Genomic DNA, 72,089 nt, shown 5'->3' with positions numbered 1-72,089 from the left:
GGAGTCCGACTCCCGTAGGAGTCCGGACGAAGTCTACTTGCAGTTGGGGTCCTGGGCGGAGTCCGGCTTCTCGTGGGAGTCCAGACGAAGTCTGTCTGCAGCCGTTGGAGTCGAGGGCGAAGCCCGACTCCCGTAGGAGTCCGGGCGGAGTCTTCCTGCAATTAAAGTCAAAGGTGAAGTCCGGCTCCCGTAGGAGTCCGGACAGGGCTTACCAGCAGTTGATGTTGAGGACGGGGCCCGGCTCCCGTAGGAGTCCGGGCGGAGTCTACTTGCGGTTGAAGTTGTCGGTGGAGTCCGGCTTCCGTAGGAGTCCGGACGAAGTCTGTCTGCAGCCGTTGGAGTTGAGGGCGAAGCTCGACTCCCGTAGGAGTCCGGTCGGAGTCTTCTTGCAATTAAAGTCAGGTGCGGAGTCCGACTCCCGTAGGAGTCCAGACAGGGCATACCAGCAATTGATGTTGAGGATGGAGCCCGGCTCCCGTAGGAGTCTGGGCGGAGTCTACTTGCAGTTGAAGTTATCGATGAAGCCCGGCTCCCGTAGGAGTTCGGGCGGAGTCCCCCTTGAGGTTGGAGTCATGGGCGGAGCCCGGCTCCCGTAGGAGTCCGGGTGGAGCCCTCCTGGAGTTGATGTTGCGATCGGAGCCCGGTTCCCGTAGGAGTCCGGGTGGAGTCCTCCTGCAATTAAGGTCAGGTGCGGAGTCTGGCTCCCGTAGGAGCCCGAACGGATCTTACCGGCGGTTGACGTTGGCGACGAAGCCCGGCTCCCGTTGGAGCCCGGGCGGAGTCCCCCTTGAGGTTGGAGTCGTGGGCGGAGCCCGGCTCCCGTAGGAGTCCGGTCGGAGCCCTCTTGGAGTTGATGTTGCTGAGGACTTCGGCTGTGGGTATTTTATACCCAACACCAGTCCCCCTACTTCCGAGTTTGAATTTCGAACGAAGGAAGTACAAAGAGATGGGCACAGCCGAAACTGTCCCCTCGAATCCTGTGCACTGCCGCCCTTGGATATGTTGGCATTTAATGTGCGCACGTCAGAGCCCTTTTTCCGGTTAAGGCGACCTGAAGAGTCTTTTCGGAACTCCCGCCGAAACGTGATCCCAAGCGTCGTGCTACGGAAATTTACGAATAGTCAATCCTCGATAGCGGCGAGTGGGACACGCGGGACACGTGGCATGCCCCAGTTGGCCTAGGGACATCCACCGCCATAACTGCGCTAAGATCCGTCGGCTATTTAAACCCCCTACTCTTCCTTCGGGGCTTCATCCTGCCGAGAGGACAGCACCTTTCTTTCGTCTGAGAGCCTAGCTACTCAGCCACTTCCTCCGCACCGGTCCTTGTCGTCTTCAGCCCCTCGATTCTTCTCTAAGGTGTTCCCACATCATGTCCTCCACCCCGGAGACCATCCTCGTAGGGATGTCTAGGGCTTGGAGGAAGGCGAGGAGGAGAACAGCAGCCGGTGAGTTCTCTGGTCATCAAGTGGCCGCTGAGGATCCCCGTCGTTTCAAAGGGGACTCAAGGAAGAATTCTTTCAACAACAGGGGTTTAATAACGGGGGCCACCGGTAAAGGCATTCTACCCGAGAATTTTGGAGTAGCAAGGTGGGGAGATACCGGTCAAGAGGGCAGAGCTGTCGTCACAAGCTGTGGCGGGATCCTTGATGCCGTCGGGGCCGAGGGACCAGAAGCGGTCGACATCGATGGTGGGGCAGTAAAACTTATTGCGGGGGCGGTGGAAGTAGCGCATGCCGACCTTACCGGAGCATTTGGACGGTGGCTACCATGGAGTATTCGGTGATGACGCATATCTCTGGCGCCACCGTTGCCCCCAGGGTGACTCCGGTTCTTCTTGAAACAGGTCTTCGTCGTCGCTGCCGTTGCCCTTACCGCCTTCGAAAATCTATCCCATCCTTTTCCCCCTGAGGTTGGGACTTCGGAGGTGGGGCGAAGCAAGGCGGGGCGAAAGCCGATAGGCCCGCCACACGCATTGGACACGAAATGGGAAGAGAAGTTTGCAGCTTGAAGCGGCTTCCGGTGTATCCCTTCCAAACCGTGTTCTCGATGTCGTTGATGATGTATTTATATATATATATATTTTTTTTTTTTTTTTTTGGCCCACCGGGTCTTGTAACGTACACCTTGTTGGTTAAAAAATGAAAAGGAGATTTTGTTACCTCGTCTGTATCTTGCATCGAATAGTCGTCTGTCGAACTTCTTTATTCTTCTTTCTTCTCTCTTCCTCCTTTTCTTCTTTTCTTTTTCACGTCATCCTAAGGTCATCGACGACCTCTTTTATTCATGTTGGATTGTTATTTGCCGAGCTCCTTTTCAATTTTTACGCCGTTCGAAGATACTCGATTGTCATTTTTCCGTCAATGGCTGTAGGCTCGCTTGGGGCCATTCGGGCCTGGGGCCCCTCCTAAGGCTTGAATTCGGGGATCCGAGCTTCTGTCACCCTAAGTAAGTTGTCCTATTTTGTGTCGAAAACTTCCTCAAAAGCTGGGACTCCCGATGGGAGCCCCAGTCCTTGCGATGATAGAGTTTTCTGTACCTCGACCGCTGTCCGTTTTCCAATCGTAGCTGTCATGGTCCGTTGCCTTTTTTTTTCCTTTTCGCTCAGAATTTTTCTCCGCTGAAGTCAAGGCGAAGTTCGGCTCCCGTGGGAGTCCGGACAGAACCCTCCTGTGATTGGAGTCATGGGCGGAGCCCGGCTCCCGTAGGAGTCCGGGTGGAGTCTTCCTTGGCGTCGTGGACGGAGCCCGGCTCCCGTAGGAGTCCGGGTGGAGTCTTCCTTGGCATCATGGATGGAGTCCGGCTCCCGTAGGAGTCCGGGTGGAGTCTTTCTTGGCATCGTGGATGGAGCCCGGCTCCCATAGGAGTCCGGATGGAGTCTTCCTTGGCGTCGTGGACGGAGCCCGGCTCCCGTAGGAGTCTGGGCCTTCCACTTTGCTCGAGCCAAGGCGAGGTTCTCCTCCCATTTTTGGCCCGACTGTGGGGGCGCGTTAGGGCGCTGTAAGGCCTCTCCCCCCATCCGGTCTAAAAGAACCGGGCCTTTGACTTTGCTCATGTCAGGACGAGGTTCTCCTCCTGTTCCTGACACGGCTGTGGGGGCACATTAGGGCGCTGTAAGGCCTCTCCCCCCATCCGGTCTAAAAGAACCGGGCCTTTGACTTTGCTCATGTCAGGACGAGGTTCTCCTCCTGTTCCTGACATGGCTGTGGGGGCACGTTAGGGCGCTGTAAGGCCTCTCCCCCCATCCGGTCTGAACAGAATCGGGCCTTCGACCTTGCTCAAGTTAGGGCGAGGTTCTCCTCCTGTCCCTAACAGGGCTGTGGGGACGCATATGGGCGTTGTAGGGCCTCTCCCCCCATCCGGTCTAAATAGAACCGGGCCTTCGACCTTGCTCATGTCAGGACGAGGTTCTCCTCCTGTTCCTGACATGGCTGTGGGGGCACATTAGGGCACTGTAAGGCCTCTCCCCCGATCCGGTCTAAATGGAACCGGGCCTTCGACCTTGTCGGGATGAGGTTTCCTTTTTGTTTTTCATACAGTTTGTTTGCATTGTCCAAGGTCATATAGGTATGTGATTTTCAATTAAAATGAAGTTACTGGTAGTACATCCACAAGTTTTCCGAGCTCCACGGTCGTGGGAGGTCGGCTCCTCCGAGTTCCTTAAGATAATAAGTTTCGGGCCGGACTACTTCTTTGACTTCATACGGTCCCTCCCAGTTTGGGGCGAGTTTCCCTCAATCCTGAGGTTGCGAGACAGTGGCTCGTCGAAGCACTAGATCTCCTGCTCCAAAGGCTTTGTTCTTAACCCTGGCATTGTAATATCGAGCAACCTTCTGTCTGTAGGCTGCAATCCAAACCTGAGCCATCTCCCGTCTTTCTTCCAGTAGGTCGAGGTTGGCTCTAAGACCTTGCGAACTTTGATGTTCGTCGAACGCCACGACTCATGCTGACGGGAGTTTAAGCTCGATGGGGATGATGGCTTCCGTACCGAAGGCTAAAGCGAAAGGGGTCTCCCCCGTAGGTAGCCTCTGAGTAGTTCGATACGCCCACAACACATGATAAAGTTCGTCCGCCCAAGTTCCCTTCGCTTTTTCAAGCCTTGTCTTAATCCCGTGCAAAAGGGTTCTATTGGTCACCTCGGCTTCGCCGTTCGCCTGGGGATGGGCTACTGATGTGAAGTTGTGGGAGATGTTTAGATCTTCACAGAATTCGGCAAATTTTGCTCCCATAAATTGTCGTTCATTATCAGTGATTAGGGTTCTAGGCAGACCGAACCTACACACGATCGATTTCCAGACGAAATCTTATACTTTTGCTTCCGTGATTTTTGCTAGTGGTTCGGCTTCAACCCATTTGGTGAAGTAGTCGATCCTACGAGGAGGAACTTCCTTTGCCCAGATGCCATGGGAAAAGGGCCAAGGATATCCATCTCCCATTGCGCAAAAGGCCATGGGGCACTCAAGGGTGCGAGCTCGGTGGTGGGCTGTCTCTGGATGTTGGCGTATCTCTGGCATCGATCATACTTTTTGACATATTCAGTCGAATCACGATGCATCGTTGGCCAGTAATATCCCTGGCGGAGCAGCTTGTGGGATAAAGATCTAGCCCCCAAATGGTTTCTGCAAATCCCCTCATGTACTTCCCACAAGGCGTAGTCAGCTTCCGAGGGCCGGAGACATTTCAAGAGGGGTAAGGAGTATGATCTTTTGTACAATTTGCCCTCATAAAGGATGTACCGGGAGGTTTGGTTTCGGAGCTTTCGAGCCTCCTTCGCATCCTGGGGGAGAACTCTATCTCTAAGATAGGTTATCAGCGGGTCGACCCAGCTGGGCTCGTGGTCGATCTCCATTACGGACCACGATTCTTCTGTACTCGGGTGTTTTAGAACTTCAAAGAGGATGCCTTTGGGCAATTCGGCCAGAGCCGATGTCGCCAGCTTGGAGAGAAGATCGGCTCTGGTATTCTCCAACCTTGGAATCTGTCTAATGTTGAAGCTGCTGAAGGCGGGGGTGAGCTCCTTTACCTTCTCAAGGTATCTGGCCATACTGTCCTCCCGCGCTTCGTAACTCCCGCTGACTTGCCCCACCACCAGTTGAGAGTCACTGTGCACCCGGAGCTGACTTATTTCCAGCTCTCTGGCAATCCTTAGTCCTGTGATCAGAGCTTCATATTCCGCTCCATTATTTGTTGCGGGGAACTCGAAACGCAGAGCGTACTCCACGATGACTCCCTCCAGACTGACCAAGATCAGGCCTGCACCTGCGCCCGACATGTTGGAAGATCCATCCACATAGAGGGTCCAAAAGCGATCGAAGGGATTGGCCTCTTCGTTGGGGGAGTTCGGTTGAAACTTCAGGTCATCAGCTTTGCTTTGCTCAAGTTCGGCCTCCTCTGGGATGGTGCACTCTACTATGAAATCTGCCAGTATTTGGGCCCTTACTACTGGTCTAGGTCTGTAGTTGATGTCGAATTCCATGAGCTCGATCGCCCATTTTGCCATTCTTCCAGAGGTGTCAGCCCGATGCAAAATCGTCTTGATCGGTTGATCAGTGAGTAGCGTCATGGTGTGCCCTTAAAAGTAGGGTCGGAGCCTCCGAGCTGCAACCAACAAGGCGTAGGTCAGTTTTTCTAATTTGGTGTACCTGGTCTCGACGTCCCTCAGCACGTGGCTAATGTAGTAAACTGGTCGCTGGACTTTCATTTCTTCTTTGACAAGGACGGCCGCGAGGGCCATGGGAGAGACCGCTAGGTATAAAAATAGTTCCTCCCCAGGTTCAGGCTTTGCCAACAGCGGGGGCGAGCTAAGGTAGCTTCTTAACTCTTCGAACGCCTGTTGGCACTCAGGGGTCCAACAGAAGTTCTTCGGCTGCTTGAGGGTTTGAAAGAAGGGCAAGCACCGTTCGGCCGACCTCGCGATGAAGCGATTAAGAGCCGCTATCCTCCCCGTGAGGTGCTGAACCTCTTTGATCGACTTTGGGGCGGTCATCTCCTGGATGGCATGAATTTTCTCTGGATTGGCCTCAATCCCACCCCCTGATACCATGAAGCCCAGAAACTTTCCTGAGGTTACTCCGAAAGTGCATTTAGTTGGGTTTAGCTTCATTCTATACTTTCAGAGAGCGTCAAAGGTCTCCTCGAGGTCGGCGACATGATTTCTGGAAGACTTGCTTTTTACGAGCATATCGTCCATGTAGACCTCCATGTTTCGGCCGATCTGCTCTTTGAAGATTTTGTTCACCAACCGTTGGTAGGTTGCGCCCGCATTCTTGAGGCCGAAAGGAATGACCCTGTAACAGTAAAGGCCATGATTAGTGATGAAAGCTGTCTTATCTTCATCTTCCGGCGCCATTCTAATTTGATTATAGCCGGAGAACGCAGCCATGAAGGTGAGGAGCTCATGGCCAGAGGTCGCGTCCACCAGTTGATCGATTCTGGGAAGGGGATAGCTGTCCTTCGGACAGGCCTTATTCAACTTTTTGAAGTCTATGCACATCCTCCACTTGCCGTTTGCCTTTTTGACCAAGACAACGTTGGAAATCCAATCAGGATAATTGACTTCCTTAATGAATCCGGCCTTGAGGAGCTTATCCACTTCCTCGGCTATCGCCTTCTGCCTCTTCGAAGCATGACTTTGGATTTTCTCTTTCGTCGGTCGATGTTTTGGATCGACGGCCAGATGATGCTCCATGACTTCCGTGTCAATCCCCGGCATGTCTGCTGGAACCCAAGCGAAAATGTCTGCATTCTTTTGTAGAAAATCAATGAGACGCGTCCGCACCTCCTCCCCCAGGTTGGAGCCAATTAGCGCCACATGCTCCGCGTTCCCATCATTCAAAGGGATTGGTACCAGATCTTTGATTGGGCCGCCCCTTTCTTCGATGAGGTCATCGCGAGCATCTAGTCCATCGATGGGACAGGGGTCAGCCTGATCGCTTCTTTGCAAGGCGATGTTGTAGCAGTGTCTGGCCATGGCTTGATCTCCCTGGACCTCTCCGATCCTCTGGTTGGTGGGGAACTTCAACTTCAAATGGTAGGTCGAAACGACAGCTCGAAGAGTATTGAGGCCGGGTCGGCCAAGGATTGCATTGTAGGCGGATGGCGCCTTCACCACCAAGAAATTCACCAGAGCCCTGGATTGCTTTGGATATTGACCCGCGGCCACAGTCAAAGCTATCATTCCTTCTGTCAGAACGGCGTCACCGGTAAACCCTACCAGGGGGGAGCAAATCGGCCTCAGATGACCGCCAAGAGCGAACATTCTTGAAAAGGTGTCGTAGAACAAGATGTCGGCTGAACTTCTGTTGTCGACAAGAATGCGACGGACGTCGTAATTTGCTATATTCAAGGAAACTACGACTGCGTCGTTATGAGGGAATTGGACTCCCCGGGTGTCTTCTTCGGTAAAGGTTATGGGTTCTTCAACCTTTTGCCGCTTGGGAGATACAGCCGGTATGTTGGTTGCCTCCCGCCGAGATCCCCCCGAAATGATGTTGACGGAATCCGATAGAGGCCGATCATCCGGCCACTCCTTGTCGGCGACCATAGCTGGAGGTAGTTGTGCGAATGCCTCGCGAGAAGGCATCAGATGAGGAAAGGAGGAGTGGGTGCCGGATAAGATGACCGGAGGTGGATCCGTTGAGCGCTCCTTTAAGAACAAGGGTATTGCGAAGGCAAGGCCCTTCCTCTAGCGCCAATCTTGTTGGTGCAAAAATCTGCTTGCGTCGGAGAAGCTGGAGTCAAGGAAGTCGCGGTCGTCGTCGGGACCTACAAAGGAAGTCTAAATCGGAGGTGGGGTTGCTCCGGCAAGACCCTCCGACGCTCAAGTCAGTTCTCTGCCTCAACAAGAATGAAGTGCTCGAACGGAGAATTTAGCAGAGTTTTTAGATGAAAGATGAGAGCTTATTGAATAACGTATCTGGGGCCCCCTTTCATAGGCGGAGGGGGCAACAAATTGATGGCGACGCCTGTAATCGTCTGGTAATGGGCCGCCCAGAGTCAGGAGGAATTTATTGCGGAGGGTAGTAGAGTGGGATCATGGCTATTGTCGTGGCTCGCCACGTGGAATCAGTTACGGAGAGTGGAGCGGCGTCCGCTGTCATGACTCGTCAGGGAATGGTGGAATCGCACAGGATCCGCCATAGGGAGTGGAGCAGAATCGTGGCCGTTAATATGGCCTGTCAGGGAGTAATGGAGCTGCGTAGGGTTCACTGCAGGGAGTGGAGCAGTGTTGTCCGTTACTGTGGCCTGCCAGGGGGTCCAGACTGGTCGGCCAAAGTTCGGTTAGAGTCGGTAGCGAGGTCCGATACCCGTAGGAGTTTGGGCGAGGTCTTCCCGCAGTCGGAATGGAAGACGAAGTCTGGCTTCCGTAGGAGTCCGGACGAAGTCTACTTGCAGTTGGGGTCGTGGATGGAGTCCGACTCCCGTAGGAGTCCGGACGAAGTCTACTTCCAATTGGGGTCGTGGGCGGAGTCCGGCTCCCGTGGGAGTCCAGATGAAGTCTGTCTGCAGCCGTTGGAGTCGAGGGCGAAGCCCGGCTCCCGTAGGAGTCCGGGCGGAGTCTTCCTGCAATTAAAGTCAAAGGTGAAGTCCGGCTCCCGTAGGAGTCTGGACAGGGCTTACCAGCAGTTGATGTTGAGGATGGGGCCCGGCTCCCGTAGGAGTCCGGACGGAGTCTACTTACGGTTGAAGTTGTCGGCAGAGTCCGGCTCCCGTAGGAGTCCGGACGAAGTCTGTCTGCAGCCGTTGGAGTCGAGGGCGAAGCCCAGCTCCCGTAGGAGTCCGGACGGAGTCTTCCTGCAATTAAGGTCAGGTGCGGAGTCCGACTCCCGTAGGAGTCCGGACAGGGCTTACCAGTAATTGATGTTGAGGATGGAGCCCGGCTCCCGTAGGAGTCTGGGCAGAGTCTACTTACGATTGAAGTTGTCGACGAAGCCCGGCTCCCGTAGGAGTCCGGATGGAGTCCCCCTTGAGGTTGGAGTCGTGGGCGGAGCCCGACTCCCTTAGGAGTCCGGGCGGAGCCCTCCTGGAGTTGATGTTGCGATCGGAGCCCGGTTCCCGTATGAGTCCGGGCGGAGTCCTCCTGCAATTAAGGTCAGGTGCGGAGTCCGGCTCCCGTAGGAGCCCGGACGGATCTTACCGGCGGTTGACGTTGGCAACGAAGCCCGACTCCCGTAGGAGTCTGGACGAAGTCTACTTGCAGTTGGGGTCGTGGACGGAGTCCGACTCCCGTAGGAGTCCGGACGAAGTCTACTTGCAGTTGGGGTCGTGGGTGGAGTTCGGCTCCCATGGGAGTCCAGACGAAGTCTGTCTGCAGCCGTTGGAGTCGAGGGCGAAGCCTGGCTCCCGTAGGAGTCCGGGCGGAGTCTTCCTGCAATTAAAGTCAAAGACAAAGTCCGGCTCCCGTAGGAGTCCGGACAGGGCTTACCAGCAGTTGATGTTGAGGATGGGGCCTGGTTCCCGTAGGAGTCCAGGCGGAGTCTACTTGCGGTTGAAGTTGTCGGCGGAGTCCGACTCCCGTAGGAGTCTGGACGAAGTCTGTCTGCAGCTGTTGGAGTCGAGGGCGAAGCCCGGCTCCCATAGGAGTCCGGACGGAGTCTTCCTGCAATTAAGGTCAGGTGCGGAGTCCGGCTCCCGTAGGAGTCCGGACAGGGCTTACCAGCAATTGATGTTGAGGACGGAGCTTGGCTCCCATAGGAGTCTGGGCGGAGTCTACTTGCGGTTGAAGTTGTCGATGAAGCCCGACTCTCGTAGGAGTCCGGGCGGAGTCCCCCTTGAGGTTGGAGTCGTGGGCGGAGCCCGGCTCCCGTAGGAGTCCGGGCGGAGCCCTCCTGGAGTTGATGTTGCGATCGGAGCCCGATTCCCGTAGGAGTCCGGGCGGAGTCCTCCTGCAATTAAGGTCAGGTACGGAGTCCGACTCCCGTAGGAGCCCGAATGGATCTTACCGGCGGTTGACGTTGGCGACGAAGCCTGGCTCCCGTAGGAGTCCGGGCGGAGTCTCCTTTGAGGTTGGAGTCGTGGGCGGAGCCCGGCTCCCGTAGGAGTCCGATCGGAGCCCTCCTGGAGTTGATGTTGCTGAGGACTTCGGCTGTGGATATTTTATACCCAACAAGAAACATCCTACATTCTTGGTATAAAAGTCTATAGAGATAGATCTAAGAGAATGATAGGACTTTCACAGCGAATGTACATAGAGGAGGTACTGAAGAGGTCAGCATAGAAAACTCTAAGAGGGGTCTTTTGCCCCTTAAACATGGCATTCATCTCTTCAAGAAGATGTGCCTTGACACACCTGAGGAGATTCAGCGCATGAGCAAGATCCCTTATGCTTTGACAATAGGGAGCCTCATGTATGTCATGTTATACACGACCTGATATAGCTTTTATCATGAGTGTCACGAGAAGATATCAGGCGAATCTAGGTGAAGAACACTGGATTGCTGTTAAAAACATCCTTAAGTACTTAAGAAGGACTAAGGATTTGATGTTGATCTTTGGCGGAGGATTGGAGCTGAAAGTTGAGGGATACACTAATTCAAACTTCATGACTGATGTCGATGATAGAAAGTCTACATCGGGATATATCTTTTTAGATAATGGTGGTGCGGTTGGCTGAAAAAATTTTAAGTAATCGAGCATTACAGATTCGACCATGAAAGTCGAGTACATCACCACCTCTGAAGCTGCTAAGGAAGCCTTTTAGTTCAAGAAGTTCATTACGGAGCTCGGTGTGATGCCATCAGATGCCATTGCAGTACACTACGACAACAATGGTGTCATAGCCCTCACTAAAGAGCCCAGGTCTCACCATAAGTCCAAACATATAAAGTGACAGTTTCACATCATATGCGAATACCTCGAGAAGAAGTTCGTCGAGATGCAGAGAGTCGACTCTGCGCTAAACATAGTGGACCCACTAACCATATCTCTCAGCCAATAGAAGATCGAAGCTCATCTTGAGAAGATGGGTTTTAAGTATGTGGCCAATTGGCTTTAGGTCAAGTGGGAGTTTGTTAGATTTATGCCCTAAAAGCCAATTATTAGCTAACACATCATGTAATTTTAGGGCTTAAACTTGTACTTATAAATTTTTTATTATCAATAAAAGATTTTTTCAATCCAATCATGTTTATGTGCCCATGATTTATCCTAAAAATTAAGAAAGATGATTTTTGTTTATTCTTAAAGTGTTAAGAATCTAAGACATATATAATTAGTGATTAATTTCTAAATACCCCCGATCAAAGGATCATCATGGAGGACAGTGATCAATTTATTCAAGATCGATGCACAGTTCATCTTCCTTATGGGTAGATGAGTCCCGGACTATAGTATAGGGATACTGGGGTGAGGGTGTGGGTGGTTGTTAGAGAATAACTTGCACTGAGCGTGACCAACATGAGAACCACATGGATGTCTACTCACTCATCAGTGATCTTCTTGATACTGCAGTGGTGTGAGTGGTCCTTTGACCTGCAGTATCATTGGCTATTCGCAGCGAGGCTACTGGGTTTGACTGCACGTTCCTTTGGTCCCTAGCCATTTGGATCCTTGCTGTATATGTTGGCTTTAGTAAGTTCAAGTTCACTGTTTGGAGTAGGATGCACCTAGATGGAATCTATCGATTTTGGTAGAGAAAGAGAAGTTTTATATGATTTGCGAGACTGAGTTCACAAAGTCTTTAGCCAAAACAAGTGTGAATACTGAAAAAGAGTTTTTACAGAATTCACAAATGAACTCGAGTCGAGCTAATCTAGTATATGACTGACAATGGGGTCTGACAAATTCTTTATGGCCTTCGTCAAGTCGGAACTCATGATAGAAGGACTGAATTATACGATAACTGCACTTAGGAATTCATATTTTTATTCTACTGGGTTGCCACTACATACTACTAGGTGTCACTGATGGATTGTGAGACTCATTGGGCGTCATCTTGATGATCGACGATCCTTGAAGGGTAGAGTTAGAATTATTCTGACCCATCGAAAAGAGTTTTGATGATATTACAAAGGAGATCACAGTATATCTCACTACCAAATAGAATGAAACCTATGGAGTCACATATTAAAGATTTAATCTTGAATTTGCCAATTGGGCTTATGAAGTTCTAATTGGATTAGGATTTATTGAAATCTTATTAGGTATAAGAGAATCATGCTAGCACATGGTTAAACTTAATTCTTCTCGGGACTTCGATTGGATCAAGTCTATAGCCTTGAACCTAACCTAAATCTATTTAGATTTAATTGGATACCTAATTGTGAGCCTAAGAGGATTAGATTAAGTCAATTAATTGGCTAAATTATCTTCTCATTATCTCTTCATTATCTCCTCATTATCTCCTAATGTGTGTGTGGAATAAATGGAAAGAATGGTGGTGCCCCATGTGCTTGACAAAAGGGGCTGATAACCTACCAATTAAGTCTGGTTTTAATGAAAAAAATCAGATTAAAAAGGAAAAAATCCTTATGAGATAAGGATATGCCTTTTTAAGTTAATGGGTTTCTCTTTTGGGACAAGGTAGAATCTATTTAAAGAGAAGGTCTGTTAGGATTTAGAGAGTTGTAAAATTTTATGAAACAAGAATTTCTCTCTCCCTTCTCCATGCCACACCTTCTCTCTCTTCTCTTTTCCATGCCCAAAGGTTGGGAATCCCACCTTTCTACATATCAAGAGTTGAGAAGTTGTTCATCTACAGCGAGGAACAAAGAGAAAAGGCTGCAGATCTAAGAGTTATTCTGCAATCTTGATCAAAGAGTTGATCAAGATTTTAAAAGGTTGAGATCCTACTTGAAGAAGAAGGATCTACTATGAGAAGATCGATTTGAGGTTGATCTCGATGGATACCTATAGAGACCGAACACATATGCGGGTCGAGGACCTTCGAACCTGAGATCATCAATTGCGATGAATTCCTATCCATGCAAAGATATTGAGATTTGATTTCATTCTTAATTTTATTTTTTAAATTATATGCATGTTTTTACTTCAAGACTTAGGTAGGATTAGGTATGATCTAATGCATGTGGGGTTAAAGGGTTTAACCCAATTATTTTTTCATTGCATTTGTAAAGATTTTTAAAATCTATATATGCACCCTACCCGACTTTCTAACAATGGTATCAGAGCCATTAATTTTTTAAAGATATATATAATCTAATTTTTACCTTAGATCGAAAAGTTTTGGTGATTTAAAATTGATCTTGTGCTGATATAAGGTTGTCTTGATATAGGGTTTATCCCCTATATTGTAAAGGTTGTCTTAGCATAAGATTGATCGATTTTGAAAACTATTTTTGAAGTAATTAAATCAATCTTTTAGATCTAAAAATTTGTATATATGATATATCTTATTTTGAGTTTAGATCTGAAATTAGAATGATTAAAAGTTCATATCAAACTAGTATAAGTTTGTTCTAGTATAGGGTTTATCCTCTATATTGAAAAAATTATCCTAGTTTGATGTGAATCGATTTCTTAAAAAATATTTTTAAAATATTTTAATTATTATTTTAGATCTGATTATACATGTATATGATATATATATTTTTAGTTTTAGATCTGAAATTTAATGTATATGTAATGCATGTTTTAATTTAGATCTGAAACTACATATATATGATATATGACATTAGGTTTAGATCTGAAATAGTTTCAAGATCATAGGCCACTAATGCATGCAATGAAACATAATCTAAAAGTTATTTTTGGATCTAAAATTATATTGTTGCATGTGGGTATGGGTTGAACAAATTAGGTCTAATAATCAAACTATAATTAGGGTCAAATTGATTAGATCAGACTAGAACTCATTTTTGATTTTGTGCAGTTGATTAAACCTAATCGATGGCTGATTAGGATTAGGTCAAAGGAGCTCAAAGTTGAGTTTAGTTGTAGTTGGTCGCATCGATTCATATTTTGATGTGAGTTGATTGACTCAAGATCAAATTTGGCTCAGTGGTTCGGATCCGTTTCAATATGTTAACCTGATTGATTCTAATCGATCAATTTGGTGTCTCAGACAAGTATTTAGATAGTGATTATTTAATTGATTCTATTATCTGACCTAGTCAATTTTGATTGATGTCTAAGAAAAGCAACGGGGGGACCCCCATTCATCTTAACTTACTTGACCATCTTGGGAGATTCAGTTTTGTGCTAGATTATTTGTTGACTCGAGTTCACCGATTAAGTTTGGTTTTAATGAAAAAAAATCAGATTAAAAAGGCAAAAATCCTTATGAGATAAGGATATGCCTTTTTAAGTTAATGGGTTTCTCTTTTGGGACAAGGTAGAATCTATTTAAACAGAAGGTCTGTTAGGATTTAGAGAGTTGTAAAATTTTATGAAACAAGAATTTCTCTCTCCCTTCTCCACGCCACACCTTGTCTCTCTTCTCTTTTTCATGCCCAAAGGTTGGGCATCCCACCTTTCTACATATCAAGAGTTGAGAAGTTGTTCATCTACAGCGAGGAACAAAGAGAAAAGGCTGCAGATCTAAGAGTTATTCTGCAATCTTGATCAAAGAGTTGATCAAGATTTTAAAAGGTTGAGATCCTACTTGAAGAAGAAGGATCTACTATGAGAAGATCGATTTGAGGTTGATCTCGGTGGATACCTATAGAGACCGAACACGTATGCGGATCGAGGACCTTCGAACCTAAGATCATCGGTTGTGGTGAATTCCTATCCATGCAAAGATATTGAGATTTGATTTCATTCTTAATTTTATTTTTTAAATTATATGCATGTTTTTACTTCAGGACTTGGGTAGGATTAGGTATGATCTAATGCATGTGGGGTTAAAGGGTTTAACCCAATTATTTTTTCATTGCATTTGTAAAGATTTTTGAAATCTATATATGCACCCTACCCGACTTTCTAACAATGGTATCAGAGCCATTGATTTTTTAAAGATATATATAATCTAATTTTTACCTTAGATCTGAAAGTTTTGGTGATTTAAAATTGATCTTGTGCTGATATAAGGTTGTCTTGATATAGGGTTTATCCCCTATATTGTAAAGGTTGTCTTAGCATAAGATTGATCGATTTTGAAAACTATTTTTGAAGTAATTAAATTAATCTTTTAGATCTAAAAATTTGTATATATGATGTATCTTATTTTGAGTTTAGATCTGAAATTAGAATGATTAAAAGTTCATATCAAACTGGTATAAGTTTGTTCTAGTATAGGATTTATCCTCTATATTAAAAAAATTATCCTAGTTTGATGTGAATCAATTTTTTAAAAAATATTTTTAAAATATTTTAATCATTATTTTAGATCTGATTATACATGTGTATGATATATATATTTTTAGTTTTAGATCTGAAATTTAATGTATATGTAATGCATGTTTTAATTTAGATCTGAAACTACATATATATGATATATGACATTAGGTTTAGATCTGAAATAGTTTCAAGATCATAAGCCACTAATGCATGCAATGAAACATAATCTAAAAATTATTTTTGGATCTATAATTATGTTGTTGCATGTGGGTATGGGTTGAACAAATTAGGTCTAATAATCAAACTATAATTAGGGTCAAATTGATTAGATCTGACTAGAACTCATTTTTGATTTTGAGCAGTTGATTAAACCTAATCGATGGCTGATTAGGATTAGGTCAAAGGAGCTCAAAGTTGAATTTAGTTGTAGTTGGTCGCATCGATTCATATTTTGATGTGAGTTGATTGACTCAAGATCAAATTTGGCTCAGTGGTTCGGATCTGTTTCAATAGGTTAACCTGGTTGATTCTAATCGATCAATTTGGTGTCTAAGGCAAGTATTTAGATAGTGGTTATTTAATTGATTCTATTATCTGACCTAGTCAATTTTGATTGATGTCTAAGAAAAGCAACGGGAGGACCCCATTCATCTTAACTTACTTGACCATCTTGGGAGATTCAATTTCATGCTAGATTACTTGTTGACTCGAGTTCACCGATGCCGACTAGGCTGGTTAGACATGTTGATGTGATGACCTAAATTTGATCAGTCGGATGTCAAATCTACTAATTTAGAAGAGACCTAAATCTAAATATTCTCACTAAATATTAAGTCTAAAGATCTTCTATCATTGTAAAGATGCGGGTGCCTTCCTAGTATTGATCATTCTCGACTGGTTACAGTAGTTCGATTGCATCAAAAAGGTACAATCAGTCTATTGACATTTGATATCCTAGGGTAGAGATGGGGTTGGGCCCAATAACTATTAGGTGAGGGTCCTAATGATAGCTTTATGTCTGCTGGTGAATGATGGATCTGACTTAACTAAGAAATATGCCAATAACTATTAGGTGAGGTCACATGACTTAGAGAGTAAGCCCACTGCATCTTGCTTAGTGAAGTAATGGATACAGTATTATGCACTCATTAATCTGTACTCACCAATAACTGTCAGGTGAGGTGTATATAGACTAATGAGACTACAGTATCTACTTGAAATCGATTGCGTATAGATTTTTGTTTCTCCATCCGAGGAGTGTGGAAGATTCAAAAAAATAGTTAGAGCCTTTGTTTGTTTTTTTAAAGTCTTTAGAACAAATAATTTTACAAGTACAAATATCTAACTAGAAACTATTCTCTCTATAGATAATCATGTCAAGTTCCAACCCTTTAGCCCACATCCTTGATATCAATAGGTTGATTGGTACCAACTATAAAGACTGGATCCAAAATCTGAGAATCATTCTCAGCATTGAAAAGCTTATCCATATCCTTGACCAGGATGCACCTGTGTTACCTACTCATCCATTTCCTAATCAATGAGCTACATTTGAGAAGTGGATGGATGAAGATAACAAAGCAAAATGTTACATTTTAGCATCCATGTCCAATGATCTTTAGCGACAGCATGAAGACATGAGAACTATTAGAGAGATGCTGACTCACTTGCAAGAGTTGTATGATGAGCAGAGTCATACACCTCGCCTCGAAGTCTCCCAGAGACTTTTCAGAGCAAAAATATGTGATGGACAGTCCGTCAATGATCATTGTTTGACAATGATCAAGGATATCGAGGAGCTTCAGAAGCTCGGTACGAATATGGATAAGGAATTGTAGGTGGATCTGATCCTCCAATCTCTTTTTGATTCTTATGGGTAGTTCATCATGAACTACCATATGAATAAAATAGATAGTACTTTGCTTGAGTTACTGAATATGCTGGTAATAGCAAAGGGCACCTTGAAGAGTTCAAAGGATACAGTTCTGGCTATGGAGCGGACTTCCTCTAAAAGAAAGTCTTCTTTTAAAGAAAAAAAGAAGCCTGTGAAGAAGCAAAAGAACAAGGCCAATCTCAAGAAGCAAGTTTTGAAGAAGGCCGATGATAAAAAAAAAGTATTTTCATTGCAACGTCGAAGGCCATTGGAGGAGGAACTATTCGGCCTACCTGACGACTATCAAGAGTAGGAAGAAAGATACGCCATCTGAAGGTACATCTGATATGCATGTTATTGAAACTAATCTAACGATTTTCTCTTTTTCTACTTGGGTTCTTGATTCTGGTTCATGTGCTCATTTGTGCACTTCTATGTAGAGTCTTGAAGAAGTGAGAGGACTGAGGGAAGGTGAGATCACTCTCCGGGTCGGCAATGGAGCAAGGATTGCTGTTATGACCGTCGGGACCTACCCTCTGTGATTACCGTTAGGACTTAGTTTAATTCTTATAGACTGCTATTATGTACCTATAGCTAGTAGAAATTTGATTTTTATATCTATGCTGGCATAGGTTAATTATAATTTTTATTTCAATAAAGATATGTGTTTAATTTATTTCAAAAATAAAGTTGTTGCACTGCTTTCTTGATTGATAATTTTTATTATTTGCATATGGATACAAGTGTAAATATTAACGAGCAAATAGTGAATGCTATAGGATCTAAGAGACTTAGAGATAGGATTAGCTAAAAGTATCTATGACACCTTAGGCTAGACCATATTGGAGAGGATAGACTCAACAAACTGGAGAAAGATGATCTTCTTGGACCAATGACTTCTGACTCTTATCCAGTTTGTGAGTCGTGTCTTCAAACAAAAATAGCCAAGCTACCTTTTATGAGACAAGGGGAAAGGGCCACTGAGATATTAGCCCTGGTACACACTGACGTGTGTGGTCCATTCAATGTATAAGCTAGGGGTGGCTATATCTACTTCATAACTTTTATCGATGATTATTCATGATATAGGTTTATATATCTGATGCATCGAAAGTCTGAAGCCTTTGAAAAGTTTATAGAGTTCAGACATGAAGTAAAAAAATAGACTAAAAAACCTGTTGGGTATAGAATACCCACAGTCGAAACCAGCGAAATCGATGACGGAACAGAACGGCTCCGCCCGGACTCCTACGGGAGCCGGGCTCCGTCTCCAACATCGGCTGCAGAACGGCTCCGCCCGGACTCCTACAGGAGCCGAGCTCCACCACCGGCAACGACAACGGCTCAGCTCCGCCCGGACTCCTACGGGAGCCGAGCTCCGCCGCCGACTTCAGCTCGGCTCCGCCCGGGCTCCTACGGGAGCCGGGCTCCGCCTTCGACATCAGCAGCAGCTCGGCTCCGCCCGGGCTCCTACGGGAGCCGCGCTCCGCCGCCGACTTCAGCACAGCTCCGCCCGGGCTCCTACGGGAACCGGGCTCCGCCTTCGACATCAGCAGCAGCTCAGCTCCGCCCGGGCTCCTACGGGAGCCGGGCTCCGCCTTCGACATCAGCAGCAGCTCGGCTCCACCCGGGCTCCTACGGGAGCCGGGCTCCGCCTTCGACATCAGCAGCAGCTCAGCTCCGCCCGGGCTCCTACGGGAGCTGGGCTCCGCCTTCGACATCAGCAGCAGCTCGACTCCGCCCGGGCTCCTACGGGAGTCGGGCTCCGCCTTCGACATCAGCAGCAGCTCGGCTCCGCCCGGGCTCCTACGGGAGCTGGGCTCCGCCGCCGACATCAGCACGGTTCCGCCCGGGCTCCTACGGGAGCCGGGCTCCACCTTCGACTTCGACAGCAGCTCAGCTCCGCTCAGACTCCTACGGGAGCCGGGCTCCGCCTTCAGTATCAGCTGCTGGTAAGCTCCGTCCGGACTCCTATGGGAGCCGGACTTCATCTTTAACTGTGATTGCAGAGGGTTTCGCCCGAACTCCTACGGGAGCCGGGTTCCGCTTTCAGTATCCACTGCAGGTAAGCTCCGTCCGGACTCCTACGGGAGCCAGACCCCACCCACGACCCCAACCGAAAGGAGGACCCCTCCCGGACTTCTACAGAGGCCGGACTCCGACCACTGCCGAGCCTCGACCAACAGATCCGCGCCCCCTGGCAGATCACAATAACAACCATGATCCTGTTCCACTTCCTGTAGTGGATCCCGCGCGGCTCCATCACCCCCTGCAACGGGCCCATTACTCCCTGACAGGCTGTGTCAACGGCCACGATTCTGCTCCGCTCCCTGCGGCAGGTGCTGCACGATTCCACTACTCGCTGACAACTAGCAGCAACGGACGCCGCTCCACTACCTGCAACAGGCCATACGTGGCAGGCTATGACAATAGCCACGAGTCTACTCCACTACCCTTCGCAATAAATTTCCCTGACCATGGGCGGCCCACGACCAGACGGTTACAAACATCGCCATCAATCCATTGCCTCCTCCGCCTATAAAAGGGGAACCCAGATACGTTATTCTATAAGCTCATTTCTTATCTCAAAACTCTGCTAAATTCTCCATTCGAGCACTCCATTCTTGTTGAGACAGAGAACTGACTTGAGCGTCGGAGGGTCTTGCCGGAGCAACCCCACCTCCGGTTTAGACTTCCCTTGCAGGTCCCGACGGCGACCGCGGCTTCCCCGACTCCAGCTTCTCCGGCGCAAGCAGATTTTTGCACCAACAGGATTGGCGCTAGAGGAAGGGGCTGTGCCTTTGCGGCACCCTTGTTCTTGAAGGAGCGCTCAACGGACCCACTTCCGACCGTCCTTTTCGGTGCCCAATCTTCCTTCCCCCATCTGATGCCCTCTCGCGAGGCCTCTGCACAACTACCTCCGGCTATGGTCGCCGATAAAGAGTGGCCGGATGACCGGTCTCCGTCGGATTCCATCAACGTCATCTCGGGGGAATCCCGACGGGAGGCAGTCATCACACCAGCCGCATCCCTCAAGCGGCAAAAAGTTGAAGAGCCCATAGCCTTCACTGAAGAAGACGCCCAGGGAGTCCAATTCCCTCATAACGACGCGGTCGTGGTTTCCTTGAACATAGCAAATTACGACGTCCGTCGCATTCTCGTCGACAACGGGAGTTCGGCCGACATCTTGTTCTACAACACCTTTTTAAGAATGGCCACTCTTGGCGGTCATCTAAGGCCGATTTGCTTTCCCTTAATAGGGTTTACCGGTGACGCCGTTCTGACGGAAGGAATGATAGCTCTAACTGTGACCGCGGGTCAGCATCCAAAGCAGTCCAGAGCTCTAGTAAATTTCCTGGTGGTAAAGGCGCCATCTGCCTACAATGCAATTCTTGGCCGACCCGGCCTCAATGCCCTCAGAGCTGTTGTTTCAATATACCATTTGAAATTGAAGTTCCCCACCAGCCAGGGGATCAGAGAAGTCCGGGGAGACCAAGCACTGGCCAGGCATTGCTACAACATTGCCTTGCAAAGAAGCGATCAAGCGAACCCCTGTCCGGTCGATGGATTGGATACCCGCGATGACCTCGCTGAAGAGAGGGGCGGTCCAATTGAAGACCTAATACCAATCCCTCTGAATGATGGGAACCCGGAGCATGTGGTGTCAATTGGCTCCAACCTGGGGGAGGAGGTGCGGACGCGTCTTGTGGATTTCCTCCGAAGAAATGCGGACGTTTTCGCATGGGTCCCGGCGGATATGCCGGGGATCGACACAGAAGTCATGGAACATCATCTGGCGGTCGACCTTAAACATCTGCCGACAAAAGAAAAAATCCGGAGTCATGCCCCGGAGAGGCAGAAAGCAATAGCCGAGGAAGTGGATAAGCTTCTCAAAGCCAGATTTATCAAAGAAGTCAATTATCCTGAGTGGATCTCCAATGTTGTTCTGGTCAAGAAAGCAAACGGCAAGTGGAGGATGTGTATCGACTTCAAAAAGCTGAATAAGGCTTGCCCAAAAGACAGCTACCCCCTTCCCAGGATCGACCAACTGGTGGACGCCACTTCGGGCCATGAGCTCCTCACTTTTATGGATGCGTTCTCCGGCTATAACCAGATTAGAATGGCATCGGAAGATGAAGAAAAGACAGCTTTCATCACTAATCGCGGCCTTTACTGCTACAGGGTCATGCCGTTCGGCCTCAAGAACGCGGGCGCCACCTATCAACGAATGGTGAACAAAATCTTCAAAGAGCAGATCGGCCGAAACATGGAGGTTTACGTAGACGACATGCTTGTAAAAAGCAGGTCTTCTGGAGATCATGTCGCCGACCTCGAGGAAACTTTTGGCGCTCTTCGAAAGTACAGAATGAAGCTGAACCCGACCAAATGCACCTTTGGGGTAACCTCAGGAAAGTTCCTGGGGTTCATGGTATCGGGGTGCGGGATTGAGGCCAATCCAGAGAAAATTTGCGCCATCCAAGAGATGACCGCCCCAAGGTCGATCAAGGAGGTTCAGTGCCTCACGGGAAGGATCGCAGCTCTTAATCGCTTCGTCGCGAGGTCGACCGAACGATGTTTGCCCTTCTTCCAAATCCTCAAGCAGCCGAAGAACTTCTGTTGGACCCTTGAATGCCAACAAACATTCGAAGAATTAAAAGGCTACCTTAGCTCACCTCCACTGCTGGCAAAGCCCGAACCTGGGGAGGAATTATTTTTGTACCTGGCAGTCTCTCCCACAGCCCTCGCAGCGGTCCTTGTCAAAGAAGAAATGAAAGTCCAGCGGCCGGTCTACTACATTAGCCGTGCGCTGAGGGACGCTGAGATCAGGTATACTAAATTAGAAAAACTGACCTACGCCTTGTTGATTGCAGCTCGGAGACTCCGACCTTACTTTCAAGGGCACACGGTGACACTACTCACCGATCAACCAATCAAGGCGGTTTTGCACCGAGCTGATACCTCTGGGAGAATGGAAAAATAGGCAATCGAGCTCACAGAATTCGACATCAACTACAAACCTAGACCAGCAATAAAGGCCCAAATATTGGCAGATTTCATAGTAGAGTGCACCATCCCCGAGGAGACCGAACCTGAGCAAAGCAAAGTTGACGACCTGAAGGCTCGACCGAACTCCCCCAATGAAGAAGCCAGCCCCTCCGATTGCTTTTGGACTCTCTATGTGGACGGATCTTCCAACATGGCAGGCACAGGTGCAGGACTAATCTTGGTTAGTCCGGAGGGAGTCATCGTGGAGTACGCTCTGCGTTTCGAGTTCCCCGCGACAAACAATGGAGCAGAATATGAAGCTCTGATTGCAGGATTAAGGGTCGCCAAAGAGCTTGGAATAGGTCGACTCCGGGTGCACAGCGACTCCCAACTTGTGGTGGGGCAAGTCAGCGGAAGCTATGAAGCACGGGAGGACAGTATGGCCAAATATCTTGAGAAAGTGAAGGAGTTCACCCCCACCTTTAGCAGTTTCGACATCAGGCAAATTCCAAGGTCGGAGAATACCAGAGCCGATCTTCTCTCCAAATTGGCGACATCGGCTCCGGCCGAATTGCCCAAAGGCATCCTCTTTGAAGTTTTAAAACATCCGAGTATGGAAGAACCGCGGCCCGTAATGGAGATCGACCACGAGCCCAGCTGGGTCGACCCACTGACAATCTATTTTAAAGATGGGGTTCTCCCCCAGGATGCGAAAGAGGCCCGGAAGCTCCGAAATCAAGCCTCCCGGTACATCGTTTATGAGGGCAAATTGTACAGAAGATCATACTCCTTGCCCCTCCTAAGGTGTCTCCGGCCCTCAGAAGCTGACTACGCTTTATGGGAAGTACACGAGGGAGCTTGCGGAAACCATTTGGGAGCCAGATCTTTATCCCACAAGTTACTCCGCCAAGGATACTACTGGCCAACAATGCATCGTGATTCGATCGAATATGTCAAGAAATGCGATCGATGCCAGAGATACGCCAACGTCCAGAGACAACCCGCTATCGAGCTCACGCCCTTGAGTGCCCCATGGCCTTTTGCACAGTGGGGGATGGACATTCTAGGCCCCTTTCCCATGGCGTCCGATCAAAGGAAATTTCTCCTTGTAGCGATCGACTACTTTACCAAATGGATTGAGGCCGAGCCACTAGCAAAAATCACAGAAGCGAAAGTGCAGGATTTCGTCTGGAAATCAATCGTATGCAGGTTCGGTTTGCCTAGAACCCTAATCACTGATAATGGACGGCAATTCGCAGGAGCCAGATTCGCTGAATTCTGTGAAGATCTAAACATCTCCCACAACTTCACATCAGTGGCCCATCCTCAGGCAAACGGCGAAGCTGAGGTAACTAACAGAACCCTTTTGCAGGGAATTAAGACAAGGCTTGAAAGAGCGAAAGGAACTTGGGCGGACGAGCTTTATCATGTGCTATGGGCGTACCGAACTACCCAGAGATTGCCTACAGGGGAGACTCCCTTTTCTTTAGCCTTTGGTACGGAAGCCGTCATCCCGATCGAGCTTAAACTCCCGTCGGCACGAGTCGTGGCATTCGATGAACCCCAAAACGCACAAAGTCTCAGAGCCAACCTCGACCTGCTGGAAGAAAGGCGGGAGATTGCTCAGGTTCGAATGGCAGCCTACAGACGGAAAGTTGCCCGATATTACAACGCCCGGGTCAAGAACAAGGCATTTAAAGCAGGAGATCTAGTGCTCCGACGAGCTGCTGTCTCGCAACCACAGGGCCAGGGGAAACTTGCCCCAAACTGGGAGGGACCTTACGAGGTCAAGGAAGTAGTCCGGCCTGGAACTTATTATCTTAAGGAGCTCGGAGGAGCCGACCTCCCGCGACCATGGAACTCAGAAAACTTACGGATGTACTACCAGTAATTTCGTCCTAATCCAAAAATGCGTGCCCATATATCTTGGGACAATTCAAGCAAACTGTATCAAAGACAAGAGGGCAACCTCTTAAAGTCGAAGGCCTGGTTCTTTTAGACCGGATGGGGGGAGAGGCTTCGCAACGCCCATATGTGCCCCCACAGCCCTGTTAGGGACAGGAGGAGAACCTCACCCTAACTTGAGCAAAGTCGAAGGCCCAGTTCTTTTAGACCGGATGGGAGGAGAGGCCTCGCAATGCCCATATGTGCTCCCACAGCCCTGTTAGGGACAGGAGGAGAACCTCGCCCTAACTTGAGCAAAGTCGAAGGCCCGGTTCTTTTAGACCGGATGGGGGGAGAGGCCTCGCAACGCCCATATGTGCCCCCACAGCCCTGTTAGGGACAGGAGGAGAACCTCGCCCTAACTTGAGCAAAGTCGAAGGCCCGGTTCTTTTAGACCGGATGGAGGGAGAGGCCTCGCAATGCCCATATGTGCCCCCACAGCCCTGTTAGGGACAGGAGGAGAACCTCGCCCTAACTTGAGCAAAATCGAAGGCCCGGTTCTTTTAGACCGGATGGGGGGAGAGGCCTCGCAACGCCCATATGTGCCCCCACAGCCCTGTTAGGGACAGGAGGAGAACCTCGCCCTAACTTGAGCAAAGTCGAAGGCCCGGTTCTTTTAGACCGGATGGGGGGAGAGGCCTTACAATGCCCTAATGTGCCCCCGCAGCCCTGTTAGGGACAGGAGGAGAACCTCGCCCTAACTTGAGCGAACTCGGAGACCCGGTTCTTCTAGATCGAATGGGGGGGAGACCCCACAGCACCCTAAAGCGCCCTCGCAAGCCAGGCTGATAACGCGAGGAGGACCTCACGCCGGCCCGAGCAAAACGAAAGGTTCGGACTCCTACGGGAGTCGGGTCCTAATGACAAAGGAGGCTCCACCCGGACTCCTACGGGAGCCGGGTCCCAGCGACAAAGAAGGCTCCACCCGGACTCCTACGGGAGCCGGGTCCTAACGACAAAGAAGGCTCCACCCGGACTCCTACGAGAGCCGGGTTCCAGCGACAAAGAAGGCTCCACCCGGACTCCTACAAGAGCCGGGTTCCAGCGACAAAGAAGGCTCCACCCAGACTCCTACGAGAGCCGGGTCCCAGCGACAAAGAAAACTTCACCCGGGCTCCTACGGGAGCCGGGTTCCAACGACAAAAAAGATTTCACCCGGGCTCCTACAGGAGTCGGGCTCCATCGTCGACATCAGCTACAGGACAACCCCACCCGGACTTCTACGAAAGCCGGACTTTGCCTAGGACTTTGATTGCAGGAAAACGAAAGCTTTGCCCTGGCCCCTACGAGAACCAAGCTACTCCGACTTCAGGAGGACTTCTCCGCTCTGACTCCCAAGGGAGCCAGACTCAGCTCCGACTTCAACAGAGAAAAAACCCAAGCAAAAAGGAAAGCAAACAGTGCCCGAAGGCAACGGAAGCTTGAATCCCCAAATTCAAGCCCCAGGAGGGACTTCGGGCCCGAAGGGCCCCAAGCGAACTTGCAGCCGTCGACAGAATGACAATCGGGTATCTTCGAATGGCGTGAGAACCGAAAAAGTAGCTCGGCAAATGACAACCCCACATGAACTGAAGAGGTCGCCGACGACCTTGGGACGACGTTATACAGACGAAGAGAAGGAAAGGAAAATGAAGAAATTCGACGGGCAACTATTTAATGCGAGATGCTGACGAGGTAACAAAATCTCTTCTTCATTTAACAAGAGTATACATTACAGGACCCGGTGGGTGAGAAAAAAAAAGAGAAAAAGAAGATACACGTCATTACGAGTCTCGCAAGCACAGTTCGGGCAGGACGAACCGGAGGCCGCTCCGAGCTACGAACTCCTCTCTCCGTCTCTATCCTTCTCAGTTGCGTTCTCCAGTGCGTGTAACAGCTCTCGCCCCATCTCGCCTCATTCTGTTTCCGAAGTCCCAACCCTAGCGGGAAAGGGGTGGGATAGATCTCCGGAGGCGGTAAGGGCAACGGCGGCAGTAGCGAAGACCTGTTTCAAGAAGAACCAGAGTCACCGCGGAAGCGGTAGCGACGCCAGAGATGTGCCTCATCTCCGAGCGCCCCACAACAGCCGCCACCCAAATTGCTCCGGTAAGGTCGGCATGCGCTACTTCCACCGTCCCCGCAACAAGTTCCACTGCCTCGCCATCGATGCCGACCGCCTCCGGTCCCTCGGCCCCGACGGCGTCAAGGATCCCGTCATGGCTTATGACGGCAGCTCTGCCCTCTTGACCGGTATCACCCCGCCTTGCTACTCCAAAATTCGTGGGCAGAATAACTTCACCGACAGCCCCCGTTACTAAACCCCCGTTGTTGAAGGAATTCTTCCTCGGGCCCCCTTCAAAACGACGGAGAGTCTCACCGGCCATCGTTCTCCTCCTCACCTTCCTCCAAGCCCTAAAGATCCCCTCAAGGACAGCTTCCAGAGTAGAGGACATGGTATGGAAACCCTCAGAGAAGAATTGGGGGGGGGGGCAAGGACTGATACGAGAGAGGCAAGACTCTCAGGCGAAAGAAAAGCGCCAAGATGAAGCCGTGAAAGGACTGAGGGGTTTAAATAGCCGACGGATCCTAGCGCAGTTATGGCGGCGAGCGTTCCTGGGCCAGCTGGTGCGTGCCGCATGTCGCGCTTATCCCCTTCATTGCTATCGAGGGTTGACCGCTCGCAAATTCTCGTGGCACGGTGCTTGGGATCGCGTTTCAACGGGGGTTCCGAAAAAACCCTTCAGGTCACCTTCACCGAAAAGCGGGTTCTGGCGTACACACATTAAATACCAAAATATCTGGAGGCGGCAGTACGCAGGATTCGAAGGGACGGTTCCGGCTGTACCCATCTCTCTCTCTCTCTCTCTCTCTGTACTTCCTTCGTTTGAAATTCAAACTCGGAAGTAGGGGGACTAGTGTTGGGTATAGAATACCCACAGCCGAAACCAACGGAATCGACGACGGAACAGAACGGCTCCGCCCGGACTCCTACGGGAGTCGGGCTCCGTCTCCAACATCGACTGCAGAACGGCTCCGCCTGGACTCCTACAGGAGCCGGGCTCCACCACCGGCAACGACAACGGCTCAGCTCTGCCCGGACTCCTACGGGAGCCGAGCTCCGCCGCCGACTTCAGCTCGGCTCCGCCCGGGCTCCTACGGGAGCCGGGCTCCGCCTTCGACATCAGCAGCAGCTCGGCTCTGCCCGGGCCCCTACGGGAGCCGAGCTCCGCCATCGACTTCAGCACAGCTCCGCCCGGGCTCCTACGGGAACCAGGCTCCGCCTTCGACATCAGCAGCAGCTCAGCTCCGCCCGGGCTCCTATGGGAGCCGGGCTCCGCCTTCGACATCAGCAGCAGCTCGGCTCCGCCCGGGCTCCTACAGGAGCCGGGCTCCGCCTTCGACATCAGCAGCAGCTCAGCTCCGCCCGGGCTCCTACGGGAGCCGGGCTCCGCCTTCGACATCAGCAGCAGCTCAGCTCCGCCTGGGCTCCTACGGGAGCCGGGCTCTGCCTTCGACATCAGCAGCAGCTCGGCTCCGCCCGGGCTCCTACGGGAGCCGGGCTCCACCGCCGACATCAGCACGGTTCCGCCCGGGCTCCTACGGGAGCCGGGCTCCGCCTTCGACTTCGACAGCAGCTCAGCTCCGCCCGGACTCCTATGGGAGCCGAGCTCCGCCTTCAGTATCAGCTGTTGGTAAGCTCCGTCCGGACTCCTACGAGAGCCGGACTTCATCTTTAACTGTGATTGCAGAGGGTTCCGCCCGAACTCCTACGGGAGCCGGGTTTCGCTTTCAGTATCCACTGCAGGTAAGCTCCATCCGGACTCCTACGGGAGCCGTACCCCACCCACGACCCCAACCGAAAGGAGGACCCCTCCCGGACTTCTACAGAGGCCAGACTCCGACCACTGCCGAGCCTCGACCAACAGATCCGCACCCCCTGGCAGATCACAATAACAACCATGATCCTGTTCCACTTCCTGTAGTGGATCCCGCACGGCTCCATCACCCCCTGCGACGGGCCCATTACTCTCTGACAGGCTGTGTCAACGGCCATGATTCTGCTCCGCTCCCTGCGGCAGGTGCTGCACGATTCCACTACTCGCTGACAACTAGCAGCAACGGACGCCGCTCCACTACCTGCAACAGGCCATACGTGGCAGGCTATGACAATAGCCACGAGTCTACCCCACTACCCTTCGCAATAAATTCCCCTGACCATGGGCGGCCCACGACCAGACGGTTACAAACGTCACCATCAATCGGTTGCCTCCTTCGCCTATAAAAGGGGAACCCAGATACGTTATTCTATAAGCTCATTTCTTATCTCAAAACTCTGCTAAATTCTCCGTTCGAGCACTCCATTCTTGTTGAGGCAGAGAACTAACTTGAGCGTCGGAGGGTCTTGCCGGAGCAACCCCACCTCCAATTTAGACTTCCCTTGCAGGTCCCGGCGGCGACCGTGGCTTCCCCGACTCCAGCTTCTCCGACGCAAGCAAATTTTTGCACCAACAAAACCCATAAAAGTTCTTCGATCAGATCGAGGAGGAGAATTCCTTAATGGAGAATTTTGAGTCTATCTCAAGGATAATGGCATAGTCTCACTATGGACACCACTAGGGATGCCTCAGCTCAATGGGGTATCTGAAAGGAGAAATCGGACCCTATTAGATATGGTTCGATCCATGATGAGTTTCACAGACCTTTCTGTCTTTCTCTAGGGACATGCTTTGCTTTTTGTGATTCATCTTATGAATCAGATTTTCTCTAAATCCGTTCCTATCACACCATATGAGTTATGGCATGGTAAGAAGCCAACTCTTGGGTACCTCAAGTTTTAGGGATGTCTGACCCATGTCAAGCGACAGCAAGCGAACAAATTAGAGGCTAGATCCTTTAAGGCTCACTTTATAGGATATCCTAAAGAGATCATGGGATACTACTATCTTTTTGAGGATCACAATGTGATTGTGAGCCATCATGCCATCTTCTTAGAAAAAGAGTTTATCCAAGATGGAGGCAGTGGAAGGAATATTGAGCTCGAAGAGAAAGTCTCTGAAGAGCATCGAGCTCAAGAACTTGAACTTAGTAAGGAGCCAGTAGATGTGATACCTCCTCCATCTCATAGATCAAGTAGGGTCTTCCGTCCTCCTGAAAGATACTTAGGTATTCTTACAGAGGATTTAGAAGAAGCATTCCTTATTAGAGATAGGGACATTAGGAATGATCCCAAGACCTATGATGAGGTAATGTTATGTTGGAATTTATATGTAGGGACATGCATGTGTATTTCAAAATTTTATTTTTTAAACACCACAGTAAAAAAATAGATTAAAATATTTTTAATCTATATCATACATGCATAAAAATATAAACCACAAAGATCTACTTCATATGTTGAAATTGACATATGCTAAAATTTAACATGTGATCGAATCACATACTTATTTTGTAATTTTTTTCTTCAAATCTGGATCTAGAAGAGAAGAGATTTTTTCTTAGCCACACAAGTGTCCGACCTCTATGGATATCCACTCGAGATCAGCTTGAAACAGTCCTCTTCAAGTTGGATTTTCTTCTCAAAGAAAATTCAGTCTGCTGAATCTGAACAAAGTCTGGATCATGATCAACTCTTGATCTTCTTCTTCTTTTCTTCTCTAACCTTTCTATCCTTTCTTGTGCTACTACCAAGCACCAAAAACCAACAAAGGAGGGGATGCCCAACAGCCCTTTTGGGTATGATGATATGGGATGCCTAAGATGGGGCATGTGGAATGCCCAAGGGAGAAGAGAAAGGGAGGAGAAGAGAGGGTGTGGGGGGTCTCCAATGGTGGCGTGGGGTTGCTGATTTTTATACTTTAGCAACCTTAGGGTAGGTTCCTTTAAATAGGCAAAAAGATTGAATCCTATTCAATGTAATAATACAAGTCCTACTTGCGTTAGGTTTCCTAATAACTTAAGTTATTCAACTTCCATTAGGAATCCTATTAGGCACCAACTTTTGGAGCCCTTGCACCCACATAAACACACCCCAAAGTGCACCCAAGGGACTCCCTATATGGGATCCATGAGCCCTCTAATCATGGGACATGCCCAACTTGATCAAATCAAGGTGGCGCCCAAGAATAACTATCAAGAAAATTAATTAGGGACTTGCACCCTTAATTCATTTGATCTAAAATCTTATACACTCAACAATTGGAGTCCAATAAATCTAATTCATTTAGATTATTAGTAGATAATTAAATTTAAATTATCTTATCAAATAATAAATCCAAATGGAAAGAGAAAATTGGATCCAACCATGTGCTAGCAAGGTTACTTTGAACCCAATCAGGTTTCTCTAAACCCAATTGATACTTCATAAGCTCAATTGTTAATTTCAAGCCTAATCCCTTTGTTGTGTGACCTCATAGGTTCAATTCTATCTGATAATGAGATATACAATGATCTCTATCAAAGTATCATTAAAACTCTTTTCAATGGATCGAAATAATTCTACTCTAACTCATCAAGGATTGTCGATCCAGAATAATTCTAGTGAGCTCTCACAATCCATCAGTGACACCTAGCAGTATGTAGTGGCAATCCAGTAGAATCAAAAATAAACCTCAAGGTGTTGTTAACGTATGATTTAGTTTTTCTATCGTGAGTTTCGATTAGATGGCAGGTCATGGATAAATCGTCAAACCTCAATATCAGTCATATGATAGATTCGATCAGCTCAAGTCTAATTATGATTTCTATAGAAACTCCTTTCCATCTATCATACTAGTGTGGCCACAGATTTTTAGACTTAGCTTCTCAAATCTTATAGGACTATTCCTCTTTATCAAGGTCAATAGATTCTATCTTGATGCGCACACTACTCCTATAGTGGATCAACTGTCGCCAACATCCACTACAAGGGCTCATTGAGATCCATGTATATGTGTTAATCAAATTCCAACAGCTTCATTGCGAGCAGTAGTATAATCTCAGATCAAAGAATCATTCATACAACTACAGCATCGAGATAATCACTGATGATTGAATAGAAATCTAAGTGATCTCTTATATGGTCACGCTTAGTACTAGTTGTTCTCTAACAACTACTCGCACTCATCATCCAGTATCTCTACACTGTAGATAAGAGACTTATCTATCTCGACGAAAGTGATCTACGCATCGATCTATCTGAATCGATCATCATCCTCATGATGATTCAATGATCGAGAGTATTTAAAAATTAAATACATATCTCTAATTCTCAACTCTTTGAGAATATGTATCAAAAGTTAATTCTATCGATGATTCAAGGACACATTACACTTGAATGACAAACAAACTTACCTTTTTATTGATCAAATCAATATATAAAGTATAAAATTATATCTCAAATTTATTACAATGTGTCAACCATATTGGCTTCTAGGACATATATCTAACAATCTTCTACATGGACTAAAGCCTATTGGCCACTAATCTAAGTCCCATCATCTTAACGTGGACTTTCATTTTCGGTTGGCTCAATTGCTTTGTTAATGGATTTGCCACATTGTCCGCGGAGTCTACTCTTTGCACCTCGATAAGTTTTTTTTTGAGGTAATCGCATATGATATGATACCGCTGCTCGATGTGCTTTGATTTTTGATGAGACCTCTGTTCCTTAGCAAGTATTGTGGCTCCATTATTATCGCAGTAAAGTGATATGGCTTTCGATGTCATAACCCTAAGTTCTGTGATGAACTTCTTGAACCAGAAGCCAATATGGCTTTAGTCCAAGTGGGAGATTGTTAGATGTATATCCTAGAAGTCAATATGGCTGACATATTGTAATAAATCTTGGGCATAATTTTATACTTAATATATTGATATGATCAATAAAAGGGCAAGTTCTTTTTCATTCAAGTGTGATGTGTCCTTGAATCATCATGGAATTAGTTTTGATACATCTTCTTAAGGTGTTGAGAATTAGAGATATGTATTTAATTCCTAAATGCTTCCGATCATAAGATCATCATGAGGACGGTGATAGATCCAGATATATTGTTGCATAAATTGCTTCCTTTGGGATAGATGAGTCTCTGATCTATTGTGTAGAAATATAGAGCGACAAGTGTGGGTAGTTGTTAAAGAATAGCTAGTACTGAGCGTGACCATACGAGAGATCACTAGGATTTCTATTCGATCGTCAGTGATTATTTTGATGCTGTAGTTATATGACTGATCTTTTGATTTGAGATGGTACTACTACTCGCAGTGAGATTGCTGAAGTTTGACTGACACATAAACATGGATCTCAATGAGCCCTTGTAGTAGATGTTGGTGACAGTGGTCCACTGTAGGAGTGGGGTGCGCATCAAGATAGGATCTATCGATCTTGATAGAAAGAAGTAGTCCTATGAGATTTGAAAGGCTAAGTCCAAGAATCTGTCGCCACAACAGTGTGATTGATAGAAAAGAGTTTTTATAGAAGTCACAACTGGACTTGAGCTAATCGAATCTATCATATGACTGATGATGAGGTTTGACGATTTATCCATGACCTGTCATCTAGTTGGAACTCACGATAGAGGAACTGAATCACATGTGAACTACACCTAGAGGTTCATTTCAGTTCTACTGGGTTGCCACTACATACTATTAGGTGTCACTGGTGGATTATGTGAGCTTACTAGGATTATTCTGGATCGACAATCCTTACTGAGTTAGAGTGAAATTATTTCGATCCATTGAAAAAAATTTCAATGATACAATAATAGAGATCATTGTATGTCTCACTACTAGATAAAATTGAACCTATGGGGTCACACAACAAAAGGATTAGGTTTGGAATAAGTAATTAAGTTTATGAAGTATCAATTAGGTTTAGAGAAACCTATTGGGTTCATGATAATAGCACATGGTTGGATCCAATAAAATTGAACCTATGGGGTCACACAACAAAGAGATTAGGTTTGAAATAAGTAATTAAGTTTATGAAGTATCAATTAGGTTTAGAGAAACCTATTGGGTTCATGATAATAGCACATGGTTGGATCCAATTTTTCTTTCCGTTGGGATTACTTATTTAATAAGATAATTCTAACTTAATTATCTGCTAATAATTTACATGAATAAGATTCATGAGACTTCGATTATTGGGTGTCTAAGGTTATGGATCATATAAATTAAAGGTGCAAGTCTCTAATTAATTTCTTTGATAGTTATTCTTGGGCGCCACTTTGACTTGATCAAGTTGGGCGTGTCCATTGATTAGAGAGCTTTTAGTTCTCTTTTGGGGCATCTCTTGGGTATATTTTGGGGTGTCTAATTATGGGTGCAACGGCTCTAATTGTTGGCACCTAAAGGATCTCCTAAAGTAAGTTGGATAACTTAAGTTAATAGGAAACCCAATGTAAGTAGGACTTGTATTATGAGATTGAATAGGATTCAATCTTTGTGCTTATTTAAAGGGACCTCCCTTAAGATCCCTAGAGCATCCAAACCAGTAGCCCCCATGCCCATAAAAGGTCTCCATGCCCTCTCTTCCTCCCCTTTTCTCTTCTCTCTTGGGCATTCTACATGCCCCTTCTCTTGGGATGCACGTCCCAAGGTGTTCCACACTCAAGGCTATTGGGTGTCTCTTCTTTGCTGGTTTCTAATATCTGATAGCAGCATATAGCAAGGAGAAACTCTAGAAAAGAGGAGAAGAAGAAGATCAAAGAAAGAGATCAAGTGTTGATCACGATCCAAGCTTCGTTCAGATTCAGCAGGCTTAATTTTTTGAGAAAAAAATTTAGATTAAAGAGGGCTGTTCCAGGCTGATCCTAAGTGAATATTCATAGAGGCCGGATACTTGTGTGGCTAAGAGAGAACTTCTTCTTTTTTAGATCCAGATTTGAAGAAAAAGATTACGAAACAGGTATGTGATTTGATCACAATTTAAATTTCAGCATACATCAATTTCAGCATATAAGATAGATCCATATGGTTTTATATTTTTATGCATGTATAATTTACATTAAATATATTTTAATCTTATTTTTTACTATGATATTTAAAAAATAAAATTTTGAAACACATATGCATGCACCAAATCCCAAATTCCAACAGTGGTATCAGAGCCATGAGTTTTCATATGCTGAATTTTGATATATATATTTTTGAAAAAAATTTAAAATTAGATTTTTTTTTGATACATGAGATGTATAGATAGATCTTCAGATCTAAAATTTAATTTTGAATTTAATTTTAGAACATATAGTTGATATGTAATTGCATGCATAGATCTGAATTTTGATCTAGAAAAAGTTTTAGTTCATGTTCATGTGATACATAGATGTATTTATAAAATCTAAAATTTTTATATAATCTAAATTTTAATTCATATATATGATATATGTTTGCATATTTAGATCATAAATTTACTTTTAATCTGATCCATGATTAGTATATGAGATATATGATATCATACTTAGATCTAAATTTTATTTAGATCTGATTTTGTATGCATATATGTGATATATATTTGTATATTAAAATTTAAAAATTATTTTTATATTTTAAAATTTACTTTCATGCAAATAATTTAGATCTAAAATATAATTTTAGAATCTAAATTTATGTGTGTGCATGAAGGTTTTGATCATGGGAAAACCATTAATTAGGTCATGTAATAGGATTGTATTTAAGATTTTTTATTTGAGTCATATGGGTCTAATTTGATTAAGTAATTGATCAAACTAAGTCAAGTATTGATTAGAGTCAAATCAATTAAGTTAATAATCATATAATTATTGTTGATCAAATCGATTGAATCCCATATGTAGAATCGATTAACCTAAGGACCTAATTTGGCTTATTGGTTTGAGCCTGATTCGCTTAAGCTAACCAATTCTGATCAATCGATCTATTGGTGTCTAAGGTAAGTTAATGAGATGTGATTATTTAATTGATTTTGTTAGCCGACCTGATCAATTTATTGTTATCTAAGGAAGGCAACAGAGGGATCCCCATCGATCTCCATTTACCTAATCAATTTGGAAGATTGGGTCTTGAATTAGATTGCTTAGCGATTTGGTTTAGCTTATGCCAGTTAAATTGGTCATATGATGACTGATTAGATAAGACTTAAATCTAAATCTCTCCATAAATATTAAGTCCATAGGTCTTTCACCATTGTAGATGTGCGGACGTGCTACCGATATTGATTGTTCTCGACTAGTTATAGTAGTTCATTTGTATTGAAAACACGCAACCACTTTATTAGTAAAGAGTTGCTCCAGCGTAAGGATGGAGTTGGGCCTAATAACTGTCAAGTGAGGGACCCAATGACGGTCTTACACCTACTTGTGAATGGTGGGTCGGGCTTAACTAAGAAGTGTGGGCAATAACTGTTAGATGAGCCCACATGACTTAGAGACCAAGACACTGCAACATGCTTAGAGAAGTACCTGAACAAAGAGTTGCCTATGCATCGATATGCATATTACCAATAACTATTAGGTGAGGTGCATGTCATCGATGGGACCGCAGCACCCACTAGGAATCCTTTATCGCATTAGAATTTTCATTTTCTTCTCGAAGAGTAGAGGGATCTGATAAATTAGTAAGAGTCATTGTTTACATCTTAAAGTCTCTAAAAGCAAATATAAAAGTCTAACTTGAATCTCTACTCTCGCAGTTAAACCATCATGTTAGCCTCAAACCTTCTAGCCTGCATCCTTGAAACCAATCATTTGATTGGTAATAATTTCAAAGACTAGCTCAAAAATTTCAAGATTATCCTGACCTTAGAAAAGTTAAGTCATGTTCTCAATCAAGATCCCATAGTACTACCAAACTGTCCTACTACTGAGCAAAGAGCTGCTTTTGAGAAGTGGATGGATGAAGACAGTCGGGTCCAGTGCTATGTGCTGGCATCCATATCAAATGAGTTACAAAGCTAGCATGAACATATGCCCATTGCTCGGGCCATGATCACTCATCTACAAGAGTTGTATGGTGAGCAGAGCCATACTGCACACTTCGAAGTGTCCAAGAGGCTCTTTAATATGAAAATATACGAGGGGCGTCCATGAGCACTATATGACAGTGATCAAGGATATTGAGGAGCTTGGAAAGCTCGAGCTAGATATGCCAAAAAAATTATCGATGGATCTGATCCTTCAATCTCTTACCAGTTTATATAGTCAATTCATTATGAATTTTTATATGAACAAACTTGACTGCACTATTCCCGAACTCATCAACATGTTGGTCACCATGGGGGTACCTCGAAGAGTTCAAGGGGCACTATTGTTGCTGTGGAGCGGACTTCTTCTTCTAAGAGAAAGTCTACTGAAAAGAAGAAGGTTAAATCTGCGAAGAAGTAGAAGAAAGAGAGCAAGCCGAAGAAAGATGGTCCAAAGGTGGCTGAGGCAACGGAAAAGTATTTTCACTATCATGCTGAAGGCCACTAGAAGAGGAACTATCCTAAATATCTGAAGAGTCTAAAGACTAAAAAGGGTGATAAACCTTTCGAATGTATGCTCATAATTGAATCTAACCTTACGGTTTCTTCTACTTCTAGTTGGGTATTAGACTCTGGCTTGAGTGCTCATTATGTACCTCAATGCAGGGTCTGATACAAAGTAGGAGGTTGAGGGAAGGTGACATGATCTTTCAGATCGACAGTGGAGCAAAAGTTGCTGTAGAGGTCGTTGGCACTTACCCTCTTCGATTACCATCTGATGTTAGATTAGATTTGAAAGACTATTATTATGTTCTTGTAACTAGTTAGAATTTAATTTTTATGTTTGTGCTAGCACAGGAAGGTTTTGAAATTTATTTCAATAAAACCTGTTGTTCCATTTATTTATGAAATAAATTGGTTGCACGAGATCTTTTAATTGACAGTCTTTATCACTTGCATGTTGATGCGAATATGAACCGAAATAAGTAAATAGTGAGTATTATAGGCTAGAAGAGATCCAGAGATGAAATTAATCAAAAGTACTTGTGGCACCATAGACTAGGCTATATTGGAGAGGATAAGATAAACAGACTGAAAAAGGATGGGATCCTTGGCTCTCTTAACCCAGAGTCATATCTAACTTGCAAATCCTACCTTCGAGGAAAGATGGCTAAGTTACCCTTTGTAGGACATGGGGAGAGGGCCATTGAGTTACTCACCCTAGTACACACCGATATGTGTTGGCCATTTAATGTGCAGGTCAGGGGTGGTTATACCTACTTCATTACCTTTATCGATGATCTATCTAGGTACGATATGTGTATCTTATGAAACACAAGTCTGAGATCTTTGAAAAGTTCAAAGAATTCAAGCATGAAGTAAAAGAGCAGATAAACAAATCCATTAAGGTTCTTCGATCTGATCGAGGAGGTGAATACGTTGTCAAAAATTTTTAGGATATCTTAAAGACAACGACATAGTCTCTCAATGGACCCCTCCAGGAACACCTCAACTCAACGGATATCTGAAAGGAGGAATAGGATCCTATTAGATATGGTCAGGTCCATGATGAGCTTCACTGATCTATCTTTATTTGTTTGAAGACATACCTTGTTAACTGCCATTCACTTGTTAAATAAGATTCCATCCAAGTCCGTTTCTACCACACCATATGAGATATAGTTCGGTATGAAGTCGAGTCTGGGTTATCTCAAGACTTGGAGATGTTTGTTTTATGTCAAGATACAGATGGCGGATAAGTTGGAGGATAGATCTATTATAGCTCGCTTTATAGGGTATCCAAAAGAATCCATGGGATACTACTTCTACTTTCCACAAGACCACAATATGATTGTGAGTTGAAATACCGTATTCCAAAAAAAATAGTTTATCTAGGATGACGGCAGTGGGAGGTTAGTGGAGCTCAAAGAAAAAGTCTCTGAAGAGCCAAGAGCTATAGATCCTCAAGAACCCATAGTCTATGAGTCAGTAGTTGATGTTCCTCTATCACCTCGTAGGTCTAGCAGGATTTCTCGATCTCCTGAAAGGTACATGGGTATGCTTACAGAGAAAGTAAAAAAAATATTTTTTATGAGAGATAGGGGTCATACTGATGATCCTAATACCTTTGATGAGATGATGTTTGACATCGATTTTGAAAAATGATTAGATGCGATGAAGTCAGAAATTGACTCAATGCACTTGAACTAAGTCTAGACTTTAGTTGATCCACCTGAGGATATCGTACCCATTAGGTGTAAATTGATCTACAAAAGGAAGATAGATACCGATGGTAAGGTAGAGACCTATAAAGCTAGGCTTGTGGCTAAAGATTATAGTCAGTGCGAGGGCATTGACTATCAGAAAATTTTCTTGTCCGTAGTCATGTTGAAATCCATCTGTACTTTATTTACTGTTGCAGCCTACTATGATTATAAAATTTGATAGATAGATGTGAAAACTACTTTCTTAAATGGATATCTTGAGGAAGATATCTATATGGAGCAGTCTATGGGTTTCATGTCCGATGATAGTGATCACAAAGTCTAGAAGCTGCAAAGGTTCATATATGGATTAAAGCAAGCTTCTCAGAGTTGGAACCATCATTTTGATGAGGCAATCAAATCATTTGATTTCATCAAACATGAAGAAGAACATTATGTATACAAGAGGGTCAGTGAGAGTGTGATCACCTTCTTCGTATTGTACGTAGATGATATTCTCCTTATTGAGAACGATATTCCCATGCTAGCCACGATCAAAAGATGGTTATCCAAGGAATTTTCCATGAAGGACCTAGGGGAAGCATCCTATATTCTTGGAATAAAGGTCTATAGGGATAGACCTAAACGGATGCTTGGTCTGTTACAAAAACTGTACATAGAGAAGGTGCTGAAGAGGTTCAATTTGAAAAACTCTAAAAGAGATCTCTTACCTCTTAGGCATGGTATTAGTCTCTCTAAGATAATGTGTCCGACCACATCTTAGGAGATTCAGTACATGAGTAGGATTCTTTATGCCTCGACGATAGGGAGCCTTATGTACTCCATGCTATGTACTTGATCTGATATTGCCCTTGCTATGAGTGTCACAAGCAGGTATCAGTCGAATCCAGGTGAGGAGCACTGGATAGCTGTGAAGAATATCGTTAAGTACTTAAAAAGGGCTAAAAATTTGTTCTTGGTGTTTGGAGGTGATTCTGAGTTGCAAGTTGAGCGGTATACTGATTCAAACTTCATGTCTGATCACGATAATAGAAAGTCTATATCAGGGTACATGTTCATTTGCAATGGTGGCTAGTTAGTTGAAAGAGTTTCAAGCAACCCATCATAGCGGATTCGACCAAGGAGGCAGAATATGTCACTGCTTCGGATGCTGCAAAGGAAGGCTTCTAGTCAAGACGTTCATTGCGAAACTTGAGGTTATGACATCGGATGCCATACCACTCTACTGCGACAACAATGGAGCCATAGCACTTGCTAAGGAGCCGAGGTCTCATCAGAAATCTAAGCACATCGAGCGATGATTTCATATCATACGTGACTACCTTGAAAAAAAATATATCGAGGTGTGAAGAATAGACTCTGCAGATAATGTGACAGACCCACTGACTAAGCAGTTGAGCCAACAAAAAATGAAATCCACCTTGAGAAGATGGGATTTAGATTTATGGCCAATTGACTTTAGTCCAAGTGAGAGATTGTTAGATGTATATCCTAGAAGCCAATATGACTGACATATTATAATAAATCTAGGGTACAATTTTATACTTAGTATATTGATATGATCAATAAAAGGGCAAGTTCTTTTTCATTCAAGTGTGATGTGTCCTTGAATCGTCCATGGAATTAGTTTTGATACATATTCTCAAGGTGTTGAGAATTAGAGACATGTATTTAGTTCCTAAATGCTCCCGATCATAGGATTATCATGAGGATGGTGATAGATCCAGATAGACTGATACACAAATCACTTCCTTTGGGATAGATGAGTCTCTGATCTACTATGTAGAGACACAGGATGATGAGTGCGGATAGTTGTTAGAGAACAACTAATACTGAGCGTGACCATATGAGAGATCACTTGAATTTCTATTCGATCATCAGTAATTATCTCGATGCTGTAGTTGTGTGACTAGTCTTTTGATTTGAGATGGTACTGCTACTTACAGTGAGATTGCTGAAATTTGACTGACATATAAACATGGATCTTAATGAGCCCTTGTAGTGGATGTTGGCGACAGTTGATCTACTGTAGGGGTGGAGTGTGCATCAAGATAGAATTTATCGATCTTGATAGAAAGAAGTAGTCCTATGAGATTTGAGAGGCTAAGTCCAAGAGTCTGTGGCCAAAGCAGTATGATTGATGGAAAAGAGTTTTCATAGAAGTCACAACTGGACTTGAGCTAATCAAATCTATCATATGACTGATGATGAGGTTTGACGATTTATCTATGACCTACCATCTAGTCAGGACTCATGATAGAGGGACTGAATCATATGTTAACTACATCTAGAGGTTCATTTTAGTTCTACTAGGTTGTCACTACATACTGCTAGGTGTCACTGATGGATTGTGAGAGCTCACTAAGATTGTTCTGTATTAACAATTCTTGCTGAGTTAGAGTGAAATTATTCTGACCCATTGAAAAGAGTTTCAATGATACGATGATAGAGATTATTGTATGTCTCACTATCAGATATAATTGAACCTATGAGATCATACAACAAAGAGATTAAGTCTGGAATAAATAATTGAGCTTATGAAGTATCAATTGGGTTTAGAGAAATCCATTGGGTTCGTGATAACCTTACTAGCACATGGTTGGATCTAATTTTTCTTTTCGTTGGGATTATTTATTTAATAAGATAATTTTAACTTAATTATCTGCTAATAATCTATATGAATAAGAGTCATGAAACTTCAATTATTGGGTGTCTAAGGTTATGGATCATATAAATTAAAGGTGCAAGTCTCTAATTAATTTCTTTGATAGTTATTCTTGGGTGCCACCTTGATTTGATCAAGTTGGGTGTGTCCATTGATTAGAGGACTTTTAGTTCTCTTTTAGGGCATCTCTTGAGTATATTTTGGAGTGTCTAATTATGGGTGCAACGGCTCCAATTGTTGGTGCCTAAAGGGTTAAAGTAAGTTGGATAACTTAAGTTAATAGGAAACCCAATGCAAGTAGGACTTGTATTATGAGATTGAATAAGATTCAATCCTTATGCCTATTTCAAGGGATCTCCCCTAAGATCTCTAGAGCATCAAAACCAGTAGCCCCCACACCTATAGAAGGTCTCCACACTTTCTCTTCTTCTCCTTTTCTCTTCTCTCTTGGGCATTCTACATGCCCCTTCTCTTGGGACGCGCGTCGCAAGGTGTTCCATGCCTAAGAATATTGGGTGCCTCTTCCTTGCTAGTTTCTAACATCTGGTAGCAGCACATAGCAAGGATAAATTCTAGAGAAGAGAAGAAGAAGAAGATCAAAGAAAGAGATCAAGTGTTGATCGCGATCCAGACTTCGTTCAGATTCAGCAGGCTGAATTTTTAGAAAAAAAAATTCAGATTAAAGAGGACTGTTCCAGACTGATCCCGAGTGGATACTCATAGAGGTTGGATACTTATGCGGCTAAGAGAGAATCTCTTCTTTTTCTGATCCAGATTTGAAGAAAAAGATTGCAAAACAGGTATGCAATTTGATCACAATCTGAATTTCAGCATATATCAATTTCAGCATATGAGATAGATCAATGTGGTTTTATATTTTTATGCATGTATAATTTAGATTAAAAGTATTTTAATCTTGTTCTTCACTGTGGTATTTAGAAAATAATATTTTGAAATACATATGCATGCACCAAATCCTGAATTCTAACACTGCTCATGTGCTGAACTTTCTCAGATATGGTCGGACACATCGTCTTAAAAAGATTAATACCATGTCTAAGAGGTAAAAATTTTCTTTTAGAGTCTTTCATACTGAACCTCTTCAGCACTTTCTTTTTGTACAACTTTTGTGAAGGCCTAGCATCTATTTAGGTCTATCCCTATAGACCTTTATTCTAAGAATATAGGATGTTTCTCCTAGATCTTTCATGGAGAATTTCTTGGACAATCATCTTTTGACCATGGTCAGTATGGGAATATCATTCCCAATAAGGAGAATATCATCCATGTACAATACGAGGAATGTTATTGCACTCTCATTGATCCTTTTGTATACACATGGTTCCTCTTCATTTTTTATGAAATCAAACGATTTGATTACCTCATCAAAATGATGATTCTAACTCCGAGAAGCTTGCTTTAATCCGTATATGGATCTTTGCAGCTTACAGACTCTGTGATCACCATTACCAAATGTGAAACACAAAGGCTGCTCCATATAGATATTTTTCTCAAGATATCCATTCAAAAAAGTACTTTTTCACATTCATCTGTCAGATTTTTTAATCATAATAAGCTACAACAGCAAGTAGAGTGCGGATGAATTTCAGCATGACTATAGATGAGAAAGTTTTTTGATAGTCAATGCCCTCGCACTGACTATAATCTTTCGCCACAAGCCTAGCTTTATAGGTCTCTATCTTACCATCGGTACCTTTTTTTTTTTTGTAGATCCATTTACACCCAATGGGTGCGATACCCTCAGGTGGATCTACTAAGGTCTATACTTGGTTCGAGTGCATCGAGTCAATTTCTAACTTCATCGCATCTAACCATTTCTTAGAATCGATGTCAGACATTGCCTCATCAAAGGTTTTAGGATCATCACCATGACCCCTATCTCCCATAAGGAATATTTGCTTTACTTCCTCCGTAAGCATACCCATGTATTTTTCAGGAGGTCGGGAGACCCTACTAGATTTATGAGGTGGTAGAGGAATGTCAACTACTGGCTCATGAATAATGGGTTCCTGAGGATCTATAGCTCTTTGCTCTTTAGAGACCTTCTCTTCGAGCTCAACTAACCTTCCACTACCATCATCCTAGATAAACTATTTTTTTAGAAATATGGCATTCCGACTCACAATCATATTGTTATCTTGTGGAAAGTAGTAGTATCCAATGGATTTTTTTGGATACTTTATAAAATGAGATACTATAGATCTATCTTTCAATTTATCAGTCATCTGTCTCTTGATATAGGTCAAACATCCCCAAATCTTAAGATAACCTAGACTTGGCTTCTTGCCATACCATATCTCACATGGTGTGATAGGAACAGACTTTGATGGAACTCTATTCAACAGGTGAATGACAGTTAATAAAGTATATCCCCAAAGATATAAGGATAGATCAGTGAAGCTCATCATGGACCTGACCATATTCAATAGGATCCTATTCCTCCTTTCGAATACCCCGTTGAACAGAGGTGTTTTGAGAGGAGTCCACTGAGAGACTATGCCATTGTCCTTAATGATGGAACCAGATCTAGGATTTTAGGATTAGATCTTGAAACTTTTTCAAGATCAGATAGTGGAAGACTAAAATAAATCAAAATTTATCTTGAAAAATTAGAGAATTTTTAGATCTAAGATCCTATTACATGATTATTACATGGTATTAAATAAAAAATTAAAATATAAAGAGCAAGAACAACATGTTGATCACATCAACATGTTTCTATATTATATCTAATGTATGTAAAATATAATAGATCAGATCTATTACCTTGCAAATTAGACGTTCTAACTTTGTTGATCCGGGCTTGAGGATAATGTTGTGAGCCGCACATGTATCCGACCTCTAGGAGTCATCCATACAAGCCCATGAATCACGATTAGAAGTCCTAGTCTAGGAAATCAGCACAGTATGCTAGTACTACACTGATCCTTCTTTGATGGTCGATCAGATACCTCCTTCTTCTTGATTTGGACTCTTCCAAAGATGAGAAGTAGGAGAAAGAGTTTTAAATGAGACACTCTCAAAAAACTTACAGATGGAGGAAGGAAAGAGATGAACCCAGCAACTCTAGAAGAAGACCCTCTTCTTCTTCTCTTTGCTCTAACCCAGACACCTAGATTTGTGTCTATTAGATCCCCACACCCCAAGATGCTTTCTCCTTGATTTTTGGATACCTCAAATGTCTCTCAATGCTCAGTGTTTCACAAAAATTTTATGAAAAAAATTATTTTAAATAGAGAGATATAAAGAGTCCTTGTCTAGGTCAAATACCTAGTCAAGAATTATCCAAATAAGGCAAGACAAGGGGCGCCCAAGTCTTGGGTGTCCCCTCCTTCTTTTTCTACCATGGACCACCAGCAAAGGATGCATATTATATACTATAAAAGCCATAAAAATCTTTAAAAAAATTTAAATAAAATCAGTACCATAAGGAAAGAGTTTTGGTTTCCTAAAACTCTATCTTGTAGAATTTAAAATCCAAACTAATTCCTACTTTGACTTAATCCACAACCACATTCCATGTAAGAGAGAAAGAAAGAAAAGTTTTGGGCATGCGTGAAGACCTGGGAGAAAGGGTTTTATCATGCAAAATAAGAGAGGGTGGGGCATGGGATAAGAGAGAGTGGGCGTGGGGGGCTAAGGTGGCGCTAGGTGGAATCCTAGTCTTACTAGGATTCAATCTATGACTTATTCAATTTTGGTTTCTCAAACCAAATCAAACCAAAACCAAATAAACCTAATTAAAATAGGTCTTAATCCAATTAAGAGCTTAATTTAATCAGATTAAATTAGATTTAAATCTGATTTAATTTTTTAATCAAATTAGAAATTAGATTGACCCAAGTCCTATTTGAACTAGGACTAATTTTTCCTTGCACTTGGCTTATCCAATAAATCAATTAGACTTGATCCAATCAAGTCTAAATTAAATTTAATTAAATTATATTTAATTAGAATTAATTTCAATCTTTTAGCTTAATCAAATTAAGCCAATTAGCAATCAAATTACTAATCGATCCTCCTGCAACACTTGCACTAGGTTAAATGTCAATCGTATTGATCGTTTAACCCTAGAACGATTCTTAATCGTTGATCAACCATCCGATCGGATCGTAAACTCTAATGTATGTGATCTCATAGGTTCGAACTTAAGTTGATAGTATAGGAATAAATTTTTATACCAATCAAAGTGACCATCTAGCAATAGTACCCGACGGTCAGATAGATCGAATGTGTAGAACAACATCCTTAGAACCCATGCGGATATAGTTTTCATATAATTCATCCCCTTGACCAAAATGATCATAGGACACCTCAGAGTTCAACTATAAACTCTGATCAGGTTGTCCACATTATATTTCAAAATATCAAATCCATCTGATGGATTACCCTGGCCAAGGTTTTGCTAAATTGAAATACAGCGACTCATTCTTCTCCAACTCTTGGAGTAGTCAATCCCATCTTGATCACACTCTGACTTTGTAAGTACTTGACTGTGCCCAGAAGCCTTCCATCACTAAATTAGAAATTCAGTTAGTCCAGTACCAAAGCACAGTGAGTTGCTTGCAAGTCACTAGGCGATCTCAGGTCTAAGGGACACTTATACCTATATCCCATCAAAGACATTCTCGATGGCAGAATGCTCTGGAGTTGGTCATGTTCAATGATGATGTACCCTTACATCTCACCTGTATGCCATACCAGTATCTCCACACTCCTTGGTTAAGAGGACAACAAACCCATATGGCCTACAGTGATCTATGCTCGATAGAAGCTGTCATCCTTATTAACAGCCTATCATTTGGTCGTGAACAGTTTTAAGGACTAATCAATAAATTCTCTCTTTATCGAACTTAAATAGTCCTAAGGACTTCATCATAACAACAGAGTTCGTTAGAAGATAAAAACTTATGATGAAAATACCAAAAATATATTTTATTATTAACAAATCAATTATAATACAAGGTTGCTCAACCGTCAATAGATTGACGATTGGCTTTTCGGACATATTTTCCAACAACTCTCACTTGTCCTAAAGCCACTTGGTATAGTATCTAATAGCCATCTTCGACTTGTGGTTGTCGAACTCCTTTATCGCCAGGGCTTTAGTGAAGAGGTCGGCTAGGTTCTCCTTTCTGTCAATTTTTTGAAGGTCGACGTCACCTCGATCCACGATCTCCCAGACCAGGTGGAAGTGGCACAAAATGTGCTTCATCCACTGGTGTGCTTTGGGTTCCTTCACCTGAGCTATGGCACCAGTGCTGTCATAGTAGAGCAGGATCGGACCATCGAGGAAGGGTGCTACTCCGAGCTCGGTGATGAATTTTTTTAGCCACACAGCTTCCTTCGCGGCATCCGATGCTGCGATGTACTCCACCTCACAAATAGAGGCTGCCATAGTATGCTGTTTGAAATTCTTCCAGCAGATGGCTCCACCATTCAGAATAAAGATATAACCTGACATGCTTCGGTTGTCATCATGGTTAGATTGAAAGCTGGAGTCTGTGAACCCCACAAGATTCAGGTCTGACTCGTCATAAACCAACCATTGGTCCTTAGTATTTCTCAAATACTTAAGGATAGCTTTAACCACTTTTCAGTGATTTTTTTTAGGATCAGATTGGTATCTACTCATTACTCCTAGTGAGTAAGCCACATCTGATCTTGTACATGTCATGACGTACATGATAGATCCCACGACGAAAGCATATGGAACTCTGCTCATACGCTCTCTCTCTTCAGAAATTATCGAACAATCCTTCTTAGAGAGAGAAATTTCATGGCCTATCGGTAGATACTCCTTGGAATTCTTCATGCTGAGCCTCTTCAGCACAGTATCTATGTACGTAGACTGGGATAACCCAAGCATCTTTTTAGATCTATCCCTATAGATCTTCATCCCTAGGATGTAGGATGCTTCACCCAAGTCCTTCATGGAGAACTCCGAGAAGTTCGCTTCAATCTATAAATGGAGCTCTGAAGCTTGCACACCTTGGACTCATCTGTGGATGTAAACTCCTCAGGTTGTGTCATATACACCTCTTCGGTCAGCTCTCCATGCAGCAGAGCTGTCTTTACATCCATCTGTCAAATCTCATAATCCAGATGGGCAGCTATTGCAAGTATTATCTGAATGGATTTGAGCATTGCCATAGGAGAAAATATCTCATCATAGTCAATACCATAACGTTGATGATATCCCTTGGCAACCAGATGGGCTTTATAGGTCTCCACCTTTTCGTCTGCGTCCCTCTTCCCTCTTCCTTTTGAAGACCCATTTACACCCAATGAATTTAACCTCTTCAGGTGGGTCAACCAATGTCCATACATCATTGATCTTCATGGACTCCATTTTGAATTTTATGGCTTCAAGCCATTTTTCAGAATCAGGTCTCTACATTGCATCCATATAGGTGATCGGATCCTCATCGTTCTCATCGAGTTTGATGGGATCACCATCCCGGATCAAGAAATCGTAGTATCTATCTGGCTGATGCGGTACTCTATCGGATTGCCTTAATGGTGTAGGTACATTGGGCTTCGAATCTGATCTACTCAAATCCGACTCAGATTCAGCTGTTGGTGTCGGTCCTTCTACCTGTTGAACTTCATCAAGTTCAACCTTAGAGGCAACGATTCCTTCACCAAGGAACTCTTCTAAAAAGGTTGCCTTAAGGCTGACGAACACCTTTTGTTCATCAGATGGTAGAAAAAATATCCTTTGGTCTCTTTTGGGTACCCTATGAATGTGCATTTGTCAGACCTAGGGTCAAGTTTATCTGTAACTAACCATTTGATATAGGTCGGGAACCCCCAGACTCTAAAGTGTGAAGTGCTAGCTTATGCTCTGTCCATATCTCATATGGAGTCTTAATTACAGACTTACTTGAAACCCTATTTAATAGATAACAAATCGATTCGAGTGCATATTCCAAGAAGGATATCGGCAAGCTGGCAAAACCCATCATGGATCGGATCATGTCTAACAGAGTCTGATTTCTCCTTTCAGACACATCATTATGCTGTGGTGTTCCTAAAGGAGTTCATTGGGAGAGAATCTCATTCTCTCCTAGGTATATGAGAAACTCACCAGAAAGATATTCCCCTCCTCAGTCAGAATGAAGAGTTTTAATACTCTTTCCAGTTTATTTTTCTACTTCACTTCAGAATCGTTTGAACATTTCAAATGAATTCGATTTATATTTTATTAGATAGACATATCCATATCTAGATAGATCATCCATGAAAGTGATGAAGTAGAAATATCCACCTCTAGCACTTGTGCTCATAGGCCCGCATACATCAGTATGTACTAGGCCCAAGAGCTCAGTAGCTCCCTCACCTTTTTCAGTAAAAGGTAACTTGGTTATTTTATCAAGAAGAAAGGATTCACAGGTTGGAAGTGATTCACAATCACTGACTTCGAGGATTTCCTCTTGAGTTAACCTGTTTATCCTATTCTTGTTTATATGACCTAGCCTACAGTGCTATAAGTAGATATCTGATACACTATCTAATCTAGGGTGCTTGCCTCTTATCGGGGTTGATCTTTCTGATCTGGCCCTGTACTGATGTCCCAGCCTGAACTTGCACCTTCTTCACTTTTTTCTTCTTATTCTTTTTTTCTTTCTTAAAGGGTCGAGAACCAAAAGACGAACCTCCCACTAAGTTCACCGACTCCTTGTGGAGTTGGTGATCCTTCTCAAAGTTCTGAACCAACCCCAGTAACTCTTGGTAGTTTACTCCAGGCTTTGTCATTTTATAATGAGTGAAGAATGGGAGATAAGACTTGGGCAGCAAGTTCAGTATTGCATCTTTCCCAAGCTATTCATGCAAGAGAAAGTCGAGCTTACTCAAACATTCTATTAGCTCGATCATGTACAATACATGATTAGTGACAGAGGCACCATCCCACATTTTGGCATTGAAGATGGCACAACTAGTTTTGTGCCTCTCCACATCATCGGGTGTGCCAAAGGCATCCTCCAACACTTGAAGCATGTCCTTTGGCTGAGCCATCTCAAATTTGTGATTGAACTCATCGCTCATGACAGCCAGCATGATGCAGCGCACCGTGGTCCGATCACTGAGCCACTTCTGGTAAGTGTCTCTGACTGTTCCATGTGCATTGGCAGTTGGCTCTTCAGGTGCAGGATCCGTTATCACATATAGGATCCGTTCATACTCTAGGACTATCTTCAACTTTCGGTATCAGCTACCGAAGTTGGATCCCACCAACTTATCATTGTCCAACAATGATCGGAGCGATAGGGAAGTGGCCATATTTTCACAAAGGAAAACCATAGCCTAATTAGTAATTGATTTATTAAACCTAAAGATTTAAACTTTAATCAAAAGGTTTCTCCTACTATTTTATTCGAATTGGTAGCCTTTACCTCTAATTCGAGGAATTACCCTAATTCCTTAGGGGATACTAGAATCCACTTAAACTGCACACAAGCCCAACTTTGGTTGGCTAACCTATATATATCTAAGGGTAGGTTCATAACCAATTATTTCTCTAAATAATTTTTAGTAATTTTAATTTTGCCTCAGTCCCTAATCAGTAGGCTTTGGCCTCCACTGAAAAGGTCTGGTTAGGTCCAACCATTAACATGACCATACTTAGCCTATCTAGCCAATGAATGATTAGGCCCAACTTTGATTGGCTAACCTAACCATCATTTAGAAAGATGCAGTCAAGAAATAATATTATGAATGATAATTCCATCAGTCGATAAGCACCAAGCCTTTGGGCCTCCAATGATTATCCAACTAGTGGACCCATTATCATCCACTTAATGGGAGGCTATGATCTAGTTATCACCATAACTATTTCATTTTAAGGACCTAATAATTTTAGAGGATTTAATTGATTTAAAAGATAAGGTCAGATGAACCAGCTTATCATGATCCTCCCACTAGCTTCACCAAGTCAGCTTAAGGGAGACCATTAAAAGGGCTGGTCTAGGAGCACCTAAATCAGTCACACTGATTTACCTAGCTGACATGGGTCAGCTCGAATAGTCAAGTGATCCAATCAAAATATAATTCCATCAAGAGGTCAGATAAGTTTGATTAGTGGGAGGGTCTGCCAAAGCTTGCCTTAGACACCATCAGAAATGGTCAGGTAAGCAGGCTCCTGATTAAAAACCACCAGTCTGGTTTACCTTAGATACCAACTGATTTAATTAGTTTCAATTGGATCTACCTAATAGTTCGTGCTAGACCGTTTAGCCAAGAATCAAGTCCATTTGGTTTTCGTTAAAGACATGGACTTGACCAACTACAACTATTGTAATTGATCTAGAGAATCCTTGACCTAAGATAACAATTGATTAGATTGAGTCAATTCTCTAATCAAGTCTATCTTTAATCTAACCTTAGGTCTAACCCAATTAATGAACCTAATTCCCACTAGCCCATTAACCCAATGTGTTATGGTTTGTTTCTTAGGTTCTTCAATTCACAATCCAAGAACCTAATCAAAACAACTTCTTAATTCTCAATTAAGTTTTGGGCTGAGGGTTAGGGTTTGACTTTTTTAAAAATAATTTTTATATTTGTAAAATAATTTTACAACATGGTTCCACCAACCAAGTTGCATGTTTGATTTATAATCAAGATATAAATAAAATAAACATGAAACTACTTTAGATCTAATCTAAACAGGTTCATGTAATTGAAATAATTTCAACTTTAAACTGCACAAATTTTTCAAACAAAAATATGATGGTTCTTTACGCAGGTTATATTAACAAAGAGATTTTATTTTAGATTAAAATATCTTTTAAATTTAATAAATCATAAATTTAATATAGATCACATCTAACAAATTTATGATTAAAGATAGATCTACACGAACTAGGACAACTTTTGCGCTGTAAGTGGTAAACCTTACAGCAGGATAACCTTGCAGTTTATGATTGATCTAAAAATTTTAATTTTAGATTTAATAATTAGATTATAAATTATATCTAATCTAAGAAATAATCTAAGTATGTATAAATAATCATGTTATAAATAACCTAGGCTCTGATACCAATTGAAGGAACCAGATCTAGGATTTTAGGGTTAGATTTTGAAACTTTTTCAAGATCATGTAGCGAAAGACTAAAATAAATTAAAATTTATTTTATAAAATTAAAAAATTTCTAGATCTAAGATCTTATTATATGATTATTAAATGGTATTAAATCAAAAATTAAAACATATAGAGAATGAACTACATGTTGATCATATCAACATGTTTCTATGCTACATCTAATATATGTAATAAACAATAGATCAGATCTATTACCTTGCAAGTTAGACATTTTAACCTTGTTGATCCGGGCTTGAGGATGATGTTGTGAGCTGCACACACATCCGGCCTCTAGGAGTCATCCACATGAGCCCACGAATCTCGATCAGAAGTCCTGCTCCAGGAAATCAGCACAGTATGCTAGTATTGCGCTGATCCTTTTTCGATGGTTGATCAGGTGCCTCCTTCTTCTTGATTTGGACTCTTCCAAAGATAAAAAATAGGAAGAGTCTCAGATCTGAGGAACTCTCAGAAAACTCAAGATGGAGGAAGGGAAGAGATGAACACAACAACCCTAGAAGAAGACCCTCTTCTTCTTCTTCTCTTTGCTCTCTCTAGACACCCTATCTTGTGTCTATTATATCTCCATGTTTCAACTTTTTTTCTCTCTAATTTTTGGATACCCAAAAGGTCTCTCCTTGAACTATTTTTTATAAAAATTTTATAAAAAAAATTATTTTATATAGAGAGATATGATAGAGTCTTGTCTAGGTCAAATACTTAGTCAAGGTTTATCCAAACATGGCAAGATAAGGGGCGCCCAACTCTTGGGTGCCCCCTCCTTCTTTTTTTGCATGGACCAATAGCAAAGGGTGCCTATCAGGTGCCATAAAATTTAGAAAAATCTCAAAAAAAATTTAGATAAAATCAGTGCAAAAAGGAAAGAGTTTTGGATTTCTAAAACTCTATCTCATAGAATTTGAAATCCAAACTTATTCCTACATTGATTTGATCCACAACCATCTTCCATGTAAGAAAGAAGAGAGGAAACCTTTTGGGTGTGGTGAAGACCTAGGAGAAGATTTTTGTCACACAAAATAAGAGGAAATTAGCGTGGAATAAGAGAGAGGGCATGGGGGGCTTATGTGGCGCAAGGTAGAATCCTAGTCTTATTAGGATTCTATCTTATGACTTGTTTTAATTTGGTTTCTCAAATCAAATCAAATCAAATCAAAATTAGATCAATCTAATTAAATTAAGTCTTAACCTAATTAATAACTTAATTTAATCAAATTAAATTAGATTTAAATCTATTTTAATTTTTTAATCAAATTAAAAATTAGGTTGACCCAAGTCCTAATTGAACTAAGACTAGTTTTTCCTTGCACTTGGCTTATCCAATAAACTAATTGGACTTGATCCAATCAAGTCTAAACTAAATCTAATCAAATCATATTCAATTAGACTTAATCTCATCCCATTGGCTTAATCAAATTAAGTCAATTAGCAATCGAATTGCTAATCAATCTTCCTGCAACACTTACACTAGGTTAAATGTCAATCGTATTGATCGTTTAACCCTAGAACGATTCTTAATTGTTGATCAACTATCCGATCGGATCATGAACTCTAATGTATGTGACCTCATAGGTCTAAACGTCAGTTGATAGTATAAAAATAAATTTTTATACCAATCAAAGTGACCATCTAGCAATGGTATCTGATGGTCGGATAGGTTGAATGTGTAGAACAACATCCTTAGAACCCATGAGGATATAGTTTTCATATAATTCATCCCCATGACCAAAATGATCATAGGACACCTCAGAGTTCAACTATCAACTCTGATAAGGTTGTCCACATTATATTTCAAAATATCAAATCTATTTGATGGATTACCCTGACCAAGGTTTTGCTAAATTGAAATACAGCGACTCATTCTTCTCCAACTCTTGGAGTGGTCAATCTCATCTCGATCACACTCTGACTTCATAAGTACTTGACTGTGCCCAGAAGCCTTCTATCATTGAATTAAAAATTTAGTTAGTCCAGTACCAAAGCACAGTGAGTTGCTTGCAAGTCACTGAGGCGATCTCAGGTCTAAGGGATACTTATATCTATATCCCATCAGAGACATTCTCGATAGTAGAATGCTCTGAAGTTGATCACGTTTAATGATGATATACCCTTACATCTCATCTGTATGCCATACCAGTGTCTCCACACTCCTTGGTTAAGAGGACAACAAACCCATATGGCCTACAGTGATCTATGCTCGATAGAAGCTGTCGTCCTTATTAACAGCCTATCATTTGGTCGTGAACAATTTTAAGGACTAATCAATAAATTCTCTCTTTATCGAACTTAAATAGTTCTAAGGACTTCATCATAACAACAGAGTTCATTAGAAGATGAAAACTTATGATGAAAATACCAAAAATATATTTTATTTATTAACAAATCAATTACAATACAAGGTTGCTCAACCGTCAACAGCTTGTCGATTGGCTTTTGGGATATATTTCCCAACATTAAAAACCACTGATCTGGTTTACCTTAGACACCAACTGGTTTAATTAGTTTCGATTAGATCAACCTAACAGTTCATGCTAGACCTCTTAGCCAAGAATCAAGTCCATTTGGTTCTCGTTAAAGACAAGGACTTGACCAACTACGACTATTGTAATTGATCTAGAGAATCCTTGACCTAATCTAAGACAATAATTGATTAGATTTAGTCAATTCTCTAATTAAGTCCATCTTTAACCTAACCTTAGGTCTAACCTTAGGTTTGTATCTTAGGTTCTTCAATTCACAATCCTAGAACTTAATCAAACAACTTCTTAATTCTCAATTAAGTTTTGGACTAAGGATTGGGGTTCGACTTTTCAAAAATAATTTTTATATTTGTAAAATATTTTTACAACATGATTTTACCAACCAAGTTGTATGTTAGATTTATAATCAAAATATAAGTGAAATAAGCATGAAACTACTTTAGATCTAATCTAAACAGGTTCATATAATTGAAATAATTTTAACTTTAAACTACGCAAATTTTCTAAACAAATATATGATGGTTCTTTGCATGAAAATTATTAACAAAGAGATTTTATTTTAGATTTAAATATTTTTTAAATCTAATAAATTATAAATTTAATCTAGATCATATCTAACAAATTTATGATTAAAGATAGATCTACACGAACTATGACAACCTTTGCATTGTAAGGGGTAAACCTTACAGCAGGACAACCTACAGTTCGTGATTGATCTAAAAATTTTAAACTCAAATTTAATAATCAGATTATAAATTAAATCTAATCTAAGAAATAATCTAAGTATATATTAATAATCATGTAATAAACAACCTAGGCTTTGATACCAATTGAAGGAACCAGATCTAGGGTTTCAGGGTTAGATCTTAAATTTTTTTCAAGAACAAGCAGCGGAAGACTAAAATAAATCAAAATTTATTTTATAAAATTAGAAAATCTATAAATCTAAGATCTTATTATATAATTATTATATGGTATTAAATCAAAAATTAAAATATAAAGAGCAAGAACTACATGTTGATCATATCAACATGTTTCTATACTACATCTAATGTATGTAAAATATAAAAGATCAGATCTACTATCTTGCAAGTTAGACATTCTAACTTTACTGATTTGGGCTTGAGGATGATGTTATGAGCTACAAATGCATCTGACCTCTAGGAGTCATCCACACGAGCCCACGAATCATGATCAGAAGTCCTGATCCACGAAATCAGCACAGTATGCTAGTACTGCGCTGATCCTTCTTCGATGGTCGATCAGATGCCTCCTTCTTCTTGATTTAGACTCTTCCAAAGATGAAAAGTATAAGAAGGAGTTTTAAATAAGACACTCTCAAAAAACTTATAGATGGAGGAAGGGAAGAGATGAACCCAGCAACTCTAGAAGAAGACCCTCTTCTTCTTCTCTTTACTCTAACCCAGATACCTAATTTTGTGTCTATTAGATCTCCATGCCCCAAGACTCTTTTTTCTTGATATTTGGACACCCTAAAGGTCTCCCAATTATCTATGTTCCACAAAAATTTCATGAAGAAATGCTTTTTAAATAGAGAGATATGAAGAGTCCTTATCTAGGTCAAATACCTAGTCAAGGATTATCCAAACAAGGCAAGACAAGGGGCGCCCAACTCTTGGGCGTCCCCTCCTTCTTTTTCTGCTATGGACCACTAGAAAAGGGCACATATTATGTACCATAAAAGCTACAAAAATTCTAAAAAAAATATGGGTAAAATCAGTGCCATAAGGAAAGAGTTTTGGTTTCCTAAAACTCTATCTCATAGAATTTGAAATCCAAACTAATTCTTACTTTGACTTGATCCACAACCACATTCCATGTAAGAGAGAAAGACAGGAAAGTTTTGGGCATGTGTGAATACCTAGAAGAGAGGGTTTTGTCACACAAAATAAAAGAGAGTTGGTGTGGGATAAGAGAGAGTGGGCGTGGGGGCTAAGGTGGCGCAAGGTGGAATCCTAGTCTTACTAGGATTCAATCTATGACTTGTTCAATTTTGGTTTCTCAAACTAAATTAAATTAAAATAAAATCAATCTAATTAAAATAAGACCTAACCTAATTAATAGCCTAATTTAATCAAATTAAATTAAATTTAAATCTGATTTAATTTTTTAATCAAATTAGAAATTAGGTTGACCCAAGTCCTATTTGAACCAGGACTAGTTTTTTCTTGCACTTGGCTTATCCAATAAGCTAATTGGACATGATCCAATCAAGCCCAAACCAAATTTAATTAAATTATATTTAATTATACTTAATCTCAACCCTTTGATTTAATCAAATTAAGTCAATTAGCAATCGAATTGCTAATCGATCCTCTTGCAACACTTGCACTAGGTTAAATATCAATCGTATTGATTGTTTAACCCTAGAATGATTCTTAATCGTTGATCAACCATTCGATCGGATCGTGAACTCTAATGTGTGTGATCTCATAGATCCGAATCTAAGCTAGTAGTATAGAAATAAATTTTTATATCAATCGAAGTGACCATCTAGCAATGGTATCCGATGGTCGGATAGGTCGAATGTGTAGAACAACATCCTTAGAACCCATATGGATATAGTTTTCATATAATTCATCCCCTTGACCAAAATGATCATAGGACATCTCAAAGTTTAACTGTCAACTCTGATCTAGTTATCCACATTGTATTTCAAAATATCAAATCCATCTGATGGATTACCCTGGCCAAGATTTTGCTAAATTGAAATACAGCGACTCATTCTTCTCCAACTCTTGGAGTGGTCAATCCCATCTTGATCACACTCTGACTTTGTGAGTACTTGACTGCACTCAAAAACCTTTTGTCACTGAATTAAAAATTCAGTTAGTCCAATACCAAAGCACGGTGAGTTGCTTGCAAGTCACTGAGGCGATCTCAGGTCTAAGGGACACTTATACCTAATCCCATCAGAGACATTCTCAACAGTAGAATACTTTGGAGTTGGTCACGTTCAATGATGATGTATCCTTATATCTCACCTGTATGTCATACTATTGTCTCCATACTCTTTGGTTAAGAGGACAACCAACCCATATGACCTACAGCGACCTATGCTCGATAGAAGCTGTCGTCCTTATTAACAGCCTATCATTTGATCGTGAACAATTTTAAGGACTTATCGATAAATTCTTTCTTTATCGAACCTAAATAGTCCTAAGAACTTCATCATAACAACGAAGTTTGTTAGAAGATGAAAACTTATGATGAAAATGCCAAACATATATTTTATTTATTAATAAATCAATTACAATACAAGGTTGCTCAACCGTCAATAGGTTGATGATTGGCTTTTGGGACATATTTTCCAACACTTAAGATATCTCAAAAATTTCTGACTAAGATATTCACCTCTTCGATCAGATCGAAGAACCTTATGGGTTCGTCTGTTTGCTTTTTTACTTTACTTCTGAATTTTTTAAACTTTTCAAAGGCTTCAGACTTATGTTTCATCAGATACACGTACCCATACTTAGACAGATCATTAGTAAAGATAATAAAGTAGCTATAACTACCTCTACCCTGCACATCAAATGGCCCACACATATTAGTGTGTAATAGGGCAAGTAACTCAGTGGCCCTTTCTTTATGTCCTATAAAGAGTAACTTGGCCATTTTTCCTCGAAGGCAAGATTCGCAAGCTGGATACGACTCTGGATTAAGAGAGCCAAGGATCCTATCTTTTTTCAGTTTGTTTATCCTGTTCTCTCCATCATTGCCTAGTCTATGATGCCACAAGTACTGCTAGTTAATTTCATCTTTGCATCTCTTTTGACCTACGACACTCACTATTTGCTCATTTAAATTCACATTCGTATCAACATGTAAGTGATATAGACTGTCAATTAAAAGATCTCATACAACCAATTTATTTCATAAACAAATAGAATAAAAATATTTATGAAACTGATTTCAAAATCTTTCTGTGCTAGCACAGACATGAAAATCAAATTCTGACTAGCTATAAGAACATAATAATAGTATTTTAAATCTAATCTAACATCAGACAGTAATTGAAGAGGATAAGTGCCAACGGCTTCTACAGTAATTTTTGCTCTATTGCCGACCTGAAGGATCATGTCACCTTCCCTCAACCTCCTACTTTCTATTAGATCCTGTACTAAAGTATATATATGAGCACTCAAACCAGAGTCCAATGCCCAACTAGAAGTAGAAGAGATCGTAAGGTTAGATTCAATTACGAGCATATCTTTTGAAGGTTTATCACCCTTTTTGGTCTTTAGGCTCTCTAGATAAAGTGAATAGTTCCTCCTCCAATGGCCTTCAGCATCATAGTGGAAATACTTTTTCTTTGCTTCGGCCTTCTTAAAAACTTTTTTCTTTGGCTTGCTCTCTTTCTTCTGCTTCTTAACAGATTTATTTTTTTTTTCTCAGTAGACTTTCTCTTGGAAGAAGTCCACTCCACAGTGAGAACAGTATCCCTTGAACTCTTCAAGATTTCTTCCATAGTGACCAACATGTTAACCAGTACGGGTATAGTGCAATCGAGCTTGTTCATATGAAAATTTATAATAAATTGACTATATGAACTCGTAAGGGATTAAAGGATCAAATCCATCGATAATTTTTTTTGCATTTCAAGCTCGAGCTTCCCAAGCTCATTAATATCCTTGATCACTGTCATACAGTGCTCATGGACTGATTGCCCTGCGCGTATCTTCAAATTGAAAAGACTCTTGGATATTTCGAAGCATAATATACGGCTCTACTCACCATACAACTTTTGCAGATGAGTGATCATAGCCCTAGCAGTGTGCATATGCTCATGCTGGCATTGCAACTCATTTGACATAGATGCTAGCACATAGCACTTGATCTGATTATTTTCATCCGTCTACTTTTCAAAAGCAACCCTTTGCTCAACAATAAGACGGTTTGGTAACACTATGGATTCCTAGTTGAGTACATGACTTAATTTTTTTGAGGTCAGAACAATCCTGAGGTTTCTGAGTTAGTCTTTGTAATTAGTTTTGATCAAATGATTGTTTCAAAGATACGGGCTAGAGGATTTGAGGCTGACATTGTTTAACTACGAGAGTAGAGATTTAAGTTAGACTTTTGTACTTTAATGTTATATTTACTTTTAGAGACTTTAAAATGCAAACAATGACTTTCACTAATTTTTTGAATCCCTCTACTCTCCAGGTGAGAAACGAAAATCCTATTGCGATAAAAGATTTCTAGTGGGTGCTGCAGTCCCACCGATGCCATGCACCTCCCTAACAGTTATTGATAACATGTACACTGATGCGTAGGCAACTCTTTGTCCAGATACTTTTCTAAGCATGTTGCAGTGACTTGATCTCTAAGTCATGTGGGCTCACCTAACAGTTATTGACCATACTCCTTAGTTAAGCCTGACCCACCATTCACAAGCAGGTGCAAGGTCATCATTAGGTCCCTCACTTAACAGTTATTGGGTCCAACCCCATCCTTATCTTGAAGCAACTCTTTGCTAATAGAGTGGTTGCGTATTTCCGATGCAACGAACCACTGTGATCAGTCGAGAACAATCAATGCCAATAGCACGCCCGCACATCTATAATGGTGAAAGACCTATGGACTTAATATTTATGAAGAGGTTTAGGTTTAGATCTCATCTAATCAGTCATCTATGACCGATCTAATTGGCATGGGCTAAACCAAACTGCTAAGCAATCTTATTGAAGACTCAATCTTTCAAGTTGGCAAGGTAAGTGGAGATCGATGGGGGTCCCTCTATTGCTTTTCTTAGACACCAATAAATTAGCCAAGTAAGCTAACGGAATCAATTAAAAAATTATGTCTCAATTACTTGCCTTAGACATCAATAGGTCAATTGGTCCAAATAGGTTAACTCAAGAGAATCGAACTCAAACCAATGAGCCAAATTAGGTCCTTAGGTTAATCGATTCTACATATGAGATCAAACTATTTGATCAACAATAATTATATGATCATTTAACTTAATTGGTCTAACCCTAATCAACACTTGACTCGATTTGATCAATTATTTAATCGAATTAGATCCATATGATTCAAATAAAAAATTCTAGATGTAATCCTATTACATGATCTAATTTTTGATTTTTTCATAACTAAAATCCTCATGCGCAATCACAAATTTTAGATTCTAAAATCAAATTTTAAATCTAAATTTCTTGCATGAAAGTAAGTTTTAAATCATAAAAATAATTTTTAGATTTAACATACAAACATATATCTTATATATGCATGTAGAATTTAGATCTAAATAAAATTCAGATCAATACATGATATCATATATCTCATATACTAATCATGAATTATATTGAAAATAATTTTATAATCTAAATATGTAATCACATATCTTATATATGAATTATAAATCAGATCATATAAAATTTCAGGTTTATGCAAGCATCACATATCATATGAACATGAACTAGAAACCGTTCTAGATCAAAATTCAGATCTATATGTGTTTTAACATATTAATTATATGTTCTAAAATTAAATCTAAAAATAAAATTTTAAATTTAAAAATTTATTTATACATCTCATGTATCAAGAAAAAATCAGATTTTAAATTTTTTTTCAAAACATGTATGTCAATTTTATACATATGAAACCCGTGGCTCTGATACCACTATTGGAATTTGTATGTAGGGGCATGCATGTGTGTTTTAAAATTTTATTTTTTAAACACCATAGTAAAAAAATAGATTAAAATATTTTTAATCTATATCATGCATGCATAAAAATATAAATAATAAGGATCTATTTCATATGCTGAAATTGACATATGCTAAAATTTAACATGTAATCGAATCACATACCTATTTTATAATTTCTTTCTTCAAATCTGGATTTAAAAGAAAAGAGATTTTTTCTTAGCTATACAAGTATCCGACCTCTATAGGTATCCACTCAAGATCAGCCTGAAACAGTCCTCTTCAAGTTGGATTTTCTTCTCTAAAAAAATTCAGCCTGCTGAATCTGAACGAAGCCTGGATCGTGATCAACTCTTGATCTTTTTTCTTGATCTTCTTCTTCTCTTTTTCTCTTATCTTTTTACTCTTATTTGTGCTGCTACCAAGCATTAGAAACCAGCAAAGGAGGGGACACCCAACAGCCCTTTTGAGCATGATGATATGGGACGCCCAAGGTGGGGCATGTGGGACGCCCAAGGGAGAAGAGAAAGGAAAGAGAAGAGAGGGTGTGGGGGGTCTCCAAAGGTGGCATGGGGATGCTGGTATTTATACTCTAGGGACCTTAGAGGTGGTCTCTTTAAATAGGCAAAAGGATTGAATCTTATTCAATCTCATAATACAAGTCCTACTTGCATTAGGTTTTCTAATAAGTTAAGTTATTCAACTTCTATTAGGAATCCTATTAGGTGCCAACTCTTGGAGCCCTTACACCCACATAAACACACCCCAAAGTGCACCCAAGGGATGCCCCATATGGGATCCATAAGCCCTCTAATCATGGGACACGTCCAACTTGATCAAATCAAGGTGGCGTCTAAGAATAACTATCAAAAAAATTAATTAGGGACTTGCACCTTTAATTCATTTGATCTAAAATCTTAGATACCCAATAATTAGAGTCTAATAAATTTAATTTATTTAGATTATTAGTAGATAATTAAGTTTTAATTATCTTATCAAATAAAAAATTCAAACAGAAAAAAAAAATTGGGTCCAATCATATGCTAGCAAGATTATCTTGAATCCAATCGGATTTTTCTAAACCTAATTAATACTTCATAAGCTCAATTGCTAATTTTAGATCTAATTTCTTTGTTGTGTGACCCCATAGGTTCAATTCTATCTGGTAGTGAGATATACAATGATCTCTATCAAAGTATCATTGAAACTCTTTTCAATGGGTTGGAACAATTCCACTCTAACTCATCAAGGATTGTCCATCCAGAACAACCCTAGTGAGCTCTCACAATCTACTAGTGACACCTAGCAGTATGTAGTGGCAACCCAGTAGAATAAAAAATGAATCTCAAGATGTAGTTAACATGTGATTTAGTCCCTCTATCATGAGTCCTGACTAGATGGTAGGTCATAGATAAATCGTCAAACCTCAACATCAGTCATATGATAGATTTGATCAGCTCAAGTCCAATTATGATTTCTATGAAAACTCCTTTCCATCTATCACATTACTGTGGCCACAGATTTTTGGACTTAGCTTCTCAAATCTCATAGGACTACTCTTCTCTATCAAGGTCAATAGATCCCATCTTGACCATCTTGATGTGCACCCTACTCCTACAGTGGATAAACTATCACCAACATCCAATACAAGGGCTTATTGAGACCCATGTTTATATATCAATCAAACTCCAGCAGTCTTACTGTGAGCAGTAGTACAATCTCAAGTCAAAGGATCATTTACACAACTACAGCATCGAGACAATCACTGATGATTGAATTAAAATCTAAGTGATCTCTCATATGATCACGCTCAGTACTAGTTGTTCTCTAACAACTACCCGCACTCATCATCCAGTGTCTCTATACTATAAATTAGAGACTCATTTATCACAAAAAAAGTGATCTGTGCATCGATTTATCTGGATCGATCACCATCCTCATGATGATTCTATGACTGGAAGCATTTAGGAATTAAATACATGTCTCTAATTTTCAACTTCTTGAGAATATATATTGAAAGTTAATTTCATAGACGATTCAAGGACACATCACACTTGAATAAAATATAAACTTATCCTTTATTGATCAAATCAATATATAAAGTATAAAATTATATCCCAAATTTATTATAATGTGTCAGCCATATTGGCTTCTAGGACATACATCTAACATGTTAGATATAGACTTCAAGAAATGGATGGAAGTAATGAAGTCAGAAATTGACTCCATGCATTCCAACTAAATTTTATCCTTAGTAGATCCATCTGAAGATATTGTACCTATTGGATGTGAATGAATTTATAAAAAAAAATTGGGTCAGATGGTAAGGTAGAGATCTATAAGGCAAGGCTAGTCGTGAAAGGTTATAATCAATGCTAGGGCATTAACTATCATGAAATCTTTTCATTCGTGACTATACTGAAATCCATCCATACTCTGCTTGCCATTGAAAGAAGAGTACCCTATAAGCCAATCGTAAGTGTATTGTGATGGGACTTTCTTTAAAATTTTTCAACTCATGAAATGATATTTATTATTTGAGATATGATTCATCATATTAGCTGCATCTTAATATGTCTAAGATTATGATGAACCCCAAAGATTAGGATAATGATTTTAGGAGATATGAATGGGTCATGCTAGTGAGACCTAAAATCCTAAAATCCTAATCTTAAATATTCCTGATCGTAGGAGCATTGAGTCGGAGATCAATGTTCCAGATAGACTGGCACATCCTATGTATGCTCAATGGAGAGGGTGGCAGATCTTACTAGCCACTTATGTGAGACACTAATACAAGAATATGGGTGCTCATTTGAGAAATGAGTCCACTAAATTGACTCGATGAAAGAGAACATCTAATGGAAGCCTTATATGCATGTCAAAGATGGTTCTCTAAGTGAGAGTTGTGCAAGTGATCCTTAGATTTGAAACCACCATGAAATCTTATGCACATGAACCCATATTTTGGTTCATACCCAGACATGGCATTAAGACATATATGGAGTGTTCTGGATATGGTGGAGTATGTATGAAGGTTGTGAGTAGGTCAATATGGAATTGATCACTCCTAGTAAGATGATATCGCATCCTGTGTATTCTCAATCCCAGATGACTCAAAAAAATCTTTTGGCCAAAAGCAGGAAGGAGATTAGAAAGAGTTTCTAATGCTTCTTCATTGGAGTCATTATTGATTAATTGAGAATCGATATGAATATGTGTTTGAGTTTGACATGATTCCATACTCATGAACATATTCAGGGTGCAAGGGTGATCGAAGGATTGAATTACACGGTAATTTGCCACTGAAGGATAGATTTAGTATTTTTACCAAATTCTACATCTTCTAGGTAGTCATTATATGTTGCTAGACGTCAATCTTGACTTGTAGGTTTTTGACCAAATTAAAGAGTTTAATTCGATTGCCAATTAGAAATGATTCTAATTATTGAACTTAGGTTAGCTTGATTGGACCAAAATCGATTAGATTGAAATCTAATCAAATTTGGTCAACTTATATCCAGACCTACTATCAGCTAGATGTGGAACCCAATAGGTCACACACATATGAAAATTAGCCAAGGACCCTTTTGAAAAGGATTGATTGGAATTTTAGATTCAATCAGGGTTCCAGTAAGCATGCTAGCACGTGTAGAAACCCTTGCTCCTTTGGAGACCAATTTGGTCCCATCCCTTGCTAATTAACTAGCCCAATATGGTAGACATTTGGGTCAGATCATATCACCTAGAAGCAGCTCAAATTAGGACACCACATCCCATATTAACACCAATTATGAAGAGTCCAAGTTGTGGTGGACTCTTGGTGCAAAACAGGTTCTGCGTACAAGTATTGGCATGGGCAGAAGAAAAAATATTATTTTTTATGAGATTAAAATTATATGTGATAGCTCACATCAACCTATATCCTCTGATACATATCTCAAAATATGAGATATATTTTTTTTAGAATTTTTGAGGAAGAGAAAAAATTGGAAAAAGAAGGATGTCTTGCATGCGTGCGCAGAAGTGTTGCATCTCTCTATGATTTGGAGAGTCTTTCTCCCTATCAAATACTTTTTGATTAGAACAATTTTTAGTGATCAAGTTCCATATTTGATAAGATATTTTCTTCAATTTTTTTGAAATTTTTCCATACTTATCTGGATGCCACATGGATGCCATAAGTCGGTCCTGATGCCTGCACACATGGTGATCAGCACTCGCATGAAGAGGTGCGAGCATAGCATCCTTCCGTGAGAATTTTATCACCATTTTTAATTTTCTAGAATCTAGATTGAATCTTCAATCTATGTGGATTTTGGAAGATTTTTTTTGATTTGAGAAGGGATGTGAAAATATCCCTTCTTTGGTTGCACGCGTGCAGACTAGGGTGCTGATCGACGTATCATGGATAAGAGTCCTTCTGCTTGAAGGAACTCTTATCTCTGATAATCAGATCAGATAAGCCTTTTGGGATAAGGCATGTCCCTCTCTTTTGGCATCTCTCTGGTGGCTATAAATAGGCTGGGGAGCTGGGTATCTGATGAATCTAAGAGGGGTTTCTAATTTCTCTTCTGTTGCTCTCCTTTCTTTCTTACAACCTATCTTAGTTTTAGGACAAGGCTTTGGAATTTAAGACAAAGCCTTATCTAGTCCTAACAACTCCTACGGGAGACGGACTTCATCCCCGACCTCGACTGATGGTAAACTTCATCCGGACTCCTACGGGAGCCGGACTTCACCCCTGACATTAATTACAGGTAGACTTCGCCCAGACTCCTACGGGAGCCAGACCTCGTCTCTGACTCTGGCTACGGGAAGACTCCGCCCGGACTCCTACGGGAGCCAGACTTCATCCCCGACCTCGATTGATGGTAAACTTCATCCGAACTCCTACGGGAGCCGGACATTGCCCTTGACTTTAATTGCAGATGGACTTCATCTGGACTCCTACAGGAGCCGGACTTCACCCCCGACTTCAATCGCAAGAAGGCTTTGTCCGGACTCCTACGGGAGCCGGACTTCGCCCCTGACTTTAATTGCAGGTAGACTTCGCCCAGACTCCTACGGGAGCCAGACCTCGTCTCTGACTCTGGCTACAGGAAGACTCCGCCCGGACTCCTACGGGAGCCGGACTTCATCTCCGACTTCGACTGATGGTAGACTTCATCCAGACTCCTATGGGAGCCAGACCTCGTCCCGACTCTGGCTATGGGAAGACTCCGCCCAGACTCCTACGGGAGCCAGACTTCATCCCCGACCACGACTGATGGTAAACTTCATCTGGACTCCTACGGGAGTCGGACTCCGCCCCTGACTTTAATTGCAGGTGGACTTCATCCGGACTCCTACGAGAGCCAGGCTTCGCCCCCGACTTCAACCGCAAGAAGGCTTCGTCCGGACTCCTACGGGAGCCGGACCTCACCCCCGACTTTGACTGAAGGAAGACTCCCTCCGGACTCCTATGAGAGCCGGACTCCGAGCTCCTCTCAGACGGGTGGCTACCCACCTCTCTCCATCAGACACTCCAGCCAAACTCCGGTTGATAGGCCTGGACCCCCTGGCAGGCCGCAGCAATAGCCACGACTCTGCTCCACCTCCTGTAACAGATTTCGTGCGGCTCCATCACTCCCTAGCAAGCCGTAGTAATGGCCACAGCACTGCTCCACTTCCTGCAATGGATTCCATATGGCTCCATCACTCCCTGGCAGGCCACAATAATGGCCACGATCCTGCTCCACTTCCTGCGATGGATACCGTGCGATTCTTCCATTCTCTGGCAAGTCGTGACAACGGACGCCGCTCTGCTCCCCATGGCTGACTCCACGTGGCACGCCCCGGTAATAGCCACAGGTCCACTCCACTACTCTTCGCAACAAACTCCTGGGCAGCCCACTGCCAGATGGTTACAAACATCGCTATTAGTCTGTTGCTCCCTTCGCCTATAAAAGGGGGACCCCAGATATGTTATTCTCTAAACTCTACTTTCTATCCCAAAACTCTGCTAAAATTTTCGTTCGAGCACTCCATTCTTGTTGAGGCAGAAAACTGACTTGAGCATCGGAGGGTCTTGCCGAAGCAACCCCACCTCCGGTTTAGACTTCTTTTGCAGGTCCCGGTGGCGACCGTGACTTACTCGATTCCAGCTTCTCCGACGCAAGCAGATTTTTGCACCAACAGGATTGGCGCTAGAAGGAGGGCCCGCATGTCTTCACAGTATCCTTGTTCTTAAAGGAGCGCTCAATGGGACTGCCTCTCGTCATCTTCTCTGACATCCACTTCTCCTTCCCCCACTTGATCTTCGTCCGATGCCTCCCCACAAAGCATCCACATGGCGATCCACGGTCGAAGCCTGAGATCTCAGGCTCCGGCCTCACCTCTAGTCTCTCAGCCTCCTCCTCCTCCTTCAGCAACGGTGGTTGGCACGGAGCAATTTGACCTACTAGTGTAGCAGGTCAGAGGCCTCACTGAAGCTGTGCAGGTCATGCAACAGCAACAGCAGCCACAGGCATCAGTACGATCGGAAAGAGCATCGCCAGAACTCCAAAATTTGGTGGTGGGACGGGCCACCTGGGCCAGCCACCCAGTCTTTCTCGAAAAGACGAATCCAAGGATGGAGAGCCCCCAATCAGACCACGACTCCACCCCTGAAAGATCTCTATCCCCATTCTGCCAGAGGACCCTCGAGACCCGTAGTCGCAAGGATTTCCTGGACCGGAGGCTCCAGGAGATGAACCGATGGATCGAAGAATTTCACCATGCTCCCCCCGCTTATGGTGAGGATATTTGTACTGACCCCCTCTTTTCTCAAATGATCATGCAGGAACCGATCCCGCCAAACTTCAAACTCCCCCAGTTTGAAAGCTACGACGGAACTTCAGACCCGGTTGATCATCTGGAGGCCTTTCGGATGATGATGCTGCTTCATGGCATGCCTGACGCCATTCTATGTCGAGCCTTTTCATCCACCTTGAAGGGAGCGGCGAGAAACTGGTATTCGGTGCTGAAGCCGGGTACCATCTTTTCTTTTGATCAGATGAGCCACCAATTTGTGGCCCATTTTGTCAGCAGCCGGCACCCCTGGAAGGGTTCGGAGTCCCTCATCAATATCAAGTAGAGGGAGGGGGAGTCCATTTGAGCCTACATCAATCGTTTCAATATCGCCGCACTGGAGGTCCGGAACATGGATCAGTCGGTAGCAATGGCCGCTCTGAAGGGCGGCTTTCAGAAGAATGACCTTTTGTTCTCCCTAGAGAAGAAGTACCCCAGAGATTTTGCTGATCTGTTGGCTCGGACCGAAGGGTACGCTCGAGTGGAAGAAGCCTTCAAAATGAAGGATGAGGAGACCGCGAGAGAGCGGCAGGCAGGAGACTCGAGTAAGCCCGCAGTCAAAAAAGGGCCGAGAGAAGCTCGGCCACGTTTTCGAACTCCTCTCGGGCACAAGCGTGTCCATACTCCTCCCCGGGTATGTAGGCAGAGAAGTTCGGACCGCGGAGTCCGGCAGGGTTCTCCACCAGGAAGATTTCGCAACTATGCCCCCCTCAATGCCTCAAAAACCCAAGTGCTGATGGAGGTCAGAGAGCAGCTGCCAAGGCCGGAAAGGATGTGCACGCACCCTGGGAAGCGCAATCCTAACAAGTTCTACCTCTACCATCCTGACCACGGCCATGATACAGAGGAGTGCATTCAGCTCCGGGACGAGATCGAGGAGCTTATCAGATGAGGTCGGCTCGATAGGTTCATTCGATGCCGACCTGAAGGCAGAGAGGATAGGCCCAGGGCCCTGCCGCAACCTGAACCGCCGAAAAGGGAGGAGTAGCCCAGAGATCGGCCTCCAATCGAGACCATCAACTCCATCATCGGAGGACCTCAAGGAGGAACAGACCCTCCACGACCATGGGACTTGAAAAATCTGTAAATGTATTACTAACGACTTTGCTTTGAATCAAAGTTCCTTTCGACTTTGCATGTCTTTCCCTTTTGGCATGGACTTGTTACGATTGGGGATAACCCCTTCAAACAATCAAAACAAGGTCATGTTAGGAATAGGAGGAGAACCTCGTCCTAACATGAGCAAAATGGAAGTCCGATTGTTTTAAGATCGGATGGGGGGAGGGGCCCTGCAACGCCCATATGCGCCCCCACAGCCCTGTTAGGGACAGGAGGAGAACCTCGCCCTAACTTGAGCAAAGTCGAAGGCCCGATTCTCTTTAGACCGGATGGGGGGAGAAGCCTTACAACACCCTTATGTACCTCCACAGCCATGTTAGGGACAGGAGGAGAACCTCACCCTAACATGAGCAAAGTCGAAGGCCCGGTTCCTCTTAGACCAAATGAGGGGAGAGGCCAAACAGCGCCCACATGTGCCCCCACAGCCATGTTAGGGACAAGAGGAGAACCTCACCCTAACATGAGCAAAGTCAAAGGCTCGGTTCCTCTTAGACCGGATGGAGGGAGAGGCCAAACAGCGCCCACATGTGCCACCATAGCCATGTTAGGGACAGGAGGAGAACCTCGTCCTAACATGAGCAAAGTCGAAGGCCCGGTTCTTTTAAACCGGATGAGGGGAGAGGCCCTTGCAATGACCCTTATGTGCCCCCACAGCCCCACTGGGAATAGGAGGAGAACCTCATCCTAACCTGAGCTGAGATCGACTACGTCAAGAACAGAGGGAGAACCTCATCCTAACGATGATAAAAACCCGACTGTCCAACAAAATTGGATAAGGAGAAAAGTCCCCTCAATGGCACCTCTACACTTCTACGCGACCCCTCAAAAAGCAAGGGGAGGACCCTCACTCGAAAAGAGGAGGAAAATTAAAAAGGAAAGCGATGAATTACACCGACAACAAATGAAAAACAGACCACACCAAAGACTTAGGGAATCTTGTCTCAACAAAGATGGGAAGTTCCTACCAAACATCTCCGACCTCTAAGAAGGCTCTCGACACAGGTCAAGAAAATAATGACCCCTTCGAGGTAATACGGAGTTCGGACCATCGAGCTTGAGCCTACGGCCATGGACAATAAGAAAAGCAAATCAGCGTGACGACGACTGGGCACCTCCAAACGACGTCGACGTCGGACAAGTCAAAAGACAAAAGAAGTTCGACGGATGATAATTTAATACAATACGTGGACGAGGTAACATAAAATCTCCTTTTCATTTTATTTGCGAAATATACACCATGAAGCCCAGAAGGCTAAAGGAAGAAAAGCAAAACCACAAGAACCAAACTAAACAACAAAAGAGAAAATGTATGCATGGAAAGATGAAAGGCCAAAAAGAGCCCTAGGGAAGCTCTGCTCCTTCCGACCTCGAATTATCTGCTTCACTCCTTATCATGGACTGCCTCAGATTTTCAACTTCTTCTTCTAGCTCTCTCTTTTTCAGCAGCATGTCCTAGAACACCCGACGGAGTCGTTGGCTTTCGTTCTCCGCCTTTCGACACCTCTTTCTAAGGACCTCGGATTCTGCCTCCGCATCCTTGACGGCCTGCTGCTCGCATGCCAGCTGGATCTTCAATTGCTGCAGCTCGACCGTCCTCCCCCCAAGGGTGATAGAAAGCTCTTCTGTAGTTCTTCTCAGGGATTGAAGTTCGCTGGAATCCCGAGAGGAAGCGAGCTGAGCCCTGCCAGCCAGCTGCCCTTGAAGACGGGCAACTTCATCGGTCGCCACCCTGAGTCTCCCTTTATATTCATCCACCTGCCTACGCCAGCCGGCCCGATGCACGTCGTAGCCCATCTCGGTATCTTGAAGCTGCTGCTGAAGGTCGGAGACCTTCTTTGACCACTCCTGATCACCGTCGGCCTGAGCTAAGAGCCGGGATGAACTTCCCTTTAGCTGGCCAATCCTCTCCTGTGCAGCTGACAGTTCCACCCTGAGAGAACTGATCTTGGCAGCTTGAGCCCAAATTCGATCGCTGACATGCTTCTTGTGTTCCTTAAGCTCCTTTGCGAAGTTCGCCTTCCTCTGGCTGTACTCCAAGATCCCCTTCACATGGAGATTTCAAAAGTGGGTGGCCTCCGTGGTGGCTTCAGAGTGACCCTCCCTCAACCTGCGAAGCTCGCCTTCCATCTTCATCGATCTTTTTGTCAAATGAAGAACTTCCTTCTTCAGCTGCTGGATCATGGACTTCAGCAGATTCCCTGGGGTAGGGGAAGTGCTTCGGCAGGACACTACCATCGGGAGACACAAGCGTCAAGGCGCATCTCATTGCAGAAAGAAAAACAAAAAGGAGGAAGGAAGAAAGGAGAAGCCATCCACGATGAGAAATTCAACTTTATTGATTGAATGTTTCTTAAAGACAAAAAAAAAAAAGAAAATTACAGTAAAAGAAAAATATAAGGATGGAGAAGGAAAATTGCAGTAAAAAAAATACAAGGATGGAGGTCTCAGACCTCTGCAGTAGGAGTTGGGGAGCTCGGTGTCCTTAGAAGGGGGGCTGCGGTAGTAGTAGCAGTAGGAGAGGGACTGGCCTCATCTTCAGACTCCTCGCCCAAGAAGCTGAGATCGAGCTCGAGAAATTTCCTGGCCACCTTCTCCTGACAGAGCTCGAACCCCTTGACGAATGCTTCTTGGCCGAATCGGACGTTCAGGTCCCTTATCTCCGTGGAGGCCTTGAACTCCTCCACCGCAAGACCCCTGGTCTCCGAGATCAGGACCGAAATCTGCTCTGCCAAATTGGCGACCTCGGCCTCCGCCTTTCTCACCGTCTCCTCCGAGGTCTGCTTCTCTTCCTCCCGGGCCTGCTTTTCTTTCTCCAGGGCCTCTTGGATGGTAACTACTTCGACGGCCTTTTCTTTGAGGCGAGCGACTTTGGCCCGACGATGCTCCTCCACCTGGATGGCGTCCCTCCTCGCCCGGTTCATCGCCTCGATGTTGGCAAGGAGCTGGTGCCCAATCTGCAAGGGCGGCTAGGGGATCAGAACAAGGGTCGAAAAGCCAATTAAATGAAGACTTGTTTACCTCGAGAAAGGACCCTAGGGAGTCCCAAATCCACTGCTCAGGATCAGCGCGGTCAATCCTCTCGACGACTTCAGGCAGAATGCAGCCGTCGATCAACCGCTTGATCAAGTCCCTATCATTGAAGGGATTCTCTAGCTCTTCTTCGAAACCAAGGGACTCTTCAACGGTGGCTCGGCGGCTACTTGCCCTGTAGGCCACCGACTTCCTTCTCCTCCCCCTCTCGACTCTGGGTACCTCCATGGAACGGACCCTCGAAATGGGAGCCCCAACGGGGGGACTCCTTGAAGAGGCTCGGCGAGCCGATGGTTCAACGTCTGAAGGAACGTCGACCACGGGGGCCGCCTGGACAGGCGCGATCGAGCTCGTCTCCTCCACTCTGGCCTTCTTTGCTGATCCGGAGGCCGCGGCACCTTTTCTTTTACGGGCCTTGAGGCCCCTAGCGAGCATCCGTGCTGCTTCAGCGTCTATTCCTGAAAAAAAAAATTAAAAATCAGCAATGGGGTGAAAAAGGAAGAAGTGACATGCAAAAAAAAAAAAAAGAGAAGAAGGATGGAAGAAAAGGAGAGAAAAGAAATGATGGAATACTCGCAGGATCCTGGGGGCTCAAGCCGATGTTGAACAAAAATTGCTCCTTCAGAAGGTTGGGAAGGGAAGGAGTGGAATAGTCAAGAAGCTTTCGGGCGGCCTGAAGGTCATCCTCCCCCAGACTGGGAGCCCGACGGACAGAGTCCCTCAGAAAGCCCCAAGGGGGCAAGCCCAGCCTCAAAGTTGGGCAGTGGACGAAGAGATATTTTTCCTTCCAGTTGTAGATTGAAGAGGGAGCACCTTTCAGCAACCCCTTCTTGCCAAACTGAGGGGAGAAATACCACCAGTCCTTCGTCGAAGGGTGACGCTTGAAGGTATAGAATTGCCTAAACAGAGAGAGGGATGGCTGAACCTTGACTACGTGGCAAAGGGAGAGGAACCCTATCAAAAACCTAAAAGAATTCGGAGCAACTGAAGCTAAAGAGATATCTAA

The sequence above is a fragment of the Elaeis guineensis genome, chromosome 5 (genome assembly GCF_000442705.2).
Source record: "Elaeis guineensis isolate ETL-2024a chromosome 5, EG11, whole genome shotgun sequence".
NCBI classification, from domain to species: domain Eukaryota; kingdom Viridiplantae; phylum Streptophyta; class Magnoliopsida; order Arecales; family Arecaceae; genus Elaeis; species Elaeis guineensis.
Note: the sequence above shows the minus strand (reverse complement) of the source record.